We start from the raw sequence: 72,089 nt of genomic DNA on the forward strand, positions 1-72,089 counted from the left end.
GTGCAAAACCATTGCACAGAGCAGGTGAGCATGACATATTTATTTAATTTTTTTTAAACCAAGCCTTTAATATCACTTTAAAGGAACACTGCAGTCTAATATATTGCTTTCAGGAAAAAGAAGAAAAAAAACCCCTAGCACATAGGCAAGTCTATAAATACTATAAATACTTGCACTGCTTTAGGAACAAGTAAGCAAAAGGGATTTTTCCAGATCACCAACAGGACTGGGGATTTCAGGAGAAAGATCTTACTGTCTGATTATTAGGCATCAGCATCTGTGCTAGCCAGTTCAAATTCATTTTAAATAAACAAATACAGCAACCCAAAGAGTGTGTGTGTGTAATATTGCTAAGCTGGGAGCAACACATAAGTTATACAGTATAGAGATGTCCACTTCACATAATAATGAAATAAAAGTAAACTTTTTTATTTTTTTTTTAAACTTCACTTCTATACATAATGCAAAAAAAAAAAAAAACCCACATCTATCTATGTTCTACTACTATTTGCTAAACTAGGATGTTCTGCACATGGAAATAAACCACTGATCAAACTTGGGTTTTCTTTGGAGATAGAAAGCCTGCCTGAATGCTGATTGGCAGTGGTTGCACCAATCATACCTGATACCACCCAGTATTGATTGATTCCTTTAGCAACTACCAGACTCCACATGAGGCACTGCGTATTCCAGTGTAGTGCAGCCAGGCCTTTGAAAATGGTTTTACAAAGTCTAGACTGTATCATGCCAGAAAAAGGTCCAAGAAGTGGTACCTTCAGACAGTATGGTATCTTTCAGGCAGATGACTTGCATAATTATTAATGTTACATCACCCACCGATCTGCAGCTGGAACGGAGCCAAAGGGAAAGTAGAAAACCTTGACACTTTACACACAATAAGTTCATAGACCGAGCAGTGTGAAGAAAGCAGCAGCTGCAGATCTATAGTTTAATTATGCACAATACATAAAAGGCATCTCCCAGATATCACTGGACAAGAGTGGCATTGCATATAGTCAACTGAGAGCAGGAAATGGCTTTCTAAGTTCCTGTATTTCTTTTTCAGCCACATGCTTTCTAGTAATGGCACACCAGCATTGCAGAAAGTCATAGAACACATGTGAACAGTACAATTCATTGCAACTTTTATGGCATGACATATCCATTCATTTTGACAGATATAATGCAAATAAACAAGCTACCGTCAATTGAAAATATAAGTAACTAATATAATTTAAAATACAACAGACTCAAACCATGTGTACTGTGTAAGCCATGTCAAGTAATTTACAGATCTCAGAATCTCTTACTTGTGGCCCTTGTTGTATGTTTGACTGATAAACAGAAATGACAAAGTAACAACAATAATAATTATCTTAAAAGTAATATTATTGTCAAGCATTGGACATAAAAAGTAATTTAAAAAAAAAATGAAGGCGGTAAAATACCGATATGGTTGCATAAAAAGGCAGCATATCCACCTGAGTGACTCTAGAGTGCAAATTTAATACAGTGCATCCAACGAATCGATCCGCTCCTACTACTCATCGTCCCGCACTAATGGTATGAGCTGCAGCTCCTTGGAGATTCTCTCTGCAATTTCTGTGCTGCTGGCTGCAATCACTCTACAAGACATCAGGTCAAATGGTCCCCCTGGAACAAAAGACAATGGAACGAGTTAGCAAAAATAGAAACCTACAAAAAAAAAAAAAAGCACTGCAGAAAAGATCTTAAAGAGGTACACACTCCAGTAATTTAAAGAGCGTAATGCCCCGTACACACGGTCGGACATTGATCGGACATTCCGACAACAAAATCCTAGGATTTTTTCCGACGGATGTTGGCTCAAACTTGTCTTGCATACACACAGTCACACAAAGTTGTCGTTCTAAACGCGGTGACGTAAAACACGTACGTCGGGACTATAAACGGGGCAGTGGCCAATAGCGTTCATCTTTTTATTTATTCTGAGCATGCGTGGCACTTTGTCCGTCGGATTTGTGTACACACGATCGGAATTTCCGACAACGGATTTTGTTGTCAGAAAATTTTATATCCTGCTCTCAATCTTCGTGTGTCGGAAAATCCGATGGAAAATGTGTGATGGAGCCTACACACGGTCGGAATTTCCAACAACAAGGTCCTATCACACATTTTCCGTCGGAAAATCCGACCGTGTCTACGGGGCATTACAGTTTTCAAATACATTGGGGTTAACAAACCCCTTTTTTGCATTGCAAACCAACCTATTACACAGCACAGACCCCAAATTAGCTTTTTTCATCTGTCAGACCTGCTCAGTTATAACATACCGAGGATACTGAGCCAAACACAATTCCTCACTGTCTAATCCATCTACTTAAGGAGCATTATTGTTTTTTAGGTTTTTCTTACCAAAATGGATTTTTAATGTCATATATAACTTATGTAGACCATTAGATGCAAGTGGACCTCATAGGAGTTGTTTAAAATTTTAATTTAACAGAGAATGCAGTCTTACTGGAAGGTTCCTCTATTTTGCATCTTGCATATCGCCCAACTTTCCCTGATTTCAAGGGACTGTTCCTCATTCGGAAACAAAGTCCCTCTGTCCCTCTTTCCGCCTCATTTTGGTCTGATCTATATAGTATATAGAATGCCCAAATCTATCAGGAAAAAAAAAAAAAAAGCGTTTCCTAGTGCTAAATCTTTCATCCAATTTCTAAATTGCTACATTTGTAAATTCCAAAAACTAAAATAAAAGCAATAGTAGTGATAGAAAAAGCACTTGTGGGTTTAACCAATTTTTTTGGTCCAATTCTCCTTGAAGTAGGGTGTGGCAGGGGGTGTCCTATGCCTACATACTTTTGCCAATAGGTGTCCCTCATTCCCATCTCAGAATATTGTTAGGCATGATCTTGGTTTTCAGTTTTTGCAGACAGAGGCTCCAATATTTGAATCTGTACCTTGCAAAAATATAGGTCTAAGTTGGGCAGCACAGTGGATAAGTGGTTAGCACTCCTGCCTCACAATACTTAGGCCATCAGTTTAAATCCTAACCATGACACTACCTGCCTGGAGTCTGCATGTTCTCCCTGTACCTGCGTGGGTTTCCTCCGGGTACTCCTGTTTCCTTGTACACTCCAAAGACATGCTGGTACGTCAATTGGCTCCTGTCTAAATTGGCCCTAGTGTGTATGAATGTGAGTTAGGGACTTTCGACTGTAAGCTCCTAGAGGGCAGGGACTGAGAAGGGGGGGATGTATAATAAATATATAAAACGCTGTGTAAATGGACAGTACTACATAAATACTTGAAATAAATAAGTGATTCCTGGTTCTAAGCAATATACTTTATCAGAGCCCACCACAGAAAAAAGGTTTTTAATAAATTCTTTGCTATTCTGTTTACGATTTGTTTGCGTGATGATGGTTCCTATTTTGTTCCTTTTGAGCACATGCATCTAACAATTAAGGAGTGGATTTAGAAAGCCAGCTGATCCTCTGAGCCCTATCCTAGTGGAATACCATCAGGATAGGAGTTGGTTCCAACTCTAAAAAGGAAATGAGCATTAGACCTATACCTACTAGGTCCAATCATTGAGATGAACTGCCGTCCCCATTGGTGATGGTTTACGTGGCAAAACATACACCACTTAGTCACTGCATGCGTCTTAAAGGAGAAGTGCACCTTATCTGCATATATTCCATGTACGTATGAACTGTTGCATAAATGTAAAGGATATATGTATGGCCACTTATTCTATTTACTTTGGGTCTTGTAATCACCAGAAGGGTGACACCACCATTGTTATACATACCCTGTAATATCAGCGCATGTGAAATGTATGCATTTCTTCACATTTAGTAGGGTTACCTTTATATTATTGCATTGCTTATATGTGCTTTGGCTTTCATCTTTTTAATCACACTTCAAGGCTGGTTCTATTATTACCAGAGGGTGACACTATTACACATCTTGTGAACCTTGTTGCATTTAAGGAGATATATATTTAGGTTGGTGATTTTTTGCATTTTTAGAGGATGACAACATTATTGCACATACTATATACACAATATTTTAGTGTGCATACATTCCCTAGGGGGTGTACTATTTATTATTCACCAAGAGGATTATTTCCTTTGTGTGTTTGCACATATTCTTTCTGTTTACTTACATGGATGTTTTATTTGTATATTTTAGGTAGACACTTGTAGGGTGCTGCACTAGCACTTTATGGTCATTTATATTTATTTGGGAGTAGCGCTGCATTGTTTTTGTTTGATATTTCATGAAGTGTGGTGACACATGCTAATGCTAGCAGTCACTCATTAGTTAATATAACAGAGAGGTTTGCATTGTGGCTGTTCTGTTATATTGTTTATTTTTGTAATTGAGTACTTATATATAGTAAATATAGGACAATACGTTTCTTTTCTCTACAATTGAAAAAGTAACTTACTGTTGAAAATACCAACCTTTCACATCCAGCACTACTCCGCCAGCCTCTGTAACTATAACCGATGCTGCAGCCATATCCCAGCAATGGATTCCCATCTCATAATAAGCATCAGCTCCTCCGGTAGCTACAAGACACATGTTCACAGCTGCTGTACCCACTGCACGGATCCTACATAGGACAAGCAGAATGCAGCATGCTCAAAATATTCATGAAAGGGATCATGGCACCTTTGATACTAAAACAAAAGTTAAATCAAATCTAAACCTAAGAGACAAAATGTAATTTAGTGCAGCTTACCAGTCCTGTATTTGTTTTATTTCCAGTCTTTTATTCTTTTAATAAATCGCTACACCTAGATGGAGGCGCCCTCTTGTGTTCGTTTTTTATATGTGCATTGGGATCTAAAGACCTAATCTGAGATGGGCTGCATCCACTTCACCTGCTGTTCCCTACCACTATCCTGGCCCTCTTATGTGCCCCTTTAAATGATGGTTGGGTTTTAGTCAGCGCAAAAAATTTTCATTTTCATAAGTTGGAGTTGTTGCCACTTTTTTACAACAATACTAAAATATCTAATTGGAGTAAAGCAGTATGAAAGAAGGGCAGGGTTCTATAGAAATCACAACAGCAATCAATAGGGGATCACAATCAACTGCAGGCATACTGTATGCTGAGAACACAACATGACACACGTTCTACCAATTTGGACCAATTTTAGAAAGAAAAAGATAGACATACTGTTTGTAAAAGAAAATAAAACATATTCACAATATTTGTAGTACTATGTTGTAAATTACCCATGGATTGGAATACACAACAGTCTCTCCATGTTGGATAGAACAATTTTAATGACCTCTGGGTTGCGATTTGATCCAAGTTCTGTGATAATCATGGATGTGGTTATATCTGCAAAATATGAAACAAGAATATATTTTATATTTATTCAGCACTGCTGGAAATCAACAAATAGAGGACTTGATTAAAGGGTTAAAAACAATCAGGAGACCAAAGTATCCTCATTTAAATGTTCATATTATTAACCTTGGGTTATAGGTTTAAATCCTGGTTTGCAATAAGAAAGGCATACAATAGACGTTTGCTAAATTAGTTTCAAACTATTACAGTTCACTACATGAAATAAAAATTCTGCACTACTTAAATACACTATATTACCAAAAGTATTGGGACACCTGCCTTTACACGCACATGAACTTTAATGGCATCCCAGTCTTCATCCGTAGGGTTAAATATTTCGTTGGCCCACCCTTTGCAGCTATAACAGCTTCAACACTTCTAGGAAGGCTGTCCACAAGGTTTAGGAGTGTGTCTATGGGAAGGTTTGTCCATTCTTCCAGAAGCGCATTTGCGAGGTGGATGAGAAGGCCTGTCTCGCAGTCTCCACTCTAATTCGTCCCAAAGGTGTTCTATTGGGTTGAGGTCAGGACTCTGTGCAGGGCAGTCAAGTTCCTCAACCCCAAACTCACTCATCTATGTCTTTATGGACCTTGCTTTGTGCATTGGTCCAAATCATTTGGTGGGGTGGGGGGATTATGGTCTGTGGTTCTTTTTCAGGGATTGGGCTTGGCCCCTTAGTTTCAGTAAAGGGAACTCTTAAAGGCGTCAGCATACCAAGACATTTTGGACAATTTCATGCTCCCAACTTTGTGGGAACCGTTTGGGGATGGTCCCTTCCTTTTCCAACATGAGTGCGCACCAGTGCACAAAGGTATATAAAGACATGGATAAGAGAGTTTGGGGTGGAGGAACTTGACTGGCCTGCACAGAGTCCTGGACTCAACCCGATAGGGATTAATTAGAGTGAAGACTGTGAGCCAGGCCTTCTCATCCAACATCAGTCCCTGGCCTCACAAATGCGCTTCTGGAAGAATGGTCAAACATTTCCATAGACAGTCTGATAGAAAGCAAAGCCAAGCCGCTCCAGGTGGAAGCAATCTCACGCTTCAACCTTTTCGGTGCAAGTCCAGTCCGTAATCTGGATAGAAGCCACTGGAACAGGAAATGTTGACCGCACTCACAGGTTTTAAAGCAAAGGTGAAAATTTATTTAAGATAAAAATCGTCAGACATCGTGGACCTCATAACATCAATGCAGACCTGGCAGAGATTAAATCTCTGCCAGGTCTGCATTGATGTTATCTGACGATTTTTATCTTCAATAAACCTTGTGGACAGCCTTCCTGGAGGAGTTGAAGCTGTTATAGCTGCAAAAGGGTGGGCCATCTCAATATTGAACCCTACGGACTAAGACGCCATTAAAGTTCATGAGCATGTAAAGGCAGGCATCCCAATACTTTTGGTAACGGTGTATATATATGCCAGTGGCTTCGGCATGCGAATGACCCGTGTACTTTTCAGTGTATTACGGAGTCTTTTAGATGGATCTCTGCCCTCTCTATGGCTCTTGTTACTTAAGCCACCCCACTGACACCAATGACTGGTACTAGCGGCTGGAGGTTATTGTTTGCTCTCACACTTCACTGGGGGTAATCATTGCTGGCCCTTACACTTGCCTCTCACTGCTGGCCTCAATGGGGCTTATTTTACAACCACAATCTTTTTAGTGTACCTCCAGGCCCGATTTAATCTTTACAAAGGGGAAAGGTGGCACACTGCAAGCAACAGACCATGAAGAAACACTTAGTTTTGGCCATGGCCACTCTTTTGCCGTGCTCACAAGTGGTCTACCCTTCTTACTCCCAGCACAGCAACCCCCAAAAATTTGTCTGGAGTCACCCCTGGTAGAACGGCAGGCAGTGCAAGAGTGAAGTGCTGAGGGTATGACAGCAGGCAGTATGTGCAGGAGAGGCATGTGGAGGGTATGACATTGGGTAGTATGTGTAGGACGACTTGCTGTGGGTATGACAGCAGGCAGTATGTGCAGGAGAGGCATGTGGAGGGTATGACATTGGGCAGTAGGTGGACTTGCTGAGGGTATGACAGCAGGCAGTATGTGCAGGAGAGGCATGTGAAAGTATGACAACAGGCAGTATGTAGGAGGACTTGCTGTGGGTAGGACAGCAGGCAGTATGTTCAAGAGAGGCATGTGGAGGGTATGACAACAGGCAGTACGTGCAGGAGGAGTATGGAGGATGTGACAGTAGGCTGTATCTGGAGGGTATGACATTGGGCAGTATGTGTAGGAGGACTTGCTGAGGGTATGACAGCAGGCAGTATGTGCAGGAGAGGCATGTGAAGGTACGACAACGGGCAGTATATGTATGAGGATTTGACGAGAGTATAACAGCAGGCAGTATGTGCAGGACAGGCATGTGGAGGGTATGACAGCAGGCAGTATGTGCAGGAGAGGCATGTGAAGGTATGACAACGAGCAGTATGTGTAGGAAGACTTGCTGAGGGTATGACAGCAGGCAGTATGTGCAGGAGAGGCATGTGAAGGTATGACATTGGGCAGTATGTGTAGGAGGACTTGCTAAGGGTATGGCAGCAGGCAGTATGCTTACCTTTCTGTCCAGAAACTTGCAATTTCTGACCATTACAAAAGGCTCCTTTTCCTTTTCTGCCAGTGTACATCTTATCTTCTACACAACTGTACACAACCCCAAATTCTACCTAAGGAAAGATATACACACAGACTTGTTATTTAATGTCAGGGTTTTATCATCATTGAAAATTAAAGAAAATCCCATTCTGTGGGTTGTCCCCAGATTAGTAATAGAGGGGAAATCTTCCAATGGGGACACCAATTCTGGTCACAACCAACGATTCTCCCACTTTGGAGGGATTTCCATTCACTTCCTGTTTTGGCTATGTAACAGGAAGTGAAGGTAAATCTCTCCAATGGGATACAGATGGCAAAAACAAACAAAAAAAAAACCAAAAAAAAAAAAAAACCAAAGAAAAAAAAAGGTAAAAAAAAGCCAGGCATTATAACCCTCCTTTGCTCTAATTAAAATGAAAAAGAAAATGTTTTGCCTTTAGTTCTACTTTAATGATCTGACTCCAGTAAATTGGAATATAATTGGCTGTTTTTACTAAATAAAAGTCAGTATGTGTTTTGTCTGCTTCCAGCAGTCTCAAAAAAGAAGAAAAAACAAATAATAATAATAATAATAATAATAATAATAATAATAATAATAATAAATCAGAAACATCTAAACGCTACAAGGAATTGCAAAAGAGTGTTTCCATTAGATTTACTGAGATTTTATGATGGGTGCTTTATAAAACCCTAAACTATATACTGTACATATCAATGAATCACAGCATTATATTAACACAGAGAGCAGTATGTATGGTGTATAATTATGGTTACAGTTAGCTAAAAATGGAGGATTCTGTTATAGATTGCACATTTCTAATGACTGGGTGTAGTCAATGTGGATGAAAGGAATGAAACATTATTTTAGTTCAACTGAAAAAAAAAAAAAAAAAAAGTCAGGTAAATGACTAGTTCTGGCTGTGCGTTTGCTTTGCATCAGTGCCGGCTCTGTGCACCAGCTGTGCTCAACATGTGTAGCTATTCCTGGATCTCAGCCGCTTTGTATGCTACCACCATATTCCTATCATCACATCATCCCAAGACTGATTTTATAATTATCCAGCAAATATGTAACTACGCTAAAGCTGGAAAGTACATCATTTTACATTTAAATTCAATTGGAACCAAACTCAAATAGTGAAGGTTTGCCATCTTACAGGAAACATCTAGACCAGGGGTGCTTAACCTTTTGAAGAGCGATGACCACTTAAAGGAGTTGTAAATGCAGAAGGTTTTTTTTATTTTAATGCATTCTATGCATTAAGATAAAAAGACTTCTGTGTGCAGCAGCCCCCCTAATACTTACCTGGGCCCCATCTCTATCCAGTGATTTACACAAGTGCCTCAGGCGTCCGAGACTCTCCCCCCCGACTGGCTGAGACACAGCAGCGGTGCCATTGGCTCCTGCTGCTGTCAAAGTCAGTTTGCCAACCTGCAGCTCTGTGTCGGAATGGACACACGGAGCTGCGGCTCGGCTCAGGTAACCCCATAGCAAGCTGCTTGCTGTGGGGGCACTCAACAGGAGGGAGGGGCCAGGAGCATCGAAGAGGGACCTGTGAAGAGGAGGATCTGGGCTGCTCTGTGCAAATCCACTGCAGTCAAGTATAACATGTTTGTTGTTGGTTTTTTTTCTTTAAAAATAAGACTTTAGCATCACTTTAAGTGTGGGACACAATCAAATGACGTTATTCAGAATTTCTACTTATTTATTTTGAATAATATAAATGAATATTTTCCTCCTGCAGTTGCTGAATGCCGGTGGGAAGGAGAGGAGGAGTAGCTGGCTTTCAGTGGTTGCAGGAAGAAAATGGAGAGATCAGGTCCTGTATATATGCGCCTCCCCTCCTGTCCCAGTGTAAAACAGAATGTGACAGGGAGGTCTCGCAGGCCCCCTGGAGCATGAGGCGGGGGTCGCCATTGCGACTTTTGACGCTACAACACTGGTTGGGGGATGTGATGAAAACATGTCTCAACTATGGGGTTTTACCACCCCTAAACCGCAAATGTAAAACAAGCCCAACCTGTCCTGAGCCCCCTATAAGGCTGCTTTCACATTGATGCGATGCGCTTTACCCGCACCATGGATTCAGCACAGTGCACCTTTGCCATAAACTTATATCTTGCAGGTGTGGTGCATTTTCTGAAAATGCACCAAACTCTCAGGATATAATAGAAGTCTATGGCTCAGTGCAGCTAACCCAAAGGAAAGCCGCACTGAGCTGCACCTGTGAATCAGTGTTAATAGTGGTTAATCTCTTTATAGGTGCTAATATGCCCACTGCAAAAGTGCAGTTTATGTGGTGTTTAATGGGACATGGGCCTGCGCTACAGAGGAAGCATCCGCTTATACGTCTCCTGCGCTTCCTCCCGAGCCGGGGCCAGCTCAATGCACTGACGCTCTGCGATCGAGGTTGGGCGAGCCCAGATTGCAATCAACAGGTTGCCAACCCTGGGCATACACCTCCCTGATTTGAGGTCGAGGGCCACAGGTTGAGCGCCCCTGATCTATGCAATACCCTAAAAGATTTAAATTCAAGAATGCAGTGCATGTCCTGTGCCTACAGCCTCGTAGCTGTTTATATGCAGTGTGGGAACTAAAGGGCTGCTGCCTCCAACTGCTAATTTTACAAGATTTGTAGCGAGATTTGGTGACGTCACTACTGTACTGATCACTGTTCTTCTTGCTGTAGAGGAAGCTGTATGTGAGGATCCCTCTGCTTCCACCTTACTCATTCTGTGGATCTGTGCTTCTTAAACCTTTCCTCCTGCTTCTTGATCATTACCATGCCAGTCACCAGGGGGGCAGTGCCGATATGACAAAAGCAAAACCCAGCTCCCATACCAAGACACTTAAATGAAGAGACACAATGCAAAAAAAAAAAAAAAAAAAAGGAAGTATAGCTTTCACAGTGCAGGTCCTCTCTAATACGAGTTTAAAGCGGGGTCACACCCAGAAATGGAACTTCCGCTGTTCGGATTCCTCCCCCCCTCCGGTGTCACATTTGGCACCTTTCAGGTGGGGGGGGGGAGCCGATACCTGTCAAATCCAGGTATCTGCTCCCACTTCCGGGGAAAATCTGCACAATGTCCAGCAAATCCTCCTTTCCTACCAATCAGAAAGAGCAATGCGATTCACACATGTGCAATAGGGAACCAGAATCTTCACTGCCTGGTTCCCTTGTCAGGAATGGCGGAGACAGCACCCCGGGAGTCGATCCGAAGATTGGCTGGGGTGCCGACATCACGGGCTCCCTGGACAGGTAAGTGTCCTTATATTAAAAGTCAGCAGCTCCAGTATTTGTAGCTGCTGAATTTAAATGTTTTTTTTCTGCTGGCAGAACTCCGCTTTAATAACATATATTTTTCTACAAATATATTCAGCAGGCTTTTCACTTTACTTTTGGGTCATAATATTCAGCTGATTCTGTCCTCTTTAACATGACGACTCTAAGATGGGTATTCTTTTCACTTTAGAGAGATTTCCTTCCTTTTTCCCCAAAACACACAGTACTGCACATTGTTATATTTTATTGCACATTATATATATATATATATATATATATATATATATATATATATATATAGGTGATCCACACCAAAAACCAGGAGTTGGAAGGCGGCAAGGTCAAACAGCTTTTACAGAAATTCAAGATCTGCATGTAACTTCAGCTGCCTACATATCTGGACCACTTTAATATTGCATTGGACATATACACTCACCGGCCACTTTATTATTAGGTGCACCTCGCTAGTACCGGGTTGGACCCCGTTTTGACTTCTGAACGGCTTTCATTCTTCTTAGCATAGATTCAACAAGGTGTTGGAAGCATTCCTCAGAGATTTTTGTCCATAGTGACATGATGGCATCACACAGTTGCTGCAGATTTGTCAGCTGCACATCCATGATGCGAATCTCCCATTCCACCACATCCCAAAGGTGCTCTATTGGATTGAGATCTGTTGACTGTGGAGGCCATTGGAGTACAGAGACCTCATTGTCATATTCAAGAAACCAGTGGTGAGATGATTTGAGTTTTGTGACATGGTGCATTATCCTGCTGGAAGGAGCCATCAGAAGATGAGTACACTGCAGTCATAAAGGGATGGACATGATCAGCAACAATACTCAGGTAGGCCGTGGTGTTTAAACAATGATCAATTGGTACTAAGGGGCCCAAAGTGTGCCAGGAGAATATCCCCCACACCATTACACCACCACCAATAGCCTGGACCATTTATACAAGGCAGGCAAATCTTGGCGAGTCTGTGCGAATTGTAGCCTCAGTTCATTCTTAGCTGACAGGAGTGGCACCCGGTGTGGTCTTCTGCAGCTGTAGCCCATCTGCTTCAAGGATAAATGTGTTGTGCATCCAGAGATGGTATTCTGCATACCTTGGTTGTAACGAGTGGTTGTTTGAGTTACTGTTGCCTTTCTATCATTTTGAACCAATCTGCCTCTGACATCAACAAGGCATTTTCATCCACAAAACTGCCACTCACTGGATATTTTCTCTTTTTCAGACAATTCTGTAAACCCTAGAGATGGTTGTGCATGAAAATCCCAGTAGATCAGCAGTTTTTGAAATACGCAGACCAACCTGTCTGGCACCAACAACCATGCCACATTCAAAGTCACTTAAATCCCCATATTCTGATGCTCGGTTTGAACTTCAGTAAGTAGTCCTCATCACATCTAGATGCCTAAATGCAGTGAGTTGCTGCCATGTGATTGGCTGATTAGCAATTTGTGATACCAAGCAAGTGAACAAGTGTACCCAATAAAGTGGCCAGTGAGTATTTTGTAGCACTCAAAAACAGTGATTAACCACTTGCCAACCGCTGCATGCCAACATACGCTGGCACAATGGCAGCGGGCAAATGGGCGTACCTGTACGTCCCCTTTAATTGGTGGGGTTAGCACCCGCCGTGTACAGCGTGACCGTGCCCGCGGGTCCCGCGGACTCCATGTCCGCCGGTGTCCCGGTGATCGTGTCACGGAGCTGCAGAACAGGGAGATGCTTATGTAAACAAGGCATTTCCCCGTTCTGCCTAGTGACATGACAGGGATCTACTGCTACCTGTCATCAGGAGCAGTGATCTCTGTCATGTCAGTGGTAGCCCATCCCCCCCACAGTTCCCTAGGACACACTTAACCCCTTCCCTGCCAGTGACATTTACACAGTAATCAGTGTATTTTTATAGCACTGATCGCTGTATAAAATGTCAATGGTCCCAAAATAGTGTCAAAAGTATCCGATGTGCCCGCCAAAATGTCGCAGTCACGATAAAAAAAAAAAAAAAAAAAAAAAAAAAAAAAAAATTATAATAATATCGCAGATCGCCGCCATTACTAATAAAAATGCCATAAAACTATCTCCTATTTTGTAGACGCTATAACTTTTGCACAAACCAATCAATTTACGCTTATTGCGATTTTTTTTTTACTAAAAATATGTAGAAGAATACATATCAGCCTAAACTGAGGAAAAAATTATTTTTTTTTATATTTTTTGGGGGGATATTTATTATAGCAAAAAAAATTGTTTTTTTTTTTTTTTTCAAAATTGTCGCTCTTTTTTTTTGTTTCTAGCGCAAAATATAAAAACAGAGGTGATCAAATACCACCAAAAGAAAGCTCTATTTGTGGGAAAAAAAAGGACGTCAATTTTGTTTTGGTGTAACGTCCCACGACCGCGCAATTGTCAGTTAAAGTGACACAGTGCCGAATCTCAAAAAGTGCTCTGGTCAGGAAGGGGGTAATATCTTTTGGGGCTGAAGCGGTTAATGAAGTTCATAAATTGACAGCTACATAAAACATTGCAACTATAAATCAATATATGCAGTAAATTGTGAGTTCAACCTACCTGCTTATTCACAGCAAATCCAATAGAGATGGCCACAAATGGAAACCTAGAAAACAAATGACATAATAGGATCTAGATTGTAAGTTCTCTCATATGCTATTAAGATAAGAATAGGAGGAGGTGTTTTTCAGTCCTGCAAAAAAAGAAACCCGATAGGGCTGGTAACATTGCTTGGGATTTCAGTTGCAGCATTTAGCAGGTAGTGATGAGTCATTGGATCAGCTCCTTACCGCCTGTTTTAACCCCCTAAATGCCGGACTACAGCACCACAACCACGTTACTGTTGCAAGGTGATTGCAGCGTGGCCCCATTTACTTGAATAGTAGTGTCTGCTATACATGACAGAGGGTATAATTCATGCTGTGGCATGTATACACCCCCAGTCACTGCTTTCCAGCTAAAGGGGAGCAGTTGAGGGGCAGTAAAAACACAGCTCAACCATGGGATTTTACTGCCCCTCGAAGGCCAGTGTAAACCAGGTCTGGAACTCCAAACTTTTTGCATTGGCTGATGGCTAACACTCTACTATATCTTTAATCAGTTTTAAGTTATTACAGCAGTCTTTGTTCACGTCAACACAGAGGTTCTAACACTTCACTGATCATCCAGTGCAAAAACATCTGTAAAAGCTGGACATGGCCAAAAAGGCAAAGTCAAAAAGCAGAATTTTGAAAAGAAAAGTATGAACAAACACAACTGACAGAGTAAACACACACAAAGCTTTTTGGATAAAAAAAAACAAAAACAAAAAAACCTTAGTTAGACCTACCGGTGACGGCATTTCTAGAAGTCTTTCAGGACAGCACCTGGAGAGAGCGTTGCTCCACCCAACTTCCCAGGAAACACTGCAAATAATTCCTTTTAGGCCAGCCCCCTTCCACCATGGCCTCAGTTATAAACGAGACACCTCCAGCCATGCTGAAAAACAGAATTTTAAAAAACAAAATATACACATATAATATAACAGTGCAAGTCATATTGGAAACCACTAAGGAGGGTAATAGCTGCTGTCCTGAAAGACTTCTAGAAATATCCTCACCGGTAAGTCTAACTAAGGTTTTCTCAAAGCGTCTTTCAGGACAGCATCTGGAGAGGATAAGCGAGAAACCTACTGTAGTGTGGGACCACCGTCTGTAGGACCTTCTGGCCGAAGGCCTGCTCTGAGGCTGACATTATATCTACTCTATAGTGAAACTTGTCTACGTTGCGGCTTTACAGATTTGGTCGGGAGAGGCGCCAGCCCTCTCAGCCCAAGATGTTGCCACTGTCCTCGTTGAGTGGGCTCGGATACCCTCTGGCAGTATCTGCCCTGAGACTTTGTAGGCTTCCTCAATGGCTGTTCTGAGCCATCTTCCTATTGAGCTCTTGGAGGCACGCTGTCCCTTACGTGCCCCTGAGAACAGCATAAAAAGGGAATTTGACTTCCTAAAATGTTTGGTCAATTCCAGATAATGCATTAGGCATCTTTTCACATCCAGCTTATGGAACTTTTCCTCTTTAGAATTAGCTGCGGATGTGCAGAATGTTGGTAGAATTACCTCCTGAGAACAATGAAAGGCGGAGGAGACTTTAGGAAGAAAGCCTTGGTCCACCTTCAGGATTATCCGATCTGGAAAGACTGTTAGGAAAAGTTCTAGTATCGAAAAAGCTTGTAGCTCACCGACTCTCCTGGCGGAGGTTACTGCTACTAATAAGGCTGTTTTCAGAGTCCAATCTTTTACTGTCGCCTCCTCTAGAGGTTCGAAGGGATTCCCCGTTAGCCCCTGCAGGACCACTGACAAGTCAAAACTTGGAATTTTTTTTTATAGGTGCTGGTCTTGACCTAGCCATTGCTTTAAAGAACCTAATAACTAATGGACTTCTTGATAATGATACTTAAAAAAAAAAAAACGATAAACGCGACCACCTGTGTCTTCAAGGTGCTAACCGCTAACCCCTTCTCCATTCCATCATGAAGAAATTCCAGGATGGAAATTGTCTCCTGCGGCAAATACTTCTTTGTCCCACACCAGGAGTTGTAGCATTTCCAAACCTTGAAATAAATCTCTCTTGTGACTTTTTTCCTGCTGTTTAACAGCATAGAAACAAATTTGTCCAACAGACCTTTTCTTTAGGATCTGCTCCTCAGAAACCAGGCTGCTAACTTGAACTGGCTTATGTCTGGATGCCAGATGGGTCCCTGGCTCAGAAGATCTTCCCGTGGGGTAACATCCAATGGGGTTCCGTCGCTAGGTTCAGAAGTGTTGAGAACCAAATCCTCTTGGGCCAAAAGGGAGCCACCAGTATTAGAATCGTGGACTCTTCCTGAAATTTTTTGAGGAGTAATGGTATTAAACTGGAAGGGGGGAAAAAAGCATAGCACAAATGGAAGTCCCACGGCTGAGCCAGGGCATTCCAAACCTCTTGCCTCCCATCTGCTCAGGGAAAAGTAAGTTGGTAGTTTTGCTTTTGAGTGGCTCACAAACAGGTCGATCTAAGGACGGACTGCCCTACCTGCTTATCACCATCTGGAAAACTTCCGAGTTTAGACTCCACTCTGCTTCCGAAACTGTTCTGCCCATAAAGTCGGCCATCAGATTTAAGCTTCCTTTCAGGTGTATGGCTGACAGGGACCCAAGATTCTTCTCTGCCCAGGTTAAGATCTCCCGAGCCAAGGACAGGAGAACTCTGCTCCTCATACCTCCCTGCTTTGCGTAGGCAACTGCCGTGGCATTGTTGCACAAGACCTGAACATGTTGACCCCTGATCTCTTCCCGAGAACAGAGAAGACGCATTCAAATTGCTTTCAGCTCCCTCCAACTGGATGATCTTTTTGCATCTGAATTTGTCCAGATTCCCTGGGCAAACCGATCTTCCAGATGAGCCCCCCAACCCCCAGGAGCTTGCATCTGTCGTTAACCTTTTTGGAGGTAGGAAATACCCAAAACAGTCCCTCGCTTAGGTTTAACTGGTTCCTCCACCACCTTAACTTTCTCCTCACTTGCGCCAGAACCACAAACCTCTTTTCCAAGGATTTTTTGTGCCTCCAATTTTGGAGAATCACTTGCTGCAGATCCCTTGAGTGAAGACGGCCCATTGAACAGCTGGAATGGAAGATGTTAGAAGATCCAACCGCACTGTTACTGGCGAGCTTGTCTGGATCTGTTTTATTGCCCCCCAGGATCTTTTCCTTTTTCTCTTCCGGCAAGAAGATTCTTTGTTGGACAGAGTTGATGCTGTACCACAAAAATGTTATCACCTGAGAAGGGACTAAGTTTGACTTCTCCTCATTCAGGATCCAACCTAGGTCTTGCAAGTGGTATTTTGTTCTGTTCAGATTCACCAGCAGCTGACCTTTTGAGCTGCCGCATAAAAGCAGATCGTCCAGGTATGGAACTATCAAGATTCCCTGGATCCTCAGAGGCGCCAAGGCTTCCGCCATGACCTTGGTGAAGATCCTCAGAGCCAAGGATAGACCAAAAGGCAGGGCTTTGAACTGCAGATGGGCTGCCCTCCGAGCTGATTACCAGACACAAGAATTTCTGGGTTGCTACCGCTATTGGAATGTGCAGGTAAGCATCCCTGAGGTCGATGGAAGCCATAAAACACCCTCCCATAAGTAGTTTCCTTATGGAGTAGATTGTATCCATTCAGAACTCTTTGTAACAAATGGACCGATTCAGGAGCTTCAGGTACAAAATTAAGCAAAATTTTCCCGAGAGTTTTTTTTTAATTAGAAAAATGTGAAAATAAAACCCTATACCTTCCTCCTCCTGAGGTACTGGAATAATTATTCCCTGATGCCTCAGCTTTTCTAAAAGGGATTATCAGGGCTAGGGCCTTGTCCTGTGCTCTTGGGATCTGGTTCACAAAGAAGCGGTTTGGAGGTCTCTCTGAAAACTCCAGACTGTACTCCAGGGTGATGACATTCAGGACAAACAGACTGGAGGTTACTGCCCGCCACTGAGGGAAAAAGGCTAGAAGTCTCCCTCCCACAGCAGGACCATCGTCACTGGCTTTTAGCTGGCTGTTCAGGATGTCTGAACAGAACAGCTGCTCCACCTCTACCCCTCTGTGTACCCCAGGGCTTCTTATATTCGGTTTCCTTGGGGGCCTGGGTTTGCTGAAGAGGACAAAAATTATTTTTGATTAAAAGGAGTCTTCTTCTTTGCTGGAAAAGCCTGGGCCAAAAAGTAGAGACCACAGAGCTTCACTTTAGAAGCTGAGTCACCGGACCAAGTTTTTAACCAGAGCGCCCTTCGAGCTGAGTTTACCAGGGCTGAAGTCCTAGCCATCATTCTGATTGATTCCGCTGAGGCATCCGCTAAATATCCGACTGCCTTCGACAGTACTGGGATGGTATCCAACGGATCCTCTCGGGAGGTACCTCCCTCGATGTGCTGCTTCAACTGCTCTAGCCAGTGCTCCAAGTTTCTGGAAACCATGGTTGAAGCCACGGTCGGTTTAAGATTCGCTATAGACGAGACCCATGCTTTTTTTTTTTTAGAAGGGAATCGGCAAGTTTATCCATGGCATCCTTGAGAATTGCCCATGTCCTCAAATGTCAAGTCAGTATTGCGAGAAACCTGGAAAAATGCTGCGTCTAACTTCGGCCTTTTGTTCCATACATGCGCTTAGTCTTCCTCAAAAGGAAACCTATGCTTAAGAGATTTTGAGAAAAACTGAGCCCTTTCTGGTTCCTTCCATTCTCGCCTGACAGCCTCTGAGAGGACTTTGTGTACTGGAAAAACTCTGTTTAGTTTCTCCAAAGCCCTCAAACATCTTATCATGCAGGGAAAGAGCAACTTCATCTTCCTGGATGCTAAGAGTGGTATGAATGGTCTTAATCAAGTCATCCACTTCCTCTAAAGATAACATATCTAGATGCTCTTTTTTCCAACACCTCCTTATCCTCATCCCCTAAGGCTTTGGGTGAACTAGCCTTGCTTGCGGCTTCCTCTTCTGTATCACTGTCCTCCCTGGAAGTGGATGGCAGAGGACTGGAAGGTCTGGCTTGACTCCCTGATTGGAGTGCCGGGTGTTTGTCCAAAAAAGGAGCGGAATGATTGGAAAGTATCTGTAAGTTCCTTCTGTAAGGAGACTAAAAGCTCTGAGCTCTGTGGCTGTTTTACTTTTCCCTGCTCATGTTTCACTAGGTCCGCTATGCAGTCCTTGCACAGGGTCTTGGTCCAGCTCTCTTTAAGGGATGCTTTACAGGAAGGGCACCTTTTCTTAGAAGAGGTAGGGGTATGCTTAGTTTTTTTCCCATGCCCTCTGTAATTAAGAACAGAAAAGCAGCCCATTAGGACCAAAGCATTATCCCCCACCACCCCCCACCAAAAAAAAAAAAAAAAAAAAAAAAAGGGAGGGGGGGGGGGGGGGGAGACCATCCAAACCATGTCCCCTCAAGAGGTAACCGAAGGGACATGGAACAGGCTCCCCCTTCCCCAAACTACAGTCACCAGGGGAAGGTGGAGGGAAAAAGAAAGGCCCCAAGGTAAAAAATAAAAAAGGCTCTGGGCCCTCTGCACCAGCTTACCTGGGCTGGGCTGGCATTTGTGGCTCCGGCGACTCCATACTGCAGCAGGAGTAGCCGCTCTGCTGTCAGTTTTATTTTTTTTAAACTCCCTGCCGCTGTGAGGACCAGAAGTATACGCCAGCCAGGGCCAGCTCCCCACCTTCCTGTGTTCCACAGGCCGGAACCGGAAGCCGCGTGCCCGGCCAGAAGTTCCGCCCCTCCTAGAAATGACATCACCCGCCATCCAGACCCGGAACCAAACGGAGACCCGGAAATCCCTGGCTCTATGCTCCAGGAAGAGGGTAGACTCTCCCGAGCTCTTCCCGAGTGGGGGAGCTTAGGAGCATCCCCCACCCGTCTGGGGAATGCTGGGATGGCCCAGAAGACCGCAAGGTCCAATATGGAAAAAAAAAGAAAATTTTAAGATGAGCCATGCACCCACACACAGGACCTCTGCCTGGAGAAAGCACAGCCCACCCACAGTTCCTTGCAGCGCTTCCACCATGACGGAGGAAACACTACAACTGAGGCCATGGTGGAAGGGGGCTGCCTTAAAAGGAATTATTAGCAGTGTTTCCTGGCAAGTCGGGTGGAGCTACGCTCTCTCCAGGTGCTGTCCTGAAAGACACTTTGAGAAAAATGTTCTAAGACGAGGAGCTACTGAAACCTCTAATTATATTTTTCTTACTTTGCGTTATTTTGGGGGTCGATAGCTCCGATCTCTGATCTTCTCTCCATTAACAGCTACAGCTTTTGTCAAAAATTTGAGCACTCAACACTTCCGAATGTGTCAGATTTCTGATCCCCTGCCACACAATTTGGTTCCATCTGCTGACCCCAATGTCACTACTGTGTTCTGTAGTAATGTAATGTAATGTAGAGGGGAAGATGAAACCACAGCGCACTACGGAGGGGTGAGAAATATAAAAACGCCACAAAAAAGTCTTAAATGCTGACGATTATGATGGAGGCTCCAGACCTTCAGTAGAGAAAAGACAGGAGACATGAGCTGCTGTAGAGATATGTCAACTTCTGCTACAGAGAACTACTACTATTTTTTAGGGGCAACAAGACCATCATGTGTTCACACGGCTGGTTTGCGGATTCTTACTAAAGGAATGACCGAGTTATGCAATCAGCATTGACCGATCAGCCTATTTAAACTAATGGCGGGCTGACAATGACATGTAGCTGCACACAGAGCAATTAGCTGCGGTTCCAGGATAGATGTCCAAACCTGGACACAGATTCTTGCCGCAGGAACCTGGAGGTTGCAACAAACCGGGCGTGTGAAAAGGGCCTAACTACACTATCTGGAGGAGAAGCAGTCACATGCAGGAACAAAATGTAGAAAACATTGTGCAGTTACCTGGCGGTCGGAGTAACAGAATTGCTACATTTTGTGACTAGATTGGTAGCAAATTCAGTTTTGCATTCTTCAGTTGTACAACTACGATAATAAAATTGCTGTTTCACGGATTAAAAACCACATTGATGTAACAGATTTTGACCAGACATATCAAAAATCACATATGTAGATACATTTTATGCCACAGAAACATTCCTTTCTGGAAGTCATTGTTGAAATAAAAAAAAAAAAACTACCTGTGTACAAAGTTAGTGGTACCATCAATGGGGTCAATAATCCACGTTGGGTTATCGGTCAGTATGCTTTTCTGACCTGCTGCTACAGACTCCTCACCAATAAAGCTGAAACAGAGGGGGGGGGGGACACAAAATTAGATGTGTGTGATGAGATTGGTCAGCCTACGTACACAGCATTCTTTGGAACAACACAAATATCCAAATGACATTCAGCGAGGTGTATAGGTTATTGCAGCCTTGCCTGTGAGTTGGATATTTCTTCTTGATGGATGAAATAATCATCTCTTCCACCTTCTGGTCAGTGGCCGTCACCAGGTCTGCTGGGGAGCTCTTCACCATCACTGACACCTCCTCCTTCAGTGCTGCACATACCACCTGCCAAGACAGAGCATACACTAAGGTCACCTATTCACCCATGGCAAAGACTAGTACATTACTACTACTAGTAAACTGAGAGGCACTACGATTTATCTATGCAAGAGGCATTACAGACTTAAAGTGCACCTGTGCCTGGACTATGAACAAAGATTACAACAAAGACTCTAAAGCCCTGGTACCCAACCTGCAAGAAGAGGGCCCCATCAGTAAGAATTGGAAGGAAGCAAGGATTAATAAAAGAGCTTTTAATGAGCGTAATCTCTATCAGTGTCATGAGATAGATATCTATCTATTCACATACAGTGTGTGTGTGTGTGTGTGTGTGTGTGTGTTAACACACACACACACACACACACACACACACACACACACACACACACACACACACACACACACAGTACTTAATTTAGAAAGCTCTTTCACATTTCATGTAATATTCAAAAGGAAAGGAAAATGTTGCTGCTAATTTTGACATATATGGAGAGAAGGTATTGTAGAGATACATACTGCACCGGCTTTCTTGGCTACTTGAACAGCAAAATCCAGACACTCCTGCCCCAGGTCTGCCATGTCTACCTGAGTTGAATAAACAACAAGAAATGTAGTCTTTTCTCAATGTAAAACCCAACAATAAAGTATTAATAGACAAGAGCTGTTTACTAAGCACACTTACATGCTATGTCTTGCAGTGCACTTAGCACAGTGTCACCTTTTATGGTCAAGCATACCTGTAATACAAGTATTGCATACCTTTGGGTATGTAGAATACCTGCTAACCCTTTGTACACTATGGTTTCTCCCACCAAATTAGTTGTGATTACAGGATGCAAGCTGGCAGCAGGAACCACTGCATACCGGGGGTGGGGGGTTTACGGGGGGATAAGGGAACCATCCGGCCACTCAAATACATTTAGAAGAGAGGCGGTATATCAGCAAAGGGGCTGCTAGAAATGTAAATGTATTGCCTCTTCTATTACAGGTATGTGTTATCGTACAAAGTGACCCAATACCAACAGGTTCACTAGAACTGGAATAGCTTGCAGACTATACAGGACAGCATCCTCTTTGCTCCCAGTGCTGAGTATAGGAAAGGAGAGTGCCATTGGGGAGAAGGGCTGTAACATGAACCTGTTGGTTGGCCCTTCACAGAATGCCAAAGTTCACTTTAAAGATTTTAGTACCGTATATACTCTAGTATAAGCCGAGGCACCTAATTTTACCACAAAAAACTGGGAAAACTTATTGACTCGAGTATAAGCCTAGGGTGAGAAATGCGCAGCTACTGCAAGTGGAAAAGAGGGTCAACAATGCCCATTTGCATGCCTCACTGTGCCCATTTGCAGCCATAGGTCCCCCGAACTCCAAACTCCGTAGTTAAGGGTTCCTAGATGCCCCCTAGCTGCAGCTAAAATTTGGGGTCTCTGGACCCAAAGGGTCCCGAAATGAGATTGCTGCAGATAGACACAGTTGACCGAATTTGGGGCCCTGTATCTCGGGGCCACTTGGTGCTAGGAACCCCAAATTTGGTGTGCAAACCTAGTGGAACTAGCACTACAACATATACCAGCTGGGGTTCCTAACACCAAGTGGCCCTGAGATACGGGGCCCCAAGATCTGTTCGGAAAATGTCAAGCACTTTTCTGCAGAGAATGACATTTTCCGAACCGAATTTGGGGCCCCGTATCTCGGGGCCACTTAGTGCTAGGAACCCCAATTGGATATGTTGTAGTGCTAGTTCCACTGTGTCTGCACACCAAATTTGGGGTTCATAGCACCAAGTGGCTCCGAGATACAGGGCCCTAAGTCGGTTCAGAAAATGTCATTCTGTGCTGCAGAAAAGTGCTTGACTCGAGTATAAGCCGAGGGGGGCATTTCCAGCACAAAAAAAATGTGCTGAAAAACTCGGCTTACACTCGAGTATATACGGTAATTGAACTAGAATGGCCTATCCCAATATATACATAACAGAAGCAGGTGAGGTTCTGTAATGCTCAAAATATAAAATATGTGTATTACTAATAAACACAGAATATAAATGTAGTACAAATTTATTAGTCAAAGGTCTAATAAAAACCCTTCCCTGGACAAATAGTAAATTTTCAATCCAAAAAAAAAAAAAATCATACTCTGGCATATGCAAACAATATGTATTCATTCACCACCTCGCACCTTCCATGCCAAACACAGCAAAACCACCCTGCCCAGGTACCCAGCAAATGAGACATTATTATTATTCTTCTTCAGGAGTTGTATAGAACCAACAGAACAATTACAATACAATGCAAGAGGGTTATAAAATATATTTTTTAATATTAAAATAAAATTAGGGATCTCAGTCTGCATACAAACATTATTATTGAGGACTTATATAGGGCCAACAGTTTACGCAGTGCTTTACAACAGGAGGGCAGACAGAACAACCACAATACAATTGAATACAGTAGGAATCAGAGGGCCCTGCTCGTTAGAGCTTACAGTCTAAAAGGGAGGGCCAAGTACAGTACAAGTGTGAAGATCCGCCTGTATATGGAGGATCCTATAGAGCAACACTTCCCAACTATTTTCAGTCCTGGCTCCCTTTAAAGTTTGGAAAATCTCAATACACTCCAGTCTAAAATGTGACAAACACTGCTATTAGGGTATCATTATCAGGGGTGCACCAATACCAGTTTTTAAGACCGAGTACCGATACTTTTTCTCAAGTACTCACTGATACCAATACCTATTGTTGGTGTCATGTGACAGTGTTTTTAGGACTTGTTCTCACCATATTTGCATGAAAACCGATGGGAAAACCCACATAGCTTTCACTTGCAGAGACATCAGTTTTTACAGCCTGTTCACAGTGCAATTTGAAAAAGAGTCCTGTGCGATTTCAGTCCAGTTTAGGTGCAATTTCTAATCTCATAACCTACAATTAACATTGGAATCGCACTGCAAACCGCCCGGGAGGAATGGGTTTTAGTATTTAGTACCCCCCCCCCCCCCACTTCCTGCCACATTCCGGTTGTTGCTGACGCTTACCAGATCAGTAGGTAGCAGTGGAGATGAGCCGATTCTCTCCCCTGAGAGGCAGGAAATTTAAAAAAACTTTATCTTATTGCTTTTAAGTCTAAATGTTAGATCTGAGGTCTTTTTAACCCCAGATCTCACATTAAAGGGGACCTGTCATGCTTATTTCTATTACAAGGGATCTTTACATTCCTTGTAATAGGAATTAAAGTGACACTTTTTTTTTTTTTTTAAGACAGTGTAAAACGTAAAGATAAAAAGTAAAATAAATAAGAAAAAAACAAAAATTTAAAGCGCCCTGTCCCTCCATGCTTGCAGGCATACACAAGTCGTGCCCACATATCTAAACGGTGTTCAAACCACACGTGAGGTATCGCTACGATCGTTAGAGCGAGAGCAATAATTCTACAACTAGATCTCCTCTGTAACCTAAAACTGGTAACCTGTAGACATTTTTAAACGTCGCCTATGGAGATTTTTTAAGTACCAAAGTTTGTCGCCATTCCACAAGCGGGTGCAATTTTGAAGCGTGCCATATTGGGTATCAATTTACTCGGTGTAACATTATCTTTCACAATATAGGAAAAAAAATTGGGCTAACTTCACAGTTTTTCTAATTTTTTTAATTCAAAATGTGTATTTTTTCCACACGAAATTGTGTTTATATGATCGCTGTGCAAATACGGTGTGACAATGCATTGCAACGACTACCATTTTATTCTGTAAGGTGTTTTATATATATATATATATATATATATATATATATATATATATATATATATATATATATATATATATATATATAAAGAATAATAAGAAAATAAAAAAAGGTAGCGGGACTTTACATATAGACACTCGGGAGCGGGAATAAAATTAATAATTTTTAATGGAATCAAATGATTATAGAGTTTCTGTATTCGAATAATTCAATGCATGATGCTATATATATAAAATCATTCGTACAACTATTACAATTCATTGAAACCAGAAAAGATATACATACATACATACATGTTCCAACAAGGAATCAATACATAATACATAATGTAAAAACATTTAGAGCATGGTTACATGATTAATTGGAAAAGTTGAAGACCAAAAAGAAAAGGGAGGGTTGCAAATCATAGGGGGCAAAGAACAAATTATTATGGAACGGCCTGGTAGAATGCATCAATATGTACACTAGGTTGTTATTGGCTCTACGCGTTTCAAGGTATTTGACCTATCATCAGGAGCAAGGAACCATAGTGATAATCTAAAAATTGAAGGAAAAAATATTTAATTAAAAGTATAAAGGGAAAAAGAAAAAAAAAAAAAAAAAAAAAAAAAAAAAACAAAAGGAAAAAATGGAGAAAAAATAAAGAAAGAAAAACTCAGAACAGGCAGGAAGGGTCCTCCCTGATGGACCCGAACCGCCTGTGCACTTACATGTATGGTCCACACAGTGGCGGTGCGGCCATGAAAACGCACAGGCCAAGCCAATCATGCCATGCACGGGAGCTGAGGGGACATGTAGCAACGGGCAAGACACAGGAATGGACGACGTCCCGCAGGAGTGTCGTTGTAGATGATGGTGAAAAAAAGGGACCAAATCTGTAGGGGAAAGAAAATGAAGTGGCTGTGAAGTGGATGTGGGGCAAAGTGAAGGAAATGGGTGGAGAGGGAGGAGATGTGGAACAAGGGAAGGAATGAAGGGGGTTAAAAAAGGGTTAGTGTGATTAGAAAGAAGGTTGAGAACATGAGAGAGGTAGATGGAATGGGAATAGGAAAATGAAAAGGGGAAAAAAAAGGAGAAGGTAAGATAGGCGGGGTGATGCAAGAGGGGCAAGATAAGGAACAGAATGGAGAAGGAAGGGCAAGAGAAAAAGAAAGAGCAGAAGTGAGAAGGAGGAAAAGGAAAAATGCAAGGATAAGAAAGTAATGAAGGGAAAGTGGAACACGGTTTGAAAGTCAAGAATGATGAAGGAGAAAATGTGTACCTGATAAACAAAGTGTGCAGCCAAAAATGCATTGATGCATAGGTGATAGGTAGGAAGGTGGAAACAAGTGTGTACCAAACGAGGTGCGGAATCCAAGCGGGAATGGGGTCCATAGCCGTCAAGCCCCCGCAGTCATGCCCCCAACGTCAGACGCTGGCCCACAGATGGGGAGAGAAGGGGAGGACGCCGACAGCCCAGGAACCAAGCCAGTGATGGCTCCACCGGCGGCGGCGGCAGCCAAACCACCCCCCAATGGGCCAGGAGATAGTGATCACTCGGACGGCACGCCGCGCTATAAGGCGCCAGCGTGTCTGGCCGGGATGTGTGACGTCGACGCGCAGTGAGCACAACCCCGCCCACCCTCCGTCACAACAGGGTGGAGGGGGGGTCCGCAGTGCGCGTCGCAGCTCCCGAACAAGACCGAGAGGCAGGCCCGGCAGACCAGCAGACGCATGCACCACTGCGTGCATGTAAGAAGAAACGAGATAAAAAGTAAATACAAAAAATTAGAAATGAAGCTAAAATTGAAAATCAAAAAAGGGAATGAGAAAGGACAATAACTAAGATTATCAAAACAAATAAAAATTAGTATTGGATTGATAATCTTAGTTATTGTCCTTTCTCATTCCCTTTTTTGATTTTCAATTTTAGCTTCATTTCTAATTTTTTGTATTTACTTTTTATCTCGTTTCTTCTTACATGCACGCAGTGGTGCATGCGTCTGCTGGTCTGCCGGGCCTGCCTCTCGGTCTTGTTCGGGAGCTGCGACGCGCACTGCGGACCCCCCCTCCACCCTGTTGTGACGGAGGGTGGGCGGGGTTGTGCTCACTGCGCGTCGACGTCACACATCCCGGCCAGACACGCTGGCGCCTTATAGCGCGGCGTGCCGTCCGAGTGATCACTATCTCCTGGCCCATTGGGGGGTGGTTTGGCTGCCGCCGCCGCCGGTGGAGCCATCACTGGCTTGGTTCCTGGGCTGTCGGCGTCCTCCCCTTCTCTCCCCATCTGTGGGCCAGCGTCTGACGTTGGGGGCATGACTGCGGGGGCTTGACGGCTATGGACCCCATTCCCGCTTGGATTCCGCACCTCGTTTGGTACACACTTGTTTCCACCTTCCTACCTATCACCTATGCATCAATGCATTTTTGGCTGCACACTTTGTTTATCAGGTACACATTTTCTCCTTCATCATTCTTGACTTTCAAACCGTGTTCCACTTTCCCTTCATTACTTTCTTATCCTTGCATTTTTCCTTTTCCTCCTTCTCACTTCTGCTCTTTCTTTTTCTCTTGCCCTTCCTTCTCCATTCTGTTCCTTATCTTGCCCCTCTTGCATCACCCCGCCTATCTTACCTTCTCCTTTTTTTTCCCCCTTTTCATTTTCCTATTCCCATTCCATCTACCTCTCTCATGTTCTCAACCTTCTTTCTAATCACACTAACCCTTTTTTAACCCCCTTCATTCCTTCCCTTGTTCCACATCTCCTCCCTCTCCACCCATTTCCTTCACTTTGCCCCACATCCACTTCACAGCCACTTCATTTTCTTTCCCCTACAGATTTGGTCCCTTTGTTTCACCATCATCTACAACGACACTCCTGCGGGACGTCGTCCGTTCCTGTGTCTTGCCCGTTGCTACATGTCCCCTCAGCTCCTGTGCATGGCATGATTGGCTTGGCCTGTGCGTTTTTATGGCCGCACCGCCACTGTGTGGACCATACATGTAAGTGCACAGGCGGTTCGGGTCCATCAGGGAGGACCCTTCCTGCCTGTTCTGAGTTTTTCTTTCTTTATTTTTTCTCCATTTTTTCCTTTTGTTTTTTTTTGTTTTTTTTTTTTCTTTTTCCCTTTATACTTTTAATTAAATATTTTTTCCTTCAATTTTTAGATTATCACTATGGTTCCTTGCTCCTGATGATAGGTCAAATACCTTGAAACGCGTAGAGCCAATAACAACCTAGTGTACATATTGATGCATTCTACCAGGCCGTTCCATAATAATTTGTTCTTTGCCCCCTATGATCTGCAACCCTCCCTTTTCTTTTTGGTCTTCAACTTTTCCAATTAATCATGTAACCATGCTCTAAATGTTTTTACATTATGTATTATGTATTGATTCCTTGTTGGAACATGTATGTATGTATGTATATCTTTTCTGGTTTCAATGAATTGTAGTAGTTGTACGAATGATTTTATATATAGCATCATGCATTGAATTATTCGAATACAGAAACTCTATAATCATTTGATTCCATTAAAAATTATTAATTTTATTCCCGCTCCCGAATGTCTATATGTAAAGTCCCGCTACCTTTTTTTATTTTCTTATTATTCTTCATTCAACCGGGATGGAGGGGGGGACCTGAACGGCACCCCTATACCTCATATAAAGTCCCACTAATTCCCTCTACCCCCCTTTTTTTTTTTTTCCCCAATTAATATATATATATATATGTTTTGGGGTTCTAAGTAATTTTCTAGCAAAAAAATAAAAAAAATACGATTTTAAATTGTAAACAACAAGTTTGAAAAATAGGCCGGGTCCTTATGTAGTTAAGAGGCTGGAGATTCCCCCTCTCTATTTGTCCTGTTTATCAGGATCATTGAATGTGAAAGTAAAAGAAATTCCCAAATTTTGGGTTGTCCCCAGAAAAGTAATAAGGGGGGAAATCTTCCAATGGGGACACTAGTTCTGGTGACCTGGGGGTCCCCAAAGAGATTCCCCTAATTTGCAGAGATTTCATCTCACTTCCCGTTTGGCTATGGGACAGGAAGTGAAGGGGAAATTTCTGCAATAGGACATAGATGGTGGGAAAAAAAAAAATCTGACAGTGGTTATAACCCTGCCTTGCTCCATCCAACATGAAAAAAAAGGTTTGCCTATAATTCTACTTGAATTGCTGTGTCTGCCTGTCCTATGATCAGATCTCAGACAGGACTATGTCTGCATGGAGTGTGTATGTTCTCCTGTGTGGGATTCCTCCAGGTCCTCTGATTTCCTCCCACACTCCAGACACATACTTGTGGGATAATAGTCTCCTGTCTATAGTCCTTGTATGTGACACAGGGGCCTTCGATTGTAAGCTCTTTGGGTGCAGAGTGTGATGTGAATGTACAGTATTGTCATCTATCACCTGTAATAATAATAATAATATCAGATCTCAGCGCTGAGGTAATAGAGATCATTTCCTGTACAGTGATCGGGCTGTGACCTCACCACACACTCTGTCCCATAGAGCTGTATGTCGGGTGAGGAGATGAATGGTGACAGGACAGCCGCCTGTGTATTCTCTATATACCCGCTACACACAGCGCCCGGTGTACAGCTTACCGGGATAGATGAGACGTTCTCTGCCGCTCTTCTCCTCCTTCCTCTTCTCCGTATACTCTTCACTGTACCATTCCTCCACTGTCACTTCACATCCCACCTCCCTCCGCCCACATCACTAAGCAACCTCATAGAAAACCAACACGTCACTTCCTATGACCAGCTGACACTACAACTCCCATCATCCATTGCGCCTACTTCCTAAAGGGGCGTGTCACATGAGGGGTTATGTGATTGGTGTGTGGGCGTCATATATGCTAATAAAGCTCAGCCAGCTAGAAGGCGAGAGCGTGGTGCGCTCCAGTCAGGTAGAGAGCTCATTACTGCCACTTCTGGCCGGTGTCTGCATGTGCGCTCCCCTGTGTGTGCAGCCTGTACTCTGCTCCAGCTCAGCCATCACTCAGCTGTTTCTGATGGACTTTGAAATACAATAAAATACTTTGTTATATTTTGCTCCTCTATTACTACTGTTCCCTTTCTCGTCCATGTCTCACTTATACTACAAATCCTATTATTTGGAATCATATAGCTCTTCCCATATGACAGCTACTGATCAGCACAATATAACAGCTGTTACACGCCTTTAAAGTAGAACTATAGACAAAACCTTTTTTTTTTATTTTGGATAGAGTAAGGGAGGATTATAACCCCTGTCATTTTTTAATTTTTGCCCCATCAGTGTGCCATTGGGGAGATTTCCCTTCACTTCCTGTCCCATAGCCAAACAGGAAGTGAGAGGAAATCCCTGAAAATTAAGGGGAATTCCTTGGGGCCCCCCGGTCACCAGAACTAGTGTTCCCATTGGAAGATTTCCCCTCTATTATTTTTCTGGGGACAACCCAAAATTTGGGATTTTGTTTTTATTTAATGATAATGATAAACAGGACAAATGTTGCCACCCCCATGCTTCACAGTAGGTATGCATACCTCCCAACATTTTGAGATGGGAATGAGGGACATCTACTAACAAATGTATGTAGGCATAGGACATGCCCCCTGCCACACCCCCTTAAAGGAGAATCAACAAAAAAAAGGTTACTTAAATCCACAAGGACTTTTTTTTACCACTACTATTCCTTTATATTGGCTTTTAAAATGTACAAATGCTGCAATTTAGAAATTGGATGAAAGGTTTAGCACTGTGAAACACTTTTTGAAAGATAAAAAGTGCATTTTATACAACTATATAGATCAGATCAAAATGAGGGACAAATGAGGTGTAATGAGGAACAGAGGGACATTGCTCCAAATCAGGGACAGTCCCTCCAAATCAGGGACAGTTGAGAGCTATGGGTATGGTGTTCTTTGGTTGCAACTCATTCTCTCTCCTCCAAACACGACGAGTTGTGTTTCTACCAAACAGTTCTACTTTGGTTTCATCTGACCATATGACGTTCTCCCAATCCTCTTCTGGATCATCCAAATGCTCTCTAGCAAACCTCAGACGGGCCCGGACATGTACTGGCTTAAGCAGGGGGACACGTCTGGCACTGCAGGATCTGAGTCACTGGTGGCGTAGTGTGTTACTGATGGTAGCCTTTGTTACGTTGGTCCCAGCTCTCTGTAGGTCATTCACTAGGTCCCACCGTGTGGTTCTGGGATTTTTGCTCACCGTTCTTGTGATCATTTTGACCCCACGGGGTGAGATCTTGCATGGAGCCCCAGATCGAGGGAGATTATCAGTGGTCTTGTATGTCTTCCATTTTCTAGTTATTGCTCCCACAGTTGATTTCTTCACACCAAGCTGCTTGCCTATTGCAGATTCAGTCTTCCCAGCCTGGTGCAGGTCTACAATTTTGTTTCTGGTGTCCTTCGACAGCTCTTTGGTCTTCACCATAGTGGAGTTTGGAGTGTGACTGTTTGAGGTTGTGGACAGGTGTCTTTTATACTGATAACAATTTCATACAGGTAATGAGTGGAGGACAGAGGAGCCTCTTAAAGAAGAAGATACAGGTCTGTGAGAGCCAGAAATCTTGCTTGTTTGTAGGTGGCCAAATAAATTCTTTAACAAATCAGACAATGTGATTGTCTGGATTTGTTTCCACATTTTGTCTCTCATAGTTGAGGTATACCTATGATGACAATTACAGGCCTCTCTCATCTTTTTTATGTGGGAGAACTTGCACAATTGGTGGCTGACTCAATACTTTTTTGCCCCACTGTATGTCAAAGAAATAAAGGGCAATACATAATGCTCTCCGCATATATAAAATTTAAGAGCAATGAAAAATAGATAAAACTCACAAGAATAGCACTTAGACCAAGTGCTAGGCGATACAGCGTGTAAACAGACAATCAGCGATGGCTGCGGGTGACATCACATCCATCCGTACGCGTTATGTCCCCTATGGACAGGACTTTGTCAGAGGATCTAAGTGCTATTCTTGTGAGTTTTATCTATTTTTCATTGTTATTACATTTTATATATGCAGAGTGTACTATGTATTGCCCTTTATTTCTTTGACATATGTGACTCTGGAGCGGACAGTGCTGATCATTTCATTCAAGAGTGGACGGTTTAGGATGTGTGTGCTGGCTTCATCATTTGATACCCCAAGTGGGAAGGCGCATGTGATCCTCTATAATCAAAAGGTCCATACAGTGAGGTGAGCGGCCATCTTCTACTCTGGTGGAGGTTTTGATATTCCCACGAAGTCACCTGCGTGCTATTAGTGATAGTTCATTGCGGAAGGCTGCACGGATTGTCTTTTTTTTTTTTTTACTACATTTTCTGCTTTGTATTTTGAATTTATTTAGCGCTGCACTACCTGTTTTAGTATTTCCCTTTGTATGTTATTTTATATATACTGTGATTCTGTACTTGCCAAATATTCTGAAGAAATCTCCCTCCACTAAGTCTGGCTGCATCCATTTTAACTGTGGGCAGCTGAAGCTGCTGCCTGTTCCCTTCCTGGATTTACACAGACACACAGAGGCACACCTCCAGCTCTGCAGCTCTCATTGGCCCTCTTATGACTCACCCCCCTCCCTTCCTGGCAAACTCTCACAAGAGTGAGAGAGAGAGCTGTGCATGATGTCATAAGCCTAGGCTAATGACCAGACAAGAAACAGGAAGTGGGCTGTATAAGGTATTTACTGGCAGAAAAAAATGTTTTACTATCCAAAGTTAAAACAACAAGGGCAGAAGATTTAATAGATGGAAAGTTGAAAAAAATGACTGAAGTTCCACTTTAAGTCATCATCAGTGTAGTGTATAGAAACAATCTTGGGTGTTTATAAAGTGGGTTATAGCCCCCTATTAGAATCCCCCTGGGGCACAACAGTGACAGTGGATTTTGCCCGATCAAAGACAGGTACAGGAATGTGTTGATGTTGGCAGTTGATGATGATGACGGTCAACCGGACCCTCCTTCCTCAGTACATTCCCTCCCACCCTGGCCTCTGCATTAACGCACATGCATAGCTCCCAACTGTCCCTGATTTTGAGGGACTGTCTCTGATTTGGAGCAATGTCCCTCATTTTAGTCTGATCTATATAGTTGTATATAAAATGCACTTTTTATCCATCAAAAAGTGTTTCCCAGTGCTAAACCTTTCATCTGATTTCTAAATTGCAGCAGTTATACATGACAAACGCCAAAATAAAGGAATAGTAGTGGTAAAAAAGCACTTGTGGGTTTAACCAATCTTGTTTTTTTGTACAATTCTCCTTTAAGGGGGCGTGGTAGGGGGTGTGTCCTATGCCTGCATACTTTTGCTGATAGGTGTCCCTCATTCCCATCTCAAAAAGTTGGAGGTATGCACGTGGCTGAGGAGTTCAGACATGAAATATGAAAAAAGCATATCCCTCTATAGCAGGGGTGCACAAGCTGTAACTTGCAGGCCACAAGTGGCCCTCAGGGCCCTCTGATGTGTGGACCTCAACCTGAAACATGGGAAGTGCATTTCCTTCCCCCGGGTCAGCAATCCATTGATCACGATCTGTGTTTGCTGACCTGCCATCCCGGAGCATCAGAGTGCATGGAGCAGGCACCAAACAGGCAGCCGCGGAGGGTCCAGGAGCCACATGCCAATGCTTCCTCTGTAATGCCGGCTCCTGTCCCAGGCAGAGTGATACCAAGTGCATTTCACCTGGACCCTTTCTAGCAGCCTGGAGAGTGATGTCAGTAGAAACTGGAAGAGAAAAAGAAGGTCAGCGTATAAAAGGACACTTACCTGTCCAGGGATCCCTCACTGTCCTCACCTGGGCATGTTCTTCACTAGCCTTCAGGTTCCCAGTGCCGGCATCCTAACTACAGGCAGCCAGTTATGCTGCTTTAGGCTTCACAGCTGGCTGCCCACTGCGTATGCATGACCCGTGCTGCACTTTGTGAATGGTCCCATAGTCTTTTGGGACCTATGACAGGTCCCAGATCATTGTGGGGAGGGAGGAAGGACAACTTCTGCTCAGATCGCCTAAGCAATACGAGCAAAAATGTGGGAACAGGTACCTGTTAAAACTAGGTACCCGCCCCCCAAAAAATGACATGCCAAATATGAAAAGGGGGACTTACAGCAGAACTTTTGGGTGAAGTTTCCGCTTTTAGGTGAAGTTCCACCTTAAAGAATAAGTTCATCTTCGTAAAAAAATTTATAAATTCACATCTTTTTAAGGTAAAAAAAAAAATGCATTTATTATTTCTTTTACTAGGAGCCTGTAAAGCATTACATCTGCAATTAGCAGATGGTGGGTCCAATGCAGGTCTCCTGAACACTGTCAGTGAAAGCTGTCTGCTTGTACAGACAGGCAGTTACAAAATGACAAGAAGAAACTGTAAACTACCAGAGCACTTAACAGCGCCCTGGTAGTTCATTGAGAACTACAAGCCAACAGCTGTAAAGGCTGTTGGTAGTTGTAGTTCTCCCATTCACAGAACTGTGCTTGAATGACATGGCCGGGTGCTTGGAGACCCGCATGGCAGTGTTTTTTGTTTTTTGTTTTTTAATGCAACAGCAAGTTCGGGGAGAAGATCCCCAACTCACTGTTATTAGAGGCGGCGGGTCGGGGAGAGGCAGCAGCAGTGAGAACAAATGGGTTGGAACCTGTAACATGTTCTCAAAGGTATTTATAATGTTTTTTTTATATCTATACAAAAATTTTTGCCTTTCGCTTCAGTTTTAAACTGAATGGGTTGTTTTACAAGGTGATTGTAAATGATCACCTTGTAAAACAACCCATTCAGTTTAAAATAGAAGCGAAAGGCAAAACATTTTTGTATAGATATAAAAAAAAACATTATAAATACCTTTTTTCCTTTTTTTTTATAAGTGATCACATTCCCTCTGTTCTCAGCTGCATAAGAGCTGGGGGGAGGAGAAGCAACTGCACACTGAGCTTCCCAATGAACGGCTGTGCAAGGGGGGCGTGTCAGGACAAGTCTGATCATTGAAGGAGAGTTCCCAGCATAGCTAAAGAAGTGACCACAGTGTCCTCTCCTGCTTAGTGTGGTCAGTTTTTAATGGAAGGGTAAGGGGACTAGCATGACCACCACCAGGGATTTCACATATAGGACGCAATACAAAGAGAACAGGATACTTGCTCATACAAGTACAGCAGGCACATATCAGGAATGTGAAATGTTGGGGTAACAAACGATTTAAAGCCCAAAAATCGAACTTCTGCTTTAAGTGATGGCGACCTCCTGACATGCCACATTTGGCATGTCATTTTTTTTGGGGGGGGGGGATACCCTCTTTTTAGAGGCATCCACCTCCCACTTCCTCCCGGGGCACCGCGGAGCCGGAAGGAAGTTCACTTCTCCCCCCCTCCCTCCCTGCAATCTTCTGGGACATGTCACAGGTCCCAGAAGATTGCCCGGCCATTCACACCGCGGCTCGCGCATGCCGGGCGCCCGCAGTAAGAATGCTGGCGCAGTGGAGAGGAGGGGGAGAGGGGGGGGCTTCTTACGCCCACATCGCTGGACCGTAGGACAAGTGAGTGTCTAATTATTAAAAGTCAGCAGCTACACTTTTTGTAGCTGCTGACTTTTAATTTATTTTTTTTCGGCGGTACTCCGCTTTAAGCACAGTAATACATATAAATTGCTGAACTGCAGGAGTTACCACTTTAAATATGTATTGCCAAAAATGTCCACCAGATGTCCTCACTGGAGCAAAAAATTCTAAATCACAGCCCTAGGGGAAGTTATTTCTACATAACTTATAACTTATACAGCATAATAACCAGATAGATAAGACACTAGGAAAATCAGTGATGAAATATATATAACTACTCTTGAAAATGTTCCTCCCCCTCCTCATACCTATCCTGCCTACCCTGTATAAAAAAAGATCTCTGTACTTACCTTTGATCCTCTCGGGTCCAATCGTGTGATCCTACAGCTCTGGCTCCCCTGTGTCTGTGAGGGGTGGCTGCAGGGGAGAGGAGGGAGCACCAACAATGGCTGAGCCATGGAAGCCTATGGATGATGTCACTGCTCCAGGAATTCACAGCCGTTGTTGAGCCCCCCCCCCTTATACAGGGGAGTGGATCTGCAGAATCATGTAACCAGACTGTAATCTTTTTTACACAGGATAGGTAGGAGGAGGGGGAGGGGAACACTTTTAAGAATAATTATAGTTAGGCTTTTCTTCCACTTTAAGGGCCTATATTGATGGGCTTTTTTCACTTCAAAATGTCTTTCCAGACCCATACAGGCCCATACCTCCCAACATTTTGAGATGGGAATGAGGGACACCTACTAGCAAACGTATGTAGGCACAGGACACACCCCCGTCACACTTCCTTAAAGGAGAATTAACAAAAAAAAGTTCAATAAATCCAGAAGGGCTTTTTTTTACCACTACTATTCCTTTATATTGGCTTCTAAAATTTAAAAAGTGCATTTTATATACACCTATATAGATCAGACCAAAATGAGGGACGAATGAGGGAGAAAGAGGGACAGAGGGACAGTGCTTCAAATCAGGGACAGTCCCTCGAAATCAGGGACAGTTGGGAGCCTAGGGGAATGTAAAACCCGACTGAAGCGAGTCAAAAGCAGGTCAGAAGGAGGTCACCTGCAGGTATAATGCAGGTATAATTCCCTTATCTATGAATTATGAATGATATCAGATCTCAAACTGATGTAATCAACACAAGCCTCAAGTCCCTTGACACCGGCCCTGAATGTTTCCGGTTTGATGCTGGGGTGCTGCAGGAAAGCAGAAATGAGATGAAATGAAGTGCTAATTTCTCATCAGTCTTGTAGACATATGTATCATTAACTCTCGGTGGAGCTGCTAGTTTAAAGCGGGCTGTTAGCTTCACTCTCGCTACCTCTGTTTCACCGGCACCGGGTCTAGGGTCCCGTTGAGTTTACCTCTGGACGATATAAGCACCAAACACTTGAGTATATTTTCCAATGCTTTAATGAACCAGTAATAAAGGAAGTAGCAGGAAAGAGGCAGAAGGAAAGTTGCAGGAAAGCTCAAATACCTTTCCTTAGTATTCTTTAGAACATTCTCTGGAATTGAACACTTGTAGCTGAATGCACTCCCCTTGTGGGATTCAATCTTTGCCCGCCTGGATAGGCCTCTCTCACTTGCCTAGCAGCCAGTACGTAGCACAAACAAAAGTCTCTGCCACAGACTTGTTTGGAATAAAACCCGTACGATCCTCTGCCACAGGATGTATTGCTTTGCAATGAATGTCAGACACAGTACTTGAACCTTTAAGCCAACCCGGCAGTACTATACAGTAAGATTACTTCGGGATACGTCCTCCAACCGAGTCACCAGACCCCTCTCCAGACCAGCACTCTGCATGATCCTTCCATGACGGGTCCTCCCCTGGGATCTCCTCGGCTGTCCAGCTTCTTCACTCAGGATAGACAGCTCAGGACCATTCCTCTGCTGCTGTGGTAGGCCCCAGACAGGCTTCTGGGCCCACCCACATGCCGCAGCGATGTGGGCCTCTGGAACGGAGGACCACGAGGTGGTACTCTTAACACATACCTGTCGGCAAAGAGGGCCAGCAGGTGGCTGAAAAACGATCCCCTAAACATGGCGTCTTTCCCATAAATACCCTCTCCCAGAACGCAACTCGGAGGACCACCTCCACCGAGTTGTCTCCGGGACAGAGGAGCATCTATACACTTCAACATGTTGCCTTTCCAACACCAGCCAATGGTGACAACCACACCCATCGGCGTAGTGTGGAACTACACGCAACTCAGCCAAGCTGGAACAGAGGCAAATCTAACTTCACCTAACAAGTAACCCACAAGATTTACCTATCAGCGGTAGATTAAAAATCTACCAGCGCTATACATATATAAGAATCTGATTTACCCAGGGCATAGACACAGAGAGATATCTAGATATCCTCGGAGCATAGCAAGTAAAGAGTTAGACCCAGCAATCTATCTGCTAGTGCAGTGCAGGAATCAGCTGAGTTCCTGGTGATGAGGGAGCTGGTGATGCACACTGACTGGTATTCAGGACGACCTTGCTTTGTTCTGTGCACATAGATCCTTTGCAGACTACTGTATGTCCAACAAAAGTTTTCCAAAATGCAAGAAATATACCTCCCTTAAACAGAATTTAAAGTGATTCTAAAGGCTCAAGGCTCCGCCCCTCATACTTACTTGAGCCCCATCTCGATCCAGCAATGTGCATGAGAGCAGCAGCTCTTCCGCGTCTATCTCTTCTCATTGGCTCACACAGCAGCAGGAGACATTGACTGCTGCTGTCAATCACAGCCAGTGAGCCAATGAGGAGAGACCGGGAACGGGGTCGAGCCACGCTCCATGTGTAAATGGACGCACAGAGCGTGGGTCAGGAGCAAGAGCACTCGGAAGGGGGGTGGAGCCAGGACTTCTGGCGGGGGACCCAAAAAAAGAGAATCAGGGATGCTCTCTGCAAAACCTTTGCATGGAGCAGGTAAGTATAACTTTTTTAATTTATTTTCTATTTTTTTATTTAGAATGACTGTATCTGAGCACCACAAACTGAAAATACAGTGGGACAAAAAAGTATTTAGTCAGCCACCAATTGTGCAAGTTCTCCCATTTAAAAAGATGAGAGAGGCCTGTAATTGTCATCATAGGTATACCTCAACTATGAGAGACAAAATGTGGAAACAAATCCAGACAATCACATTGTCTGATTTTTTAAATAATTTATTTGCAAATTATGGTGGAAAATAAGTATTTGGTCAATATCAAAAGTTCATCTCAATACTTTGTTATATATCCTTTGTTATCAATGACAGAGGTCAAACATTTTCTGTAAGTCTTCACAAGGTTGTCACACACTGTTGCTGGTATGTTGGCCCATTCCTCCATGCAGATCTCCTCTAGAGCAATGATGTTTTGGGGCTGTCGCTGAGCAACACGGACTTTCAACTCCCTCCAAAGATTTTCTATGGGGTTGAGATCTGGAGACTGGCTAGGCCACTCCAGGACCTTGAAATGCTTCTTACAAAGCCACTCCTTCATTGCCCGGGCAGTGTGTTTGGGATCATTGTCATGCCTAAAGACCCAGCCAGGTTTCATCTTCAATGCCCTTGCTGATGGGAGGAGGTTTGCACTCAAAATCTCACGATACATGGCCCCATTAATTCTTTCATGTACATGGATCAGTTGTCCTGTTCCCTTTGTAGAGAAACAGCCCCAAAGCATGATGTTGCCACCCCCATGCTTCACAGTAGCTATGGTGCTCTTTGATTGCAACTCAGCATTCTCTCTCCTCCAAACATGACGAGTTGTGTTTCTACCAAACAGTTTCATCTGACCATATGACGTTCTCCCAATCCTCTTCTGGATCATTCAAATGCTCTCCAGCAAACCTCAGACGAGCCTGGACATGTACTGGCTTAAGCAGGGGGACATGTCTGGCACTGCAGGATCTGAGTCCCTGGTGGCGTAATGTGTTACTGATGGTAGCCTTTGTTACTTTGGTCCCAGCTCTCTGCAGGTCATTCACTAGGTCCCACCGTGTGGTTCTGGGATTTTTGCTCACCGTTCTTGTGATCATTTTGACCCCACGGGGTGAGATCTTGCATGGAGCCCCATATCGAGGGAGATTATCAGTGGTCTTGTATGTCTTCCATTTTCTAATTATTACTCCCACAGTCGATTTCTTCACACCAAGCTGCTTGCCTATTGCAGATTCAGTCTTCCCAGCCTGGTGCAGGTTTACAATTTTGTTTCTGGTGTCCTTCGACAGCGCTTTGGTCTTCACCATAGTGGAGTTTGGAGTGTGACTGTTTGAGGTTGTGGACAGGTGTCTTTTATACTGATAACAAGTTCAAACAGGTTCCATTAATACAGGTAATGAGTGGAGGACAGAGGAGCCTCTTAAAGAAGAAGATACAGGTCTGTGAGAGCCAGAAATCTTGCTTGTTTGTAGGTGACCAAATACTTATTTTCCACCATAATTTGCAAATAATTTTTTTCAAAAATCAGACAATGTGATTGTCTGGATTTGTTTCCACATTTTGTCTCTCATAGTTGAGGTATACCTATGATGACAATTACAGGCCTCTCTCATCTTTTTAAGTGGGGGAACTTGCACAATTGGTGGCTGACTAAATACTTTTTTGCCCCACTGTATGCTATTTAATTCAGTTTTATTATTTAAAGCAAATACCCCCATCCATCCATGCCTCCATGCTTTCTTTTGTTGAGAAATCACTTTAAAAAGCACCCCTAGCATTTCCAGCCATGGCCATTTTAAGTAAGGACAATTGATTCATGTAGCATTATATAGTTACATAGTAGTTGAGATTGAAAAAAGACACAAGTCCATTAAGTCCAATCTATGTGTGATTATATGTCAGTATTACATGTCCTTACAGTGTGCATTATTACATTACTTCCTGGAATCTATCTGCCTTTAGCTCAGGCATGCCTTCAGGAGGGTGTGCTTAGCTGAGAAAGCCCCTCCTCCAGATGAAAGGAAAAAAATGCCAATTAAGACTCCTGGGACATCATTTTGGCCTAGGCCAGAAACCAGGAAGCAACTGAAGAAGTTTAAAGTAAGTAAATATGATATACCTTTTTACTATTTACTAATGCTAGCAGCACGAGGGTTAAAAATAGCTGATGTTGATTTAAAGTGTTGATTGAAACTGCTTTAGGATGAGCAATCTGTTCTATGTTGAGCTTATTTAATTACCTTGTCCAGAAGGAATTTTCACTGTTTGGCAAAATTACAAATAAATCTGGAAAATTGAAATAAACTCCTAGTAGATTGTCTCTCTACCCTCTCGCATATTGCAGTGGATAGTTGCAAGTCTGGGGCACAGCAGCGGCAGCCGCTCATGCAGGGCGCAGGGGCGCTGCCCCCCTTATCCATGCGCCCATCCCCTAATCTACATGTATGGCGCTGGACGCATGGATTCCAATGTATTTTGGTTTTTTTCCGAAGCCTGTGATTAGAGCCTGAGGCTCTAATTGGCTTTAAAAAGGGTGGGCTCAGGGTACAGAGCACTGCGCCTGGAGCCCACTCAGTTGTGTGACATTAGCAAATTAATATTCACTAATGTCTTCCTGTTTCTCCTCCCGGCCAATCAGGAAGTGGGTTCTATGACCCGATTGGCCATGAGTCCTAAGTCCTGATTGGCCGGGATGAGAGGCGACCGCTGGGATTCGGGAGGAGACATGGGTGGAAGCCGCCGAAGCTGCGACCTGGATGGGGTAAGTGCGGGGCTGGCGGGGGGCCTGGCTAGCGACCAACGGGGGGGGGGGGGCGATCAAGCTTGGGGGGGCTGCCCCTCCCAAGAAAATTGAGCACCAGCCGCTATTGGGGCACAGATCTGTTTCACAGCATGACCAGGAAAGGGGGTTTCACATAATCATAGTAAAATATATGTAACCAGAAAGCTTCTGTTTTCCCCGCATCTTGTATGCACAGGATTGTCTTTAGTGGGTTAGACTTTAATCCTAAAATTAGAACAAATATAAAAAATCACAAGGGAGGTATTTACAACTAATGTGAAGTGTCCCTTTGTGCTGCGGGGGCCTTTTAAGGTGTCTCCTCATCCTGGAACACTATCACACTGGCAGCCAGATATCTGAATTAACATTTGGGGGTTACAGTGTGACAAAACAATCTCATAGCCCTCTCCTAAGGAAGTGCTCCTCTGGTATTCTGTGGTCTGTATGTGCCTGATGTATTACAATTGGAAAGTGACTAGGGACATGGGAAGAGATGGGGGCATCCCACTGGAACTGAAATACTCTGATAGCAATCAGGGAGGTGATTTCCACAGTGGTTGGGTCTTAAGGGAACAGCTGTATGTTATTAGGCTCCAGCCTGGCTGCCCACACCCCGGTTCTGACGGTTGAGGGATGGTCTCCAGGTTGCAGATCCTCATGCGGTGTGGCCTCTCTAAGCTGCTAAGGGAGAGAACCTGAAGAATTTATACCCACTGGGCATGTCCAGAAACGCAGGGGTTGCGTCTACACTTGCAACTGAGCATGGTTAGTAAATGGGCACTCTGCTACAGCAATAATTGGACCCATTGCTGTAGTAACCAGATGGATGACACCATAGAACAAAGAGTAGCAGTATGCCACTAGGAGGCTGCAGACTTTAACTGCAGTAGAGAAAAATCAGTTCCCCTGTTCTGTCAAACAGAGTTGTGCTATGTAGTATAGCTGTGTAAAACTCAGAACTGAATGGACAGGGAAACAAATCCAGGTAAGCAGCCACCATATACAGTGTAATGGAAATTTGTAAGTTCTGTATATAATTGTATTGTATTTTGTATGTATTGCACACGGCCCTCACTGTGCACACAGCACTAATAATGTTTTCAGTAAATGTTTACATTCTTTTGAGTCCTGATTAGAATAAGCCTGCCTATGTAACGCCCCTTGTTACGATAAACCTACAATTGTAATATTAATGTGATACCTACGTAATCATGTGCATAAAAACCTTCAATTGCGTCATAATAAGGCAGAACAGTAATTTGGAAAGATGCTGAGCGTATCTTTTGTGTCTGTTCCCTACTGCAGTAGTTATTATTAATTTGGAACCACTAATCAATATGAGGATAGGAGTTGCCTATCATCAATTCAACCGAGTCAGCATGGCGAGCCAGCCAGGAGGGGATTCCAGGTGACCCTGAGTATCCGAAACGAGGAGCTTGAGACGATCCGGGAATTTCTGATAATCACCTGGCTGAGGTAAGCCTTTTGCTTACATTTGAGTTATCAGACTTCCTTGATCGGTAAGGCATTTTCGGGACAAAGGGTACCTATTTTACTCCCCTTAATCGAACTGTATTGATTGGTGGTTATATGTTATGTTGTCCCTGTCTATTGTCCATTGGAGTGTTATAGATAAGAAAGGGAAGAATAGTGCTGTTCACAGGTATATGTAGTACATATGCTAGATAAAGTAGTTTAGAGGCAAGAGGGTATAGGCACACGTAGAGAAGAGAGAAGACTGGCCAGTCATTATGGGCATTGAATTAAGTAAGGGAATGAAGGGTAAGAGACCCTCAAAAATGCCCAGCGCAAGAGGAGCGCTACATATGAACCAAAGGTGTGGTTCTGCCTATACTGAGCCCCTAGATTAATGGTTAGAGTGGACAGGGATCCACATTGGGTAACTGGGTTACCAAGGTCCACAGGGACTAAGAATCGTGCAGAGTAAATAGCTAAAGAAACAGTTATCTATGTGAGCAGGATGGATCAAGGGTGACATTAACGCTAGACAGAAAGGGACATTTTCATGTTAAGTTGTGGGATGAATTTGGAGTCAGGCACTATAACTATTAGAGTCAGAAACAGAGAAATGAGAATTAAAACAGAATACTTTATATGTTGTCAGAGAGAGAAGATGGGATGAGTACTCTGGCTGCCCATCTGATCATAGAAGCTAGATATAAAAGATATCTGAACAAAAATAAAGAAAGTAGAATTTAGACAGGGAAATATTAATGAGAGTTAAAAGAAAGTGAGAGAATGATATGCACGTGTTGTGCACAAATGGGAAAAATGTAAGCGATTTTAGAGAGATATTGGTGTATGTGTGTGCGAATGCTGGGACCTTTAGTTCTATTGCTTGTGTGTGTCATGTACGCAGATGTGACCCCCTCCTTTGCGCTCTCCTGAAAGAATGTCCCTGAGAGGTTAGTGATAAGCTGGAAGGACATCATGCCAATTCCAGTTTTTTAGACAAAACATTTATAATAAAATGTGCCGGGTTAACGAATCTAATGGTAAACAATGTGATCACAATTATTTTGAATCTGTTTTCCAAACATGGTAAAATGAAGGTTACATTTAACCGTGTATTACACAAATTGAATACCCTTTGATAGTGGAAACAAATGAAATGAAGTCCAGGTTAATGGGGAAATTTGTAATGAATGAGATTAGTTTAGATTAAGATAACAATTTTGTAATTTTACATTTATACAATAAGCCCTTATTGAGAGAAAAAAAAGATTAAGATGAGGTTGTTATTTTGAATAAAGCTGCCATAATATTTAACAAAGCCAAGATGGATGGAATACATAAGAAGTTCTTCTATAAAAATTGAATTTTAAGGTTTTTGATAATAACTTGATGTGCGGTCCATGATGTAAGAGTAATATTAAATAAAATTTAAATATAACAGACCCATCACATCAAGTCCACACACCCTGTTAGGATAGATGCCGCCTGCAGCCAGTTGTTTTATAGTTTTTGATGCTTTCTGGTCCATCATACAGATTGTTGGTCCTTTTGTTTTTATTTATTTTTATTTTTGAAATCCAAAGCAGAATGTGTGGATTGTGAAATGATGTGACCATTTTTCTTGTAAGTGCAGTGGTATAAGCAGAAGAATAGTTTGGATTTATGGGCATCTCTTCATGACCGCAGGGTATTGTTATCATTTATTATAATATTGCCAGGAAGAAGTTGTCTTTTGAAACATGAAACTGGAGTTCTTACACAAACAGTGTGATAGAACACAAGCCATTGTAATATATTTATGCAAGCTGGACCCAGTAATGAAGGGTTCACCCCGATATATCAGAGCTGCAGTTTTTATGCAAAGGTGCTATTAGACAAAGTTAGATATTGTTTTGGTCAAACATTTACTTTTTAATGGTCCGACATTCTGTGCAGCAAATATACAGATAACTAAATGTTTGTCTAATGAAAGGTTTAAAATATGAGTTTGTTTATGTACAAATCTAACAATGAAAAATGCGTACATTTATTCAAGAGAAAGGAAGACACGTGTGTTAAATTGATGTGGGAATCAGCTGCTGTGAGCCCAGTGCAGGACACACTCCCTGAAGACCCAGATATTACATTTTTTGTAGATTTGAGTATGCAGTTTATCACCCAGAAGGATACCCTGTATTCAAAGTCATTGGATCCTTTTTCCCCAGCTCAAGAAGCAGAGCTCCATGTTTTAGCAAAGCCTGTGAGCTATAAAAAGAGTGTATATTTATATAGATAGTCGAGATATAGAGAGCTTTTGGTTCCATTTAAAGGGCCAGAAGTTTGTTTTTACTTCGCAAGGTAAACCAACCAAGCATGCCAAGTTAATTTGATCGGCTGTTTTCAGCCTTCCAGGTTCTTGCTGAGGTAGCCATATTAACTTTCACACATGGAAGCAGACCAGGTGACTAAGGATGCTGCATTTACAGCCCCGGACACTTGATGGGTCTGTGCAACTCACAGATTCCACCCTAGTTCTGGCCCAGTATAGCTGGGATTAATAATTCAACTTTAAGGACCCCAGAACGAGAAGAACAAGTGGTCCACAGGGGGCAACTTCTTATGAAACAGGACTTTGGAAAAGGTGATCATTTATGTCTGCCAGCCATTCTTTTCCCTTCAGCTTGACACATGGACCGTGTCATGAGTCACAAGCAGTTATGGCTGCCTTAGTAAATGAGCGTGGGATAGAGCCAGGGTTCACCACAGTTGTTTTTATAACACACCACTTCTTGTTTTACCTGTTACCAAAGATGTTACCAAAAGCTGAACATCCCTCCCAGAGATTACATAAAAGATATATCCAGATGCCCAAGTTAGGATCTTACGAGTATGCATTTTGTCTGTATGGATGTCCAGTGGCAAATGCTACTGCAAAGGCCACAGTAAAAAGCGTTATCAGAAGTAGTTTGTAAGTACAGAGTGCCAGAAAGTACAGAGAGTAACAGAGGAAATCATTTTTTATAGGAGAGTCCTTAATAGAAGTTTTGAGGTTTTATTTTTACACCCCTTACTGTCTACAATGTAGCGGACAAAGTAGAATAAGAAACTAGAAAACTTTTGCCTGAATGTTTTCTTAGATTTTATGAAGCCCCTAACGGGGATATTGGACTCTCTCCCTATGGGATTTGGTTTGGGAGTGTGTTACTCACTTGCTTATATTTTGTCTCAGCAGCTGAAGTCCTTCATTCGGATCTCACAGAGAATGTTGCTGATCTTTTAAGGTTTTTTGACAAACTCATTTATGTGTTTTCTCCCCAATTCCAGATCCTAAAAGTTTGGAAGGATCTAAAACTAAAGCCAGGTGACTTTTGGATTGTTAAGAGACATTTATATATAAGGAAATGTTTGGAGACTCAATACAGCATCTATTTCATGTACAGTTTTTGCAAAACTTGAAGGAAAAGTCACCTGGATCCACACCAGACACTGCAAAAATGACTAAATTAAAGAAATCTCTGAGTTTGATTTGTTTCCCTCTTGTGATCACAGTCTAGGGTACTTTTTGATTAAATTACTTTAATTGTAAGGGATATATATATATTTGAAAAGTAGTTTAGCCATGTTGAAGTCATATCTTGTCTTTTGTACGTTTTCCATTTTATGTAGAATTGTCTGTGTTTACATATGCTGATAAGTCAGCATGCCAACAATTAAGCTAGAAGGCCATTCTGGCCACAGGAGTGTACAGCCAGTACTCTGTAAATATGTCTTATCAATCATTTGTTTTTCACAATGAAAAGTCATTTGGTAATGAAAAAGTTGCTCAGCTATTATTTTCTGTACAATGGAGTTTTTTTGCCTCTTTGGCCAGGACTACCTCCACCTAAGCGTGTGGAGGTTCCAGGTTAAAGATGATAGCAGGTATGGTTAGTGATCAAAATATTGATCAAAAGAGGGGAGACTGTAATGGAAATTTGTAAGTTCTGTATATAATTGTATTGTATTTTGTATGTATTGCACACTGCCCTCACTGTGCACACGGCACTAATAATGTTTTCAGTAAATGTTTACATTCTTTTGAGTCCTGATTAGAATAAGCCTGCCTATGTAACGCCCCTTGTTACGATAAACCTACAATTGTAATATTAATGTGATACCTACGTAATCATGTGCATAAAAACCTTCAATTGCGTCATAATAAGGCAGAACAGTAATTTGGAAAGATGCTGAGCGTATCTTTTGTGTCTGTTCCCTACTGCAGTAGTTATTATTAATTTGGAACCACTAATCAATATGAGGATAGGAGTTGCCTATCATCAATTCAACTGAGTCAACAGTATGTATTTCATCTGTGCATTTAGCCATCTGCCTGCAATTCAGCTTCAAGTACAGAGCAGCTTTGATTTATTAGCTATGGTCTGTATTTATTATTTAGTTTTAAATTATATCTGAATGTGTGTGTATATATGTATATATATAAACGTCTTCCATTTAAGGATTATGGAGGCCACTGTTCTCTTAGGAACCTTAAGTGCAGTAGTAATTTTTTTGTAATCTTGGCCAGATCTGTGCCTCTGAGCTCTTCAGGCAGTTCCTTTGACCTCATGATTCTCATTTGCTTTGACATGCACTGTGAGCTGTAAGGTCTTATATAGACAGGTGTGTGGCTTTCCTAATCAAGTCCAATCAGTATAATCAAACACAGCTGGACTCAAATGAAGGTGTAGAACCATTTCAAGGATGAACAGAAGAAATGGACAGCACCTGAGTTAAATATATGAGTGTCACAGCAAAGGGTCTGAATACTTAGGACCATGTGATATTTCAGTTTTTCTTTTTTAATAAATCTGCAAAAATGTCAACAATTCTGTGTTTTTCTGTCAATATTGGGTGCTGTGTGTACATTAATGAGGAAAGAATGAACTTAAATGATTTTAGCAAATGGCTGCAATATAACAAAGAGTAAAAAATGTAAGGGGGTCTGAATACTTTCCGTCCCCACTGTGTGTATATATATATTGGAGGATTTTGCTATGGGATGACCAACACAGCATATTCTGTACCTTTAATCACCTACTCCCACTACTGAGACAGCCATTCATAGAAAAATGCACAATTTTCCTGTTCTATTTTTTGAATATTTGTGCTATTTTTTTTTGCTTTTCTATCAACATTAAAAGCTAACTTCTGGCATATGTTATGTTCAGTTTAAAGCCTGTGATTTTCCTGAAATTTATTAAATTGGTATGAAAATTCGGCATAAAATGGGGCTCCACTCTATGTTAGAAACATGTTTTTTTTCAGTTTGAAACTACTTAACCTTTACTGTGTCAATACAGCTATGTCATTATTAAACCTCATACTGCATAATGTATAAAGGAAGGAATGTCACTGTCACTGTATATCTTGCCTCTGGGATCACGTAGGTGTAAGGAGCAGGGAGTGTCCCTAATATGCATTTTTGTTACTGTTTACCTTTGTTGCTTTTATAACACAGGAAATTCCTCTACAGGAGGAAACACAATTGACTGACTCATGATGTGTCATGAAAATCCAGTTGTATCTAAGTCATAGCTTGACAGTCTAGGTGTGCTGCCTTCTGATTGAAGTCACACTGTCTATGGGTGGGTAGAGCTGGTTATGTCTGCATATTTCTCAACCTTGCTGTATGACGGTAAAGCAAGAGAAAATATAGTGGAGTACCGCTCAATACAGTGTCCAACTACCACGTATTTCAGCCTGTTATAGATTTTGACACCCACAAATGGTGGGATTTGATGCTGATAGACCAAACCGCCTGGGTGCATGAGGCCTAAAATCCTTGCTAAATATGTAACTGATCTGTAGAGGATTGATTTTTTTTTAACCAAAGTGGAGACAAAGACCCTTCCATTGGTACAGGTCCCAGGACATGCATTTTACTTGTACCGTAAAACAAAGGCGAACCAAACATCTTTCTCTCCTTGTCGGAATTGGAAAAGTGGGACCCACCAATTACATATATATTATAGCTCTTGATTACTCCCACTAGCAATGATTGAAAGGATGAGCAGGAACCTAGATGACAGACAGCGAAAAGAGCTTTATTAGATGTGTACAAACCAGATCCAAGTGCTGGATAGTTCAAAGTGGTGTCATTAAATGTGGGTGGTAACCTCTAAAGCAGGGGTCTCAAACTGGTGGCCCTCCAGCTGTTGCAAAACTACAAGTCCCATGAGGCATTGCAAGGCTGACAGCCCAGGAGACATTACAAGCATGACTCCCACAGGCAGGGGCATGATGGGACTTGTAGTTTCCCAACAGCTGGAGGGCCGCCGGTTTGAGACCCCTGCTCTAAAGGCACAAGTTAGCAAGTGAACTGAGTCTGTAAGGCTACTTTCAGACTGGGGCGTTGGCGGTAAAGCGCCGCTATTTGTAGCGGCATTTTACCGTCGTTTTTGCGGTGGTTTCTGGCCGCTAGTGGGTGAAAAAGGGTTAAAACCGCCCGCAAAGCGACGCGGCGGTTAGGCGGCGCTGCCCATTGATTTTAATGGGCAGGGGCGCTTTAGGTGCGGTGTATACACCGCTGCAAAGATGCGGCTCGCAGGACTTTTTTGACTTTTTTGGACTATGCAGGTGCTATTTTTAGGGCTGTAGCGCCTGTAAAGCGCCTCAGTGTGAAAGTAGCCTTAAAGCTCTCCATTTGGAGCTAAGTAAATTGACTTCTTGGCCACAATTCAATTCAAGGCATGGGTGGCCTTGTGAGCACCAACCGGCTCAAAAAAATTGATTTAGCTTTTAATGGAGCGTTATGACTGATTCAATCCATTTGCCAACATACTGTATGTTTTTAGCCGCTTAAGAGTGGGATTATCCTTGCAAGGGCTTTCAACATCAATCAGATACAGTAAATACTTAGCCTCCTGCTTTGGCCCGGACTGATCATCTCTTACCGTCAGCCTGGTCGAGTGCCTATCTGGAAGGCCAGAAAGGCCTGGACACACACTCCTTGCTTATTTGTCTACACACCTAGCCTGGGGAGAGCATTGACTTAATGGAGGATACTCTCTTTTGTGGGCTCGCTCACCTGTCCCCAATGAGTCTTAGGGCCTTGTTGGAAGGTGCATGTTTTTTAATAGCAGATATTTCTGGACTGTTGAAACCTGGTTATACCTAAGCCATCTGGATACTGCTGGGGTAGTCTTGGGATGCTTTTTCACACAAGATTACCCAGCAAGGTGTGTATAACAGAAGAGTGCATATCAGAATTCCTCATCTAGAAAAAGGATTCACACCGCCACCCTGGTGGCGGGGTATGGGACTAGGAGAGCTTTGCTTCAGATCATCTCTTGGTGTGAAGATTAAAGTGCCTAATTGCCTTGCCTGCAACCAGAACATCAAAAGGCTAGCTGTTGCTGGAATGTTGACCTGGGCCAGGCATTTGCCTGATAGTTTACTGCTTTTTGCTCATTGGACACAGAACTATACAGATTGGCGATATGGCTGTTGCTTGTGAGTTCTTTCTCCTTTCTTGTTTTAATCTTTCTCATTGAGCCCAGCTAAGAGACACAAAACAGTGAGGATGGACTTACCTAATGTATCATTTCTGATCTTTTGTTTTATATGCTCTATTCTTACATTTCTATGTTAGTGTTCTACGTTCTCTGTAAATAAATAAGACCTTTGCTTTGTTGGGCTTTGTATTTATTTTTATAGCTCGTATTGTTATTATACCATCACCATTATTATTAGCATAGCTTTGATAGTCTAGCTAACTATAGGAACAGACATGATAATACATGTTTATAATTTAGTTAAGGGGAATCCAAAAACCACCCCATATTTATTTCAGGCGTACTCACAGTAGGTTCAGTGAGGCTGTCTTGGGTAGGTATTCCCACAGCAAGAGAAGGCAAAATGGCTTGTCTCCTATGTGCCTGGTTCAGAACACTGCATTGCAACAGTGTGTGGGCAGTGTGCACTGAAGAAATGTACGGCACTACAGACACAAGGACACTTTTTTCCAGTGCAGTGCAATGTAAGGCAATCCACTGCCTTGCACCACATGGTGACCAATTGAACTTTTTGAAATGTCACTTTGTGACATTTCAATAAGGTTCGTAAAAAAAAAAGCGAACGATATAATACACTGCAGTCTGCGCATCGGTACTGCAGTTATCCAGGCTGGATCACACTGCACACCAGTCACTGCGTTGTAGATCCTTACACCTGATCAGGGACACTTTTACTTTTTACTTTAGTGACAGACCATCCATTTGTCACAGTACCTATCTCATAAACATTTATTTATGCATTTGATTTCTATTAACATATCTTATATATATATAAGAAGACAATTTAAGCTCCAGAAAACAATCCAAAACAACCTTATTATAAAAAAGTACTTTTATGCAAGGTAATGCTAGCAGTGGTATACATGCAAATGTCAAAAAAAGTCTGAATTTAGATAATGCAAAACATAAAATATATATTTACATAAGCAGTACACAAAAACGTAGGCAGATTTTAAGTTATCTTTGGCTGAATGAGATTCTAAAGTAAATAGCAAGATGTATCAACAAGGAAAATCATAGTGGTAATACAAGATAATAATATTATAAAAAAAACAATCTTCCATATTGCTGGCAGCTCTGGAATCAAAATAATTTCTCTGAAATATATATACAGTATGATCCTTAACACAAAATGTAGTAATAAAATTACAACTAAGTTAATTTTTTAACAACAGTGCAAACAGCAATAACCCATTGAACGTGATATAATCTTATATGATTGTTATGGGATACATAACACTGCTGGGTACTTTGTGTGTTTATTACATTATCAGTCTACACACAACCTGAGTAAGCAACATCACTGTGGATGAAATGTAAGAAAGCATCCTACAACTGGATACCTGTGTCCTTTTATTTTTTTGCATTTGCAAAGTGAAAAGAGAAAATTTTCTAAGGGTCCTTTCACACTGAGGCGGTTTGCAGGCGCTATTGCGCTAATAATAGCGACTGCAAACCGACCCGAAAGGGCCGCTGCTTTGCCTCCAGTGTGAAAGCCCCGAGGGCTTTCACACTGCAGCGGTGCGCTAGCAGGACGGGAAAAAAAGTCCTGCTAGCAGCATCTTCGGAGCGGTGAAGGAGCGGAGTGTATACCGCTCCTTCACCGCTCCTGCCCATTGAAATCAATGGGACAGCGCGGCTATACCGCCGGCAAAGCGCCTCTGCAGAGGCGCTTTGCGGCTGTATTTAACCCTTTCTCGGACGCTAGCGGGGGGTAAAACCGCCCCGCTAGCAGCCGAATACTGACGGTAAAGCGCCGCTTATAGTAGCGGCGCTTTACCGCCGCCCCCGCCCCAGTGTGAAAGGGCCCTAAAGCAAGAGATAATTTTACACATTTATATCTACCAATCAACACCTTGGCACACTTTAACCACCTTAAAATGCTAGCACACGTGTCAGGCAGTTATACTTTCACTATGTATAATACGAACAGTTCCAAGAACAACAGCACTCCATAGGGGGTTCTCTCAGGATGCTTTATTGATTAAACAAAAGGGTAAAACTGATGTCCACTTTTACATGGTTTGGCCATTCCCAAGGAATCTGGAAATAACTGTTGTAGACAATGCTACTTTATAGACTGTCGTTGGCTTCTGGGTCCTATGCCAAGCTGTGGCTGTCCTGCTACTCTCTGAACACAAGAGGTTGCTCTCTTGGCATGGGCGCCATTCAGAGAACATGTTGCACTTTCACAATGAATGCAAAGGGTTCCCTGACTGGATGAGATGGATATTGTGATGATGCCACCCCATCTCTCCACCTCCTTCATTCAAAGAATGCTTTACATTCATTAAGAAAATGCAAAGTTTTCTCTGACTGGTGTCTGGGCTGAGTGAGCGACTTCCTGTGTTCACTGAAGTAGCAGGGAAGATGCTTGGCACAAGATCTGGAAGCCTATGGCAATCACTGTAGAAGTGGTAGCTACTAACGTGATTTCCAGCTTCCACAGGGTTTGGCCAGGTATGACACATGCATACTGACATTGGTCCAAGCTGGACCAGTGTTACTATGCAAAAATATACAGACCTAAACTTCAGCTTAAATCGTAGCTCATTCATTGGTATGATTAAAGCCAGAATTGGCCAAAATGTGCAAGTATGGATATCAGTTTTACACTGTTGTATAATCAATAAAGCATTTTCAGTGGATCCAGATAACATACTGGCATTGTGGCATTCTGAAAACTGTACATATTAAGCATCTTAAAGTATAACTGAAGGCAAAACTTTTTTGTTTGTTTTTTTATATAGAATGGAGAGGGATTAGAACACTTATCAGGTTTTCATTGCTGTCTCTGTCCCCACTGGGGAGATTCATCCTCTCCAGTTGTCCTAGTGACCATTATCACTGAAAAGGAAAGAAAATCCAAAATGTGAGTGGTCTCTAGAATAGGTATAGAGGGGAAATCTTCCCATGGAGACACTAGTTCTGGTGGCAGATCAGGAATTTCCCTCAATTTGGAGGGGTTTCTCACTTCTTTTTTTGGCTATAGAACACAAAGTAAAAGAAAGTCTCCTCAATGGGTCACTAAAAACCCTGACAGGGGGGTTGATTTACTAAAGGCAAATGCACGTTGCACTACAAGTGCACTGCAAGTGCGCTTGAAAGTACATGTGGAAGTGCAGTTGTTTTAGATCTGAGGGGTAGATCTGAAATGAGGGGAAGCTCTGCTGATTTTATCATCAAATCATGTACAAGCAAAAATGCTGTTTATTTTCCTTGCATGTCCCCCTCAGATCTATCGCAGTGCACTTGTAGTGCAAAGTGGATTTGCCTTTAGTAAATAAGCCCCAGGGTTTCACCAATTTGTTTCAGTTCAAACTTCTAAAAAAAGGTCAACCCAAATCTGATATTTTTATCATAGGTCTGATTAGGAGGCCGAGTTGGCTTTTTCTATGTTTTACTATAACATGATACTTCTTGCACCTCCTGTTGCATTCTCTACAGTATAAAATACATACAAAAAAAATCAACAAAGAGAGTGTGAACCCTTCTGTCCATGTCAAGGGTGCAGACCAGGGAAGTCAAGCAGAGAGATCTCCACCAATAGAGTCCCTGAAAGTTATTGGAAATTGCCTGCTGGTTAACTCAAAATCTAAAATATCAGTTTTGGATGAAATTACTTATTAAAATCCTGCTTGCTGCAGTTTAGGCGAAGTTTTCACCAAGCACACCAGCAGTCATGATGAATATAACTGCATGTAAAATGCATTTAAAGTGAGTACACATGCACACTGCATAGAACACGTTAACCAAACTAAAACACTAGAAGGGTCTTTAATTTAAATCAGCATTAATATTAATGTTAGTATAATAACTATTTGGCAATATTTCTTGAAATGTATTTAAAACATTTACTTGATCAATATCTTAAAATTTTTTTTTTATATATATACATAGGATAGCAATGATGTACATAACACATTCGAAGACCAGTCATGTCATGTGTTTCCAGCTTCAACTAAAGCAAAGACATTGTGAACTTAGGGAAGTGCAAAGAGTAATGACAGCATGCAATACACAGTAACCTACATCAACCGTAAATAATTGATTACTGTAGTTATATATCAGTAAAAATAAAAAACTCTATTATTAATGGGCTGCTATGGAATACTGCAGCTTGGATACCATATTGTTCTTTGCATTGTTGTCACCAGTTGGGTCTTATGTTTGAGCTTGGTTATAAAGGAAACATTAACAGAGACGTGTTTGCTGAATGGTATTATCCTCCGGACTACTCTGTTAGTTTATACAGTCCGAATGATCTAATTCTCCTTTATAAACCAATAAAACAAGGTATAATGATAAGTTAGAAGTCAGTTGGACTTGTATGGGCTTGGCAGTAGAAAATTAGAGGATCTACAGTAAATAAAATTAGGTCATCAACTGGATTTGATGGGATTATAGGAGAGAAAGCAATAGATACAAAGCTGTTAAATGTTTGTCTTCCTAATTCCAAAGTGTAACTACACTAATAGTGCAGGCACGCCTATTTATTTAATCCCCCACCCATTAGCCCCTTGCAAGTCTTTTACTCACCTGTCTCCGGTCTTTGGCACTGCTCGGTCACTTGCACTTTGGCCTTTGAGATTCATGCACACTTATCAATAGCTATAACATTCATTTCTAATCTAGTTGATTTATGTGTCTTTACATGGATGCATAGTCATCAAAATCAAAAAAGGTTTGGAAATGTATATAACAAACAATGACTATTCTATAGATGTTTAAAGCTGAGCATAAGGCACTACATCTTGTTCAGAGCTCCATTGGGCATTAATCTGGTCCTGCAGTAAATCCTTGATATGTAAAAGGCATACTTCAGGCTTGGCTACAAACAAGAAGATTAAATCAGCCAATGAATGTATATTTTTTCAAGAAACTCCACCAATCTTCTATAGCCATTATTCTCCCTGTTGTGTTTTTCACCTATAGCTGAAAACCCATGACCAAAAGCACATTTACACCTTTTCGGTGCAGTAGGGTAAGTGGTGCAGTAATGCAACATACAGTACGTAATGTCATTTTGAATGGCATGTCAATGCATTGGGGCAATGCAGCTCCAACAAACGTACATATTTTGAAGTACATGAAAACACATGATGATGCACTGTCATGTGTCATGGTGTAAAGCATTGCAAAAAATAGTGCCATGTCTTTTTTTTTAGACGACTTGATGCATTGCCAGCCTATGCATTTGAATGGGCTGCCTTAACGCAAGCAAAAATGTGCATTGGCACACGTGTGCTAACAGTGCACCAGGACTCCAAGGTCTGAATATTCCCTGCTGATATGGGTTTTAGTTAGCCACAGCAGCATAATCCACCCCATCTTTTGAATCATAGACAGTTTCCAATGGTTTATTTTTTACTTACTCTGGACAGAGATACAAGCTTCAAACAGAACAACTAACAACTGGCAAAGGGGAAACACAAAACCATCAGATGGGCCCCCATTTTGTAACAATCCCAATTTTTCCACTAATTCTCAAAGACCTCATTACTTGTCATGCTGCTGTGAGAATTATACCCCCACCCACTCCCAGTAAGAAAGGGCAGCCCGGGACAACTACTCCCTCCAGGGCCAATCCAAATAAATAATATTTTCAGTATGAAACATTTTTCAGTAACTTTTCTACACCGCTTGTTATAATAGGAGAAAATTGTTTCATTTAAATGTATTCCTCGTTAGCCAATAACTATAGAAAAACACTTTGTGTGTACTAAATGCATTTGTAAAGCCCTATATTACCTTGTAAAAGTTGTGGTGACATCATCAATAGTCTGCACTGTGGGAGGGACTCAGGAGACCCACCCACTACAGGCTGCCTACAGAAATTTACAGGGAGGCAGGTACAAGACCAGTCACTCTGCGCAAGGAGAGAGAGTAGTAGTGACTGGTCTTTATTACATGAAACTCCACAGGGGCAAAGTTTCACACTTGGTTACTGCACAGATCTGGAAGAAATATACAAAGAATTCCAAGATTCAAGAAAGAATACATGTGCCTCATTTACATATAAATGTATAAACATGCAGAAACACTATACATATGACAATAACATATTAATGAAAATGTCAAGACTTACAGAAAAAAATCTATTAAAGGATCAGTAAAACAAAATATAGATCAATTTATATATTTTTACAAGCGCTACTAACATTTAGAAATGCACATGAAAAACCATCTATAACCAATATCTGTAGAGTTACTTGCGTGTATCAGTGTGCCTTAATGCACTTTGAAGTACAGTGTTGCATTTTGCTGCATTTAAATGCATTTTTTTTTTTTGCTTTATTTTTAAAGTAATTCTTATATGAGAAACTAGGAAATAGCTAAATATGATTGCTTCCCAGGCAAAGAAGGGTCAAATTACAGCCCTTTTTTTTAGGTTTTAAATTGCATGGAAATGCTAGAATCTGTGATTGGATTTTATTGCTATGTCCCCATCTGAGAGATTTCCCCCATGTTATGTCCATGAATAAGGAAATATTCCCCATCTTGGGCACAAGCAGAACCTCTGTCAAGATTTCGTAAAATTCACCCTCATATACTTACCACATTTGTATCTGAAATATATTAAGGGTAAAGTTTTTAAACCGTATTACTCATTTACCATTTTTTGGATAGAGTAGGAATGGTTTAGAACCTCTTTCAACTTTATACTGCTTTCTGTGTCCTTGACAGAGATTCTATTGCTCTGGTGACTACTGCCACAAAGACAACGTGATGGAAAGCCCACAATTTTACAGTCATCACCATAGGGGAGGGTAAATCTTTCAATGGGAAATCTGTTGCAGTGACAGCTGTCTAGGAAGAGATTGGCCCTCTATAGAGATTTTATATTGCCTGTTGCATCTTATGGACAGGAAGTGAAGAGAAATCTCTCCAAAGGGGCACACTGAGCAAAACATAACTTGACAGGGGTTTTAACCATTCCCTATTCTCTTCAAAGTTTTGGCTATACATACACTTTAAGACATCTTTATGTAAACCAGCTTGTAATGGAAAAAAAACAAGACTTTATTTCAGTAGTAATAAGCAGCGTTTTACTTAGTCCTCAAAGTTGGCCATCTGTAATTCAGTAGGAACTGGAGCAGTAAAGTCCAAAATGTTATATTTCCAACATATGGCAGCATACTGGATAACATCGTCTCATGTGTCAGAGGATGATAGCTTGTTATATTCTCCTCCAGGTACTACTGTCAACTGAACAGATTCATCTTCATTTTGAGGTCTCTTAAAGCTAGCTCTTAACTTCATTTCAGGATCTGGGCAGAATAAGTATTGATAGACAAAAGCAGAGAGGATACCACCCATCATTGGACCAATCCAGTAAACCTGCAGAAGGTTGAAGAAAAAGAAAATGTGCAACATACTGTATATGATTTCAGATATTGTTCAACATACTGTAAAAAATGTCTAAATTGGTAAATTCTCCTTTGAGAGGTAGATTAAGAAGAAGTGAAGGTAAGCTAGAGAGATGAGAGGAAAAGGAAGATGAGACAGAAGAAGAAGACAGATAAGAGATGGGGATGAGAAAAAAGCAGAGGGGAGGCAAAGAAATGAGTGGAGAGGGGTAGAGGTGAGAAGTAGGGAGGTGAGCATAGAAGGGAGCGGTGGGGAGCGGTGGGGAGCAGAGGAGAGAAGAAGGGAGGAGAGAAAATGAGAAAGGGGGTGAAGAGGGGAGAGGAGAAGGACAGGAATAAAGGAGAGCTAAGAGGAGATAAGAGAAGGTAGGGAAATAAGTATAGAAGAGACCAACAAGTAAGTACTGCTCCAGGTTGGTCCACCTTTCATCAAACCTTGAATCCACAAATGGGTGCAGGTTCATATTGTGATTGTGTGCACATGGAAAGAAAAGAAAATAGATAACATCATGCCAACTTCTGCTTAAAACTCCAACTTCTTTATTCAATTGATTAAGACCTGTACAGGCATCCCTGATGAACTTTGATGTCTTTAAGTTGACTGTGGTCTTAATTAGGGATGCAACAATACCATCTTTATAACACAGAGTACGAGTACCGATACATTTTTGCAGGTACTCACCGATACCAATTACTGATACCTATCACCTAGGAAGAGGGGAGGTTTGGGAGGTGGCGAGGGGGTGTTCGGGAGTTGGGTGACGGCAGGGTGGGAGGGGAGGGCTAAGTGATGGCAAGGTAGTTGAGAGTGGGGTGAAATAGGGATTGCGGGGTGGGAGAGTTGGGATGGAAAAGGCTATGATCGGGGGGGGGGGAGAGGATGGGGATAGGAGGGTTATTGGGAGACATGGGGGCAGAGGTGACAGCTGGTAGATGGAAAAAGGAGGCAACAGTCAGAAATGACAGCAGTGACTGCAGGCATGGTACAGGAGACTGTCAGAGACTGCAGGCATGGTACAGGAAACGTCAGACTGCAGGCATGGTACAGGAGACTGTTGGAGACTGCAGGCATGGTACAGGAGACTGTTGGAGACTGCAGGCATGGTACAGGAGACTGTCAGGGACTGCAGGCATGGTACAGGAGACAGCCAGAGACTGCATGGTACAGGAGACAGTTAGACTGCAGGCATGGTACAGCAGACAGTCACACTGCAGGCATGGTACAGGAGTCTCTCACGGGAAAGGAGCTAGCCGGACAGCACACGGAGGAGGAAGAGAGCTCCGCTGCTAAGTACAACATGATACTGCCCGTACAGAGCCCCTTCTGTTCTCTGCCTCAGCATCCAGCCAAGGAGAGCCCAGATCCAATGCTCGGTGTGGCCAGGAGTCAGAGCTGGAGGAGGGAGGTGTGCAGCGAGGAGACAAGGCTTGTGGGCTGTTAGGACGGACAGGCCTGCATCTAGCGATGCCACTGGGAGGAGGAGGCGATATGGCACTGTCTGGAGGGGAGGAGGAGGCGGACCGCCCCCAAACGACGTCACTTCTGGTATCTGTTTCCGGTATTGGAGCATTTTCGCGAGTACCAATACTCGTAAAAAAAATGGCTAGTATCGGCACCGATACCAATACCAGTATCGGTATCGGTGCAAAACTAGTCTTAACTGATTGAATAAAGAAGATGGAGTTTAAATGGGAGTTGTTGTGTGGTTACAGTATCTGGTTTCTTTTCTTTCCAAGTACAGAAGAGAAGTGAAGGAGGAAAAAGGAGAGAAGAGAAGGAAGAATAGAGAGGAGAGGAAGAGGAGACAGGACAGAGAAAAGATTGATAAAAAATAATATTTGGATGAAACTTTTTTAAAGCCAGGCTAAAACTTTTTTTGATCTGCGATAAAGTAAGGAAGAAAACCTCAGTCAGATAATTATTTGTCCCCATTGCGGAGATAGGGAGTGATGGAAAATATCTTTGCTCTCTCGGTTAGGTTATTGTCACTGTCTGTATCTCCCTGTCAGAGGAATATCTGCTCCCCACATTTTTGTTCTGCCGCCCCAGAGACAGGAAACAAGGTGAGAACTTCAAATGTGGTAACAGACAGCAATAAAAACCTGATAGAAGTATTTAATCTTCATGTGTCTATTTAAAACGTAAACAGTAGTAGTCTCCGGGGGAACCACTGACATTGCGTTGAATCAATTAAGCAGTTCTTATTAGTTTTCCTTCTCTTGTTATATATAATGCATATACTGTATAATGCATACACACTTTTTCACACTTACCCAATGGCTTTGCCACTCGTTAAACACAAGACTTGTTGCTAGTGATCGTGCTGGGTTCATGCTGGCACCCGTGTATTGAATCTAAGTGGGAAGAAAACATTTAGATATACAGTAATTAAAAATAAGAATACAATAGCTAAAGTGCATCTATGGGGATAGGTACAAACATGCAGTCAGTGAAGACTGAAAAGTCTCTACTCCTGTTCTGCCTACACAGGTCATTGACTCACTAAGCAATGATGTAAGAATCCGAATGTCAGAGTTTGCACAATGTTCTGCAGAAGTCAGCAATGGTAGCTTCCATATTTCTATACTCATAGATTATCTTTAAACAAGGGTCACCATGCATCAATGGAAGAGTTTTATACAATGCCATCTGAACCACACAGCAGCTCATTGAGTGTAAAAAATATTTAAGAATATTTTTGTCTTCTGACCAATATAAATTTAGTGCATTTATAATTAAAACAATCTTTGAAGGTACTAAGGAGTCCTTTGAAGGGGAAGCAGATGTTGGCATTCTATGTCCTTAAAGTACATGTATAGCCAAACCCATTTTGAGTACAGTAGGGAATTATCAAAGCCTATTGCCCCGTACACACGGTCGGATTTTCCGATGGAAAAATGTGTGATAGGACCTTGTTGTCGGAAATTCCGACCGTGTGTAGGCTCCATCACACATTTTCCATCGGATTTTCCGACACACAAAGTTTGAGAGCAGGCTATAAAATTTTCCGACAACAAAATCCGTTGTCGGAATTTCCGATCGTGTGTACACAACCCTGTTTAGAGTCCTGACATACGTGTTTTACGTCACCGCGTTCAGAAGATCGGATTTTCCGACAACTTTGTGTGACTGTGTGTATGCAAGAAAAGTTTGAGCCAACATCCTTTGGAAAAAATCCTAGGATTTTGTTGTTGGAATGTCCGATCAATGTCTGACCGTGTGTACGGGGCATAGTTTAGTTTTGGCAGTACTGTATGTGCCCCATTGGGGAGATTTCAATTTACTTCAGAAGAGGGGAAATCCACTCTTAGACCATTATCCCCAAAACAGGGGCCTCCGTTGGAAAATTTCCCTAACATCTTGTTCTTGGCACAACTCTAAAATTTTAGATTTTCCCTCACAAGTGGTACACTTCAAAATTGACAAAAAATGGACAGTGCAAATGTTGGATGGTTAATTCACCACACAGAGTTATGTCTCTTTGGAACTTGAATTTTCTATGGTCTACACAGTTGCCTGTATGACTGTCTTTCTCTGTGAAAAGTTGCCTCAAGCAGTGGTAAGACATCACCATGATAAGCAGAGAAAGGAACATTTAAGTTTTGCTCATGAGGATGCACAGCAATGTCTTGTCTGAGGAAACCTATGATCCACCATGAAGGGTTATATGATATTCCTCAGAAATAGGTGAAAAAAGAAACACAATCCAATCTTTTAGTAATTTAATAAAGAATATAAAATGTATTTAACATAATTATAAAAAAAAATGTAAAACCATCCTAGGTTTGTTTACATTCCCACAGTGCCAGGGATCTGTCATTTAGCCACGGGAGTGTTGCATGGAAATATCATTTGGTGGCAGGTCATCCTGATTGAAGATAAGTTTACAATGCTGGATGACATGAATAGGGATGGATGAATGGGCTTAGGTTTAGTTTGTGAAAGGATCCATGAAACCAGTAAGTTCTGCAAAACTCGAGACATTGTAAAAAAAAAAATATGGTCAATGACATCAACCAGGATCCCCAAGCCCTGTGTTTATAATATCACTGCAGCCAGGAATCTTTCATTTAGTGACAAGATTGTAACAGGGAACCATCCTCGGGTGGCAAGTAGTTGTCATTGACAGTGGATTTACAGTAATTATTTAAATGACATGATTGGCAATGGATTTATATTGGGGGATAGTGTAACATTTACATATTTGCTTTTTTTTGTGGGGGGGGGGGGGGGTGTAAGTAATAATGGGTAATAATGTGCCCCTTTATTCATTCTCATGGGAGGGGGCTGATATCTAAGGCCATCCTTATTATAAAAGGGACTTCCAGAATCCTATAAGTCCCCCCTCAAACCCCACATCCTTTTTTGGTGGTCCCGATTTGGAGAATTCGCCCTTGTCCTTCAACATTGAAACAAGGCATGTAGCCCGGCATTGTACAGAGAGGGAGGCGGCACACGCTCACTGCCCTCCCTTTCCTAGCCATCCAGGTCACATGCCTAGATAAGGGTCTGGTTGCAGTTTTACAGAAAATTCCATGTCATTTTTTCACTTTTGTTATCTAAAGCATTAAATCGTACTGTTCATTAACAACATATGCATATGCAACATATGCAACCATATTACTTTAAGGATTTGTGTAATCTTATTGTTGCTTATTAATCCACATGAAAAGCCCCCAGTATTTTTTTAAACATTTTAAAATAAATATGTATTTAAACTTAAATCTGTAAAGGATCTGTAAAATCTCTAGGATTAAAGTTTATTATTTTTTACACTATTTACATACATTACTACACTAGAGGTGCCCGAGGAGTTTTTTTTTATTATCGAACTCTAATTAAGAATTAAATAACATTTTTATGCCCAACGCTGCCAGAGACAAAATACACATTTGGGGGTTTTCTTACAAGAATAAAGAGACTACAGAGAATACAGCAGTGGAAAACAGGCCAGCAGCAAGACAGTTTTAGGACAGGTGTTTTAGGTGCACACTGTTTTTTTCACTTAAAGACATTGTATTGTCACACAGAATAGCAATAGCAATATAAATAGTAGCTATTTTTGACAAGCCAATATAAGCTTACTTGAAAAATCTTTTTTCACATTGTGAGTGCTGCCTGTCTGCTGGCCATCTCTTTCTAAAATTCCTGGATTTCCCACGTGTGTTGCAGCTTCTCCTCTGATGCTTAATTTCAATTTATATGGGCCACATACATAACACATGGTACTCAGGAACCAAAACACCTGCTGGTAACACTATGGTCCTCAGACTAGAAAGATGTAGTGCCAGTGTCCACCAGCGGGTGCCTCCCAGCAGTCAGCAGGTTCCAGGAATAATTCTGCACCTGATTCTGGCTGTTGGGAGGGTATTTAGCCCCTCCTATAGGTTTCCATAGTACCTCAGCATTTTGCCTGTATGCCCATGTGCTCTGTTCCTGATAAGCTGTAACCCTGATCCTGCCTGCTTGTACCTGCTCTTATGTACCCTCTCCCCATTTTGACCCATTCCTGACCTGCTATTTCTTCCTCCTCAGCCTTATGCTGCTCTGCCGTATTTACCTGCAGTCTGTACACAGCTTAGTTAGTTAGTTTTAGGAAGGTTTAATCTTGTTTTCTTTAGTTGGAGTCACTGCAACTGGTTAGGTTCATTTTTAGGCTAGGTATACGTTAGTGCAGGCTGTGGGAAGGTGTGTAAATCACACGCCTTCTCACACCCACATTAAAAATGCAATGCAGGTTAGGAGATGCGTGTATCATTACATCATAATTAATATCATATCATTAATTATAATGACACCCCCAGGGATTGGAAACTGCACTGTACTATGCAGATTGTCTGCAGGCCGTGGTTTCTTAAAAGGTGCAGGGACCTTTTCCTTGCATGTTCATTGGGTACACCAGCCAATTCAGACAAATGGCCTGCTGTGCCCGAGCAAATGTGATCTGTGAACCTAGCGTCATAAAGGTTCCCTAGGTTGTTTTTCTGAATTTGGGTGTTTGTTTTAATTGTTATGCTTATGTAGCTTGTTGTGTGTATCTTAACTTAGCTTTGTCAGGTGTTCTCTGTGTAGATCCACATATATATCTGGCCATATCTACTCCACAGGATACTAGCAGTTGGTATCCTAACATTTTTTTGCTGCCTGCAAACAGTGATTCCTGTACTAACTCTGCCTCCTGAAACTCCTCCTCTCAGCACCTCTGTAGTTCAGATGGGTGACACAGCAGTGACCACAGATACACTTTAATTTTATTTATTTTTTTCAAAGATGCAATGTTGTGCTGCAAACCGATGGCAGCTCCAAAAACAGGTGGCCAGGGACAAGTTAATACTGTGCTTTGAGCACCCCAAAATTAAAACAAGACCCCATCAACATAAAATAAAAATCAAAAAGAAACAAATAAACAAAACCCTTAGAAATTTGGAAAAGAACAGCTGACGGACCTTAGCGGTACCAGAAGAGGACAATGAAAATCCAATAGTTAAAATATTGTCTTTATTAAAAAAGTTAAAATTGTTCAACACATCCTTTTCTAAAAGAAAACCATTAGCTCAATACATATAACATGTTATACATATATTGAGCTAATGGTTTTCTTTTAGAAAAAGTATGTTAAACAATTTAAATTTTTGTAATAAAGACAATATTTTATCTATTGAATTCTCATTGTCCTCTTCTGGTACTGCTAAAGTCCGTCAGCTGTTCTTTTCCAAATTTCTAAGTATCGTATAGGATAAGGTACCCAGGTAGCCCATAATTCTATAAGAAAATAAACAAAACCCCTCATAATACCACCAATTAAATAAACACCCCCCTTTTTTTAAAGGCAAGCCTTATTGCAAAAAAAAAAAAAAAAGAAAATCTGTATTAACATAAAAAAGATCCTATCAATATAAAATAAAATCCCCTAAAAATAAATAAAAACACAGTAAGTCTGTTTATTTTTCAACTTCCTTTAACAGCCCAAACTGACCAGTAAGGTGGCAGTTAAAGAACTGAGACAAACCATTTAATACCAACAGGGGTGCTTACACTGGTCAGCTTTTATTCATTTTTGCAAAGTGGTTAACTTATTTTTTCACTTACCCATATTGCTATTGTGATAGCATTGGGCAGATGACAGGTACTGAGACATCAGGGATCAGGGGGGAGGGGAGGTGTGATGGGGTTTGGGGGGAGTGGATTGACACCACATATGAGTTAGGTAAAAGTAATCTATAATAAACCCAAATGTGTTGCGCTATCCAACAGTTAAAGTGCAAATGCATAAATAAATATATGAAAATACATCAAGTGGAGAATAAAAATAAATGGATACATATAAGTGTTTATATAAGTGCTCAAAAAAATCAATAAAAATGTAATGTAATTGCTTAGAAAATCAATTCAGATAAGTCCCACATAATCAAGAAAGTGCTCAGTGCAAAGTCCATAGAAAAATCAATCTGCCGATAAATTCCAGTAATCCAGCTAGATAAGTGGCACTCTTCACCCAGGTGTGCACCATCAGTCACAAGCTGCCTACTAAATTTTAAGACCTCAAAAGGAGGTCTGGCAGCGTTTTGGGAAATAACCCACAAGGATGGATGGATAATGATTTCCAGCAATCCACCACATGGTATTTAAAAATCAGTATTGGGCAAGAGGAAGAAAATCTCTCATAGTGTAGTAGAATTAAAATCCAACTTTTCTGTTTCAATGTATTTATTGGTTAAGCCACAATGTAAGAAATCAAAAGCAAGCATATAGGTCGCCCGCGCAGGGGCTAAGGAATGATCAGGTATTACTCAAGAATCCAAAAGGAATACAAACATAACAGTCATAGTTAAACCTTCATACGATTGGGATGATATTGAAGGAAAATTAAATGTGTAATGGAAAGAAAAGGGAAGGGAAAAAGGCCTTACACCACAGCCTACTCCTGAGACCGACCCCAAAGGATGGAATCTGTACGAATAAGAAGAAAGAAGAACCATAAAGAAAGTAAGAGAGAGTAAGGAAAGACAGAGTCTAGATAAGGAAGGAGAAGGAAGGGGAGGAAAAATAACTCAGATACTCCATCGGAAGCAGTCAGAGAAGGCCCAAACAAGCTGTTTGGACTGAGGGAAGCTCATAGGAAATCCAAGGTTCCTAGACTTTGAGAAATTTAGGATGTGAGTCATCTGCGCATGGAGCAGCAAGGCAGTCATATGTGACTTCACCCCTTGAAAGGCAATGTGCGTGGTTCTCCAGGCCTGGGCTATGGTCCATTTAGCAGAAAAAAAAAAAGTAGCCAGCTATTGCTGGGATGCGTATAAGCCAGAAATTGGGCAATGCAATAGAGCCAACTTTGCGTCCCTGTGGACCGTTATATGGAAGAGGGTCTGAAGCAGGCCGAAAACCCTGGACCAGAACCCCACCAGTCTCGGGCAGGACCACCAGGTATGCAGGACATCTCCCCTTTGCTCACATTTACGAAAACATCTGTCACTACTTCCCGGGTAAGCATGGGTGACCCAAGCAGGGACCTAGTACCACCTAAAAAGAACCTTATACGCAGCTTTGAATTAAAAGAACATTTTGCAACTGTTTTCCAAGCCTTACTAGAATCCAACTTTTAATACAGTTAAAACTACTTGCAAACATAGGCAGATAGATCACATTAAAACACCAGTAATTCCCATTCAGCGCCTAGGCCTCGCCTCACTGCTTTAGCTGAGCCCTAAAATTAATCTATAGCCAGGTGAACAAAACTGATACAAAGCTCATGGCTCTTCAAAGCTCTGGATGTAATAGACACATTCAAAAAGCTGAAGAGGTCAAACAGGTACATTCCTTTTACTTTCTGTGTACTTATCATTGAGAATTCATGGTCTTGAGAAAGAACAAGATATTCCTTGTATTTTAGTTCCTACGCAATTTATCACCTTTAATTACCACCTCACTAGGGGCTTATCACTGTGATAAGCAGTGAAAAATTGTATCATTGTCTTGTCATGGTTTATTAAACATACATCCACTTGATATAATCAGGGTGGAGTAAGAAACATTCCTGTACTCCCCACTAGTACAACAGGTGATTTGTAAGTAAGCGCTGGAGGGATAGAGCAGAGAGTGGTAACTGACAGTCACTGCTCTCTGCTCAGGGCTGACTGAGAACTGAGTGATCAGCAGTCATGTGATCACTCAGTTCTTGGGCTTAGAGCTGCCCGGGGCAGCTGCAGCATCAGACCGATGCTACAGCAGGGAGGTGGGTACAGTATATATGTTTTTTGTTTTTTTTTACTAATCTTTCACTTCTTCTTTAAAGTGTATCTTTAAAATGTAAAAGTATATAATCCTTTCCAAATTGTGTTTCGCTTATTTCTTATCTACTCCTATTAATCTGAAAGATCCACAATTACTTTCTTGAATTCTGTATTCATTATGCCCTGTGAATAGGCAATGCTGTGTCACACATTTCACAGAGCCTGCCTTCTGAACTACAGAGGTGCTGAGAAGAGGAGTTTCAGGAGGTGGAGTCAGTACAGAAATCACTGCTTGCAGGCAGCAAGGTACGATGGGATATATAGTCCTTAGAAATTGAAAGTAGACAGCAGAGGAGAAGCTGCAAAGCATGCAGGGAATCCAGAGTCCATTTAGTTCTGAAAACAAAAATGGTAAAGGTGTGTGTCCTTTTCAGTTTTTTCTCCTTTGGGCCTGAATGGGATGGATTGGAGGTAGAAGGATGGAAACAGTTCAGTTTACATCCACTATTTTTAAAACCTATCATGGGTTCATTAGGCTCTATTTTTCTCTTCTGCAATAAAATAAACTTACCTGCCTGTTCACAGTATTCTGCAGCATGTACACTGAGCTTCTCATGCACAGTTCAGTTTACATTTCCATCACGGTACCAGTGGGCCCCAATTAATCATTCCTGCATATGTGCAGGAGTCGCTTCATGGCGCAATAAAATTGGCCAAAGACTGACACCAGGAAGAATTCGGAAAGATGCTGGCAGTACCAGGACGAGGCCATCCAGCTCCCAGGGAAAAGATGCCAAACTGTGTCCCTCCCTTCCCTTGGGGTTAGGGTCAGGGCGCCCACATCCCTGCAATAAACCATTGCGCCCAGGGCAGCCACACCTCCTGCCCACCCCTTATCCCGGCCCTGGATGCTCGGACCAGTGAGGAACCTCACAGATGACAGACTGTTGGGAGTAGAGGTGAGTAATCCTGACTTTACTACCTCTTTAAGTTGTTACAGGAACAGGAGGAGAGAGAAGTCCTCCAAGAGGGGAACATGTCCCCCTCTTGTCTACACTTGGGGTTTTGGGATTTTCTCTTGCTTTGAAAAGTTTTCCTGTTATGTCTCTGAGACAGGAACTAAAAGGGAAATCACTATCATGGGACACAAACATCAAACAACATAATGGGTGTTTAACCATTTCCTATTAAAAGTAAAACAAAAAAAAATTTTCACCTTACATTTACTGTAATGGTACTTTCACAATCTGAAAACACACACAGATACGTGACATGGCTCAGTTAAACAACCTCTAGAATGTGGGGATGTGTATTTCCTTATGATTTATGTGACATACATCTCTTGCAGTGCTATGATAATAGCACTGCAAGAGAGAGCCAGGAGGATAATTATCATTTCATGTTTTGAAATGATGATGGAAACCCACTTCAAGAGCAACTGTTTCTTTTACCTTTTATTTCGTTTTAAATAAAAGTGGGCCATCTTGTCCTGAAAATGCACTTTATGGCTGGTGTGAATGCTGAAAAGCTCTACACCTTTGAGTTATCTTTTTCCCAGATCACATGTACTGGCTCTCAGGTGCTAAATAATAAGTAGCCTAGTTTCTAGAAAAGTTTTGGAACAATTCCACTTACTGCAAAAAGATGTCCGATGGTGACTGAAAGGCCAATGATTAGAGGAATGGGGACTTTAATATCAGACCTTTTCTTGTCGCAGGAAGCGAAAATTGTGAAGACCAGCTGAAAAGTGATGATCGTTTCCACCAGAAGAGCTTGTCCGTGTGAGATAGTTGCATTCTCCTGCAACAGAAATAAAGATTTAGAACTTGAATAAACTATTTATGAATATTTATTTTTTCATGAAATAACGGCGTTCAGGCAGTTAGCAGCAGTAACATATTGACCAATAACCTATATGGTATAATTAAAGCATTTTTGTAGAGTTTACAGCACAGAAATTCCTCAAACAGTCCAATTGAAAGTAAAAAAATACTACTAGCTATACCACGACCTGGATAATGAGAACTTTTACAGATGAAGTGATTACAAATGGCTCTACTAATGTCTGAGACAGCAAGAAAACCTCTTTTTACATGGAACCTCTCTTAGAATTTTCTCCTTGCCCAACGACACACGTTGTCCTGGTATCTCCTAGTATCACAGTGACAGAAAATAAGAGGAGACCTCCCCTGTGGGGTCACAGACAGACAGTAAGGAAAATCATGATAGAGGTTCTGACCCTGGCCCTTCCCTGTAGGTTAAATGGAGGTTATACTTCTTCCACGCCCTGGAGTTTAGATGGAGGTTAGTTATTCTGGATACCCCCTTATTTCCCCTGGCCAAGCCCTAGCCTTCCGGGGTGCTCAAAGGGAGTCAGGTATACTATTCGCACTCAATGGAATAAAAATCTTTTCAGTACTTACATGAGCACTGGGACCTACCAGCAGGGTCAATTTTTTTCGGTATGCACACACAGTTTTTTTTTATAAACGTGCAAAGATTTCAAACAAACTTCTTTCATGGTGTCATTATGTGGTATTGTTTGTAGAATTTTGAGGGAAATAATGAATTTAATCAATTTTGGAATAAGGCTGTAACATAGCAAAATGTGGAAAAAGTGAAGCGATGTGACTACTTTCCAGATGCACTGTATACATACAGTGTCTCACAAAAGTGAGTACACCCCTCACATTCTTGTAAATATTTTATTATATCTTTTCACGTGACAACACTGAAGTATTGACACATTGCTACATTCTAAATTAGTGAGTGCACAGCTTGTATAACAGTGTAAATTTGCTGTCCCCTCAAAAAAACTCAACAAAATGTGGAAAAAGTGAAGCGCTGTGAATACTTTCTGGATGCACTGTATATGGCAGAATTTCTCTAGCTTGGTTATTCGCCGCACAGACAACCTTAAACACCTGATCCCCTTCAAAAGCCACTGCCGGAGGGACCCCTACTCCAAGAGTTTAGTGTTTGCCCTTTTATATGTCCCCTATGGACTCCATGGGCCTGAACAAGCTTCTCTATATGGATAAATGAGAAAAAGAAACAAAACCAAAGAACATTCCCAGCTCAACTCACCAGCCAGTCTGCAACCAACCAAATGATCCTGTCTAACAGTTTGCATTAAAACAGGGGTGTCTAGTGTGCCCCTGTGCCTTTAAGGAGGGGTGGGCTACCTCCAGGCTCACCTGCCCTCTATCTATCCATTAGAATGCATGTGCTTCTACTATGGAGGCTCTCATAAATTTACAAGCGTTAGGACTACAGATAATATTCGGGAGCCTTGGAGTGGCCCTGCAGCTTATGCATGTATTTGCAAATGTGTGCAAACTGAACCCCTGTTTTTAATGCTAGCTGTTAGACAGGATAATTCGGTTGGTTGCAGACTGGTTGGTGAGTTGAGCTGAGAATTTTATTTGGTTTTGTTTTGCATGCGTTGCCTTTCCATGTGTTCCTTCCTGTGAAGACCAGATATAGGTGGGGGCAGTGGCCGGTTGTTTGTTATAAATGACAAAAAGACCTGGGCACCACCCTTGAACAAGCTGACTGGAACAAAAATGTCTTAGTTGTATTTAGGCTTTAAAGAGACTCTGTCACTTGAAGAAAAACAGAAATGGAAGGCGTGCACACCTAGTGCATTACGACCCCTTTCACACTGAGGGCGTTTTGCAGGCGCTATAGCGTTAAAAATAGCGCCTGCAATCCGGCCTCAAACAGCTGCAGCATTGTCTCCAGTGTGAAAGCCCGAGGGGCTTAAACACCGGAGCGCTGCGCTGGCAGGACAGGAAAAAAAGTCCTGCCAGCAGCTTCGTGGGAGCGGTGAAGGAGCGGTGTGTTTACCGCTCCTCCACCGCTGCTCCCCATTGAAATCAATGGGGCAGCGCTGGGATAACACCGGCAAACCACCGGCCGCTAGCGGGGGGGGGGTAAAGGCGCCCCGCTAGCGGCCGAAATGCACCACTAATCCGACGGTAAAACATTGCTAAAAATAGTGGCGTTTTACCGCCGACGCTATGGTGGGCGGCCCGGTGTGAAAGGGCTCTACCAGAGATAATTTAATAAGAAATTTTTGTATAAAAGTGGGTACTCACAAGATTCAACTAACAAAAGGCCATAAACACAGTGCATTGACACGGGGTAAAGCTAACGCGTTTCGGGGGTGCACCCCCTTCCTCAGAGCTAGGCTTTAGCTTACCCCGTGTTCTGTGCATGTCCATGCACTGTGTTTATGGCCTTTTGTCAGTTGCATTTTCTTCTTATTAAGTTATCTCTGGTAATGCACTAGGCGCGCGCGCCTTCCATTTCTGTTTTTCTTGTAGTTCCTTTCGGATTACCCCATCTGAGGGAGGCAGAATCCACCTAGTTTTGGGATACCATATATACCATTCACACCACCATTTTATCTGACATCTGTTACTCCACACCTTGGAAGACCTATTAGCGCTGGAAGTGGCTGTGTTTTTTGTAAACTCTCACTTTACCTATTTAGGACAAAGTGACAGATTGTCTTAAAATAACAAACCCACACATCCCAACCTTCTGATACTCTCCTAAGCTGCTCCATTACTTGGAACTACCCAATGTTTTTAAGTATGGAGGAGCATGTGACCTCCTCTCAGAATGCAGTGCTCAATCTTGAGTGGCCAATTACCAGGCCCAAACACTGTTACAAATGGCAAAAGTCATTGACCCTGTGCAAGCTCCAACACCATCCAATATGGAGATTACACAAGGTTAGAACTGACTACAACAGACGTATGGAGAGGTGGGGAAGCACAAGAAGGCGAGTATTAGAGGCGAGGGTTTGTTCTTTAAAGAACCATAAATAACAAAGACTATTTAAGATGCCATATGTAAAAATTGTACACGCTATTTTAATAATAAAGTAAAACATAGGATTAAATCTCATTATCAATTAAAAAAAACATAATGAATCATCAAATAATTTATTTCTGCGGCTGTTAAATTGTTTTCCTTGCTGTAGGGCACACCTTTGCTAGAGAAAAGTCTTTCTTAACTCAAAACAGAATATTTTTCCTCATTGCCAGGAAGAAGAAAGATTTGGTAATTAGTAACAAACTACATGAAACATATCAATAATTTAATATGTGATTTTTAAAAAAAAAAATCTAGGGATAAAAAAAACACGTGTAGGATTTATTCACATTATAGCTATACAGTATATCT

The 72,089-nt window shown here is 42.1% G+C and overlaps 2 protein-coding genes across 3 annotated transcripts in view; both read right to left on the reverse strand.

Annotated features, from left to right (window-relative positions):
• Window positions 1-530: 530 nt before the first annotated feature.
• On the reverse strand, window positions 531-29,780 carry IMPA1 (inositol monophosphatase 1). Of its 2 annotated transcripts, none has more exons than XM_073631872.1 (9): window positions 29,625-29,780; window positions 21,812-21,880; window positions 21,168-21,301; window positions 20,927-21,031; window positions 13,821-13,870; window positions 7,923-8,027; window positions 5,239-5,347; window positions 4,458-4,609; window positions 531-1,653 (listed from the first exon to the last, which is right to left on the reverse strand). In XM_073631872.1, the coding sequence occupies exons 2-9, from the start codon at window positions 21,872-21,874 to the stop codon at window positions 1,541-1,543; spliced, it is 831 nt and encodes a 276-aa protein (XP_073487973.1). In that variant the 5' UTR covers window positions 21,875-21,880; window positions 29,625-29,780; the 3' UTR covers window positions 531-1,540. The 2 variants fall into 2 exon arrangements, with proteins under 2 accessions (XP_073487973.1, XP_073487974.1); XM_073631873.1 differs by having other exon boundaries at window positions 21,812-21,876; window positions 29,625-29,774.
• Window positions 29,781-51,106: 21,326 nt separating this feature from the next.
• Window positions 51,107-72,089, reverse strand: part of LOC141145301 (aquaporin-4-like) — a 22,415-nt gene continuing 1,432 nt past the window's right edge. The window contains exons 2-4 of the mRNA XM_073631874.1: window positions 68,529-68,693; window positions 59,937-60,017; window positions 51,107-57,633 (exon numbers count right to left, since the gene is read on the reverse strand). Of these exons, the coding sequence (XP_073487975.1) occupies window positions 57,448-57,633; window positions 59,937-60,017; window positions 68,529-68,693 (432 nt within the window). The 3' untranslated portion in view covers window positions 51,107-57,447. The remainder of the gene's footprint in view (window positions 57,634-59,936; window positions 60,018-68,528; window positions 68,694-72,089) is intronic.

The sequence above is a fragment of the Aquarana catesbeiana genome, linkage group LG05 (genome assembly GCF_042186555.1).
Source record: "Aquarana catesbeiana isolate 2022-GZ linkage group LG05, ASM4218655v1, whole genome shotgun sequence".
NCBI classification, from domain to species: domain Eukaryota; kingdom Metazoa; phylum Chordata; class Amphibia; order Anura; family Ranidae; genus Aquarana; species Aquarana catesbeiana.

Bases quoted from the DNA above. Each gene is read 5' to 3' on its own strand.
- IMPA1 (XM_073631872.1), bottom strand. From the start codon at position 21,874: ATGGCAGACCTGGGGCAGGAGTGTCTGGATTTTGCTGTTCAAGTAGCC. The intron at 21,302-21,811 runs GTATGTATCTCT...CTGTCTTGGCAG, and splicing joins TAGCCAAGAAAGCCGGTGCA to GTGGTATGTGCAGCACTGAA. The intron at 8,028-13,820 runs GTTGAACTCACA...TTCCTTAGGTAG, and splicing joins TGCTGTGAATAAGCAGGTAG to AATTTGGGGTTGTGTACAGT.